The 72,089-nt window shown below is 40.8% G+C and overlaps 1 protein-coding gene across 4 annotated transcripts; it reads right to left on the reverse strand.

Moving 5' to 3' along the window:
• Positions 1–4,096: 4,096 nt before the first annotated feature.
• LOC132681445 (protocadherin alpha-C2) lies at positions 4,097–52,839 on the reverse strand. 4 transcript variants are annotated; one of them, XM_060635920.2, is made up of 5 exons: positions 49,535–52,827; positions 39,544–39,602; positions 36,677–36,765; positions 5,946–6,047; positions 4,097–5,506 (listed from the first exon to the last, which is right to left on the reverse strand). In XM_060635920.2, exons 1-5 carry the CDS (start codon positions 52,091–52,093, stop codon positions 5,436–5,438), a joined length of 2,880 nt encoding a protein of 959 aa, XP_060491903.1. In that variant the 5' UTR covers positions 52,094–52,827; the 3' UTR covers positions 4,097–5,435. The 4 variants fall into 4 exon arrangements, with proteins under 4 accessions (XP_060491903.1, XP_060491901.1, XP_060491904.1 ...); XM_060635918.2 differs by having other exon boundaries at positions 4,097–6,047; positions 49,535–52,789; XM_060635921.3 differs by lacking the exons at positions 4,097–5,506; positions 5,946–6,047 and adding an exon at positions 20,991–22,404 and having other exon boundaries at positions 49,535–52,835.
• Positions 52,840–72,089: the final 19,250 nt, after the last annotated feature.

A 72,089-nucleotide genomic window follows, 5' to 3' on the forward strand; every position in this document is an offset into this window, starting at 1 on the left:
TCACAAAAATTTGGGTTAGCTTAAATGTCCATTAATAAAGGAAAAGGTGAATGCATTATGACCTTATCATCTGGCCATTATATGAAATTTGTACAGGAATTAAAAGAAGTGATTTAGAGTTAACTGGTGAAATCTCCATGTTACTGTAAGTTTAAAAAAAAAGCTTCAGAGTAACGAGCATGGCTTATCTTTTTTTTAATTTGAAAAGGAAAACAATTACACTTATGCATATGATATGCATATATCACATAAGTTTAACTTTCTTTTAAGATTTTTTAAATTTGTAAGTAATCTCTATACCCAATTACAACCCCAAGATCAAGAGTCACATGCTCTGCTGACAGAGCCAGGCAGGTGCCCCCCATAAGTTTAATTTTCTACATTTTACCTAACTGGTTATGGCAATAGGGTTGCTACATACCACTCTTAGGCACAACTTCTAAGGGAGAAGAGCACCATGCTCATTGACTAAAGTCTCCTTCCTAATTATGAGTGTGTGCGTGTGTGTGTGCGTGTGTGTGTGTGGTGTGTGTTTGTGGGCATGCACACACATGCAAGTGAGAAAAATGTGGAAAAACACACCTGAACGTGTTGACACTGGATACTTGTGTGAGAGAGAATTGTTAAGATTCTAATTTATAAAGAACAGGATTACTTTTATAATAAAAATCAAATGTCACATAAAATTAAATCAAGTTAGACTAGTGAAAGCTGACCTTAAAAATGGGAGCTGTTTAATTAAGTCTCCTGCCTGTTTATGCCTCAGTTGAGCTCTGCTCTAAGACCAGCTGCTGGCTCAGTGGTTGAATTGTTCATGTTCTTTGAGGATTGATGATTCCCCAGTCACAGGATAATTGCATAACCTAACAAATTGCTGGGCTTTGTGTTTTTCACTACCTAATCTCCCTTATTTCTTTATGCAGGCTAGACTCCATGCTATGGGAGTAAATCGAGCAGTCTCTTTCTCACAGGAACCTAAGCCTAGAGATAAACTCAGATTTTTTTTGAGGCAAAAAAACTTTTAAGATTTCATGTTTCGGCAGGCATTTCCCCATGGATCAACCCCATGGAGAAAATGGGAACCAACAAGCATTTTACCTAAGGGTTCTGACAATAGGGTTGCTACTGATCACTCTTAGGTCCAACCTCCCAGGAAGAAGAGCACATTGCTCCTTTGCTAAAGCCCCCTGCTTTATTAGAACAGAAAGGTCTCTGTGTGTGTATGTGTGTCTGCATAAAAATCAGAGAGGTATCTCAGGTTGCAAGTGTATGTCCTGCTAGTCAACAGTCAAGTGAATTCTGGGGTAAATTATGTGATCAGCTTTTTCTCCAAGAAGAGGAAACACATACAAAAGTGATGAAAGAGGGTCAAGGAGAGGCCAACTTGCCATTTATTTAGGAAAGCTCTTGGGGCTTTCAAATCCTAAGGAAGCTTATCTGTAGTTTTTTATGTGTTTGTTTTAGCATGCCTCTTGTTTTGGTGGCTCGAAAATCTGGATTTAATATTAGAATTGATTTAGTGTTTGGTCAACTACATTTGTGCTTTGAGTTCTGAATTTATAAAACATAAAATATACTAATATGACATCTTGCAACTTACTTAGAATCTGACTTTAGCCTAAAAGCCAACAGCAAAGGCTCTGAACACTCACCGGGGAACCTTATCCTTTAAAATTTGATGAATTGTAATTCTTCGAAAGCATGAATCCTGCATTCTCTCTATAAGACCCACATCAAGAAGTCTTAAGAGAGAGAAACTTGGTTTGTTCCTGAGTTGCCCATTCGCCAAAAGAAGTTGTGGAGGTAACTCTTCTCTTTCTCAAGTTGTTGTACTTAAGCTCATGTGGAATTTATTCATTTGAACATGCAAAGTGACTTCTAAACCCTTTGATCTCTGGCTTTCAGATCATTGACGTGGAACAGCTGTAAACAGAATGGTTGCTTGACCACTTAGAAACCTCATTATTCAGGATAGAAATAAGTAAAGAGTTAGGAAACTCACTTCACCTCTTTTCCTTCAGAGGTGAGCAAAAATATGAAGGAGTAAAAATATTTTTATTGCAAAGTTTATGTTTTATAATCTGTCACTCACATTTTAATCAATAGGAAAATTGTCCTGAGTGTAACAGCTAAACTTCTGAAAAAGGGTGAGGAGATGGAAGAAAAGGATTATTAATAATAACAACTATCTAGCAGTGAGCCAGAAACTGTGCTAAAACCTTTCTGAGGTTATCTTGCTGTATCTTCCCCACAAATCTATAAGGTCTGTACTAGAATTATTCCCATTTGACAGATGATGAAACAGAGGCTGAAAAACTGAGAGACATAGTGGTTTGCCCAAGGTTCCCCAGCTAACAAGTTATAGAGCTGTACTGGCTTGCTTGCTTTTTCTTTCTTTCTTTGTCTTTCTTCTTTCTTTCTTTCCTCTACTTTTTTCTTTCTCTTTTCTTTCTGTTTTCCCAACTTTTTATTTATATTCCAGTTAAGATCTAGTATAATGTCAATTTCTCTTTCTTTCTGTGAGTCACCATACAAGGCAAACTGGGATTTAAGCCCAGCTTAAATCTTGTATCCCAATTATTAATGGTGTTCCCTTTCGATCTCAAAAATAGATTCAACAACAAATTATACGCTCATTCTGTTTCAATATTTTTCAATCTTGGTACTATTGACATTTGGGGCTGGAAAACTCTTCGCTGTGGGGTGCTGTCTTGTGCCTTATAGGGTGCTTAGCAGTATCTGTGGCCTCTGCCCATTAGATGCCAGAAGAACTTCCACCCAAGTAGCAAAACCAAAAATGTCTCCAGATGTTGCCAAACGTCCCCTGAGAAGCAAAATTGCTCCCAGCTGAGAATAACTGCTCACAAAATTTAACTACAAAAGGAAGATCTATTTGTTACGGAATATAGACTGTGAACTGAACCTACTTCATACAGTGGCTACCATATGCCCTGCATGCATAAAATTTTATTTCCTGGGGGCATTATTTGCCCAACTGGAGAGAAGAGCAAAGGCTAAACACGTAATGAATAAGATGACTGGAAGGCTCTAGGGATAAAAAATTGGTTTGTTGCAATTCTTACTAGAGAAGACAGAAACAGTGTATTGGGAAGTGACCCCGAAGCCTCCTGACTGCCCTTTCTAGTAATACTGTAGAGTCTGAGTGATTCCATCGAGCGTTTTGCCTTAGTGATAAACACAGCCAGGGAGATAGCCAGAGAGCGATACTCTAAGAGTCATAGTGCAAACTTCTTCAAAAATAACAGCTAATGATAATCAGCGTTCTATTTTCTCCTACTCTTATACTGAGAAATGACCACCATTTCTTTCATACCACCATTTTCCATTTATTAGCAATAACAGAATAAATACCAATAGCACCAATTAAAAATGAATCCACATGGCGTGTTTTATCCTTACAGCTGTAATAACTAGTAACTAACATGGACTGGAAAGCACTTCGCAAATGTAAAAAGTGCTGTACAGATACATCATAATTATCATCATTAATAAATTAGCCCGATTCTCCTAGTATTCAAAAGGCACGTAAGGTCAGATACATGGGTTTCAGTGGGGCAAAATGATCACAACCTACAATGTAGCAATGGTTCACATGTGTTGGCAACAAGTTTTACCCCATGCAATCCTGCAGAGCTGAAGTTACACACCCTTCAAAATATGGGAGAATGAAGCTAAAAGCAGACAGAACAGGCTTTTTTTTTTTTTTTTAGATTTAATGTTTTTGTTTTAATAACAGACTCCTACCTTTTATGATAACGTTTAAAAGATAATGTAATTAAACTTCTAAATTGTACATTTTGACAAAATTAAAATTTCTTATTTAAGGTGACAGTAAATTTTATTCTTCGCTATGAGCTGATATTCCAGATGTCATTATAATTTCAAAGCATTCTGTGACTTCAGAAGGTCAGATTGGTAAATTTTGTGCTTGCATACCCTCAGGGAATAACCACGGTATTCATTCCAAAATTGTTACTAGAAAAAAACAGCTCTATCTATTCCCTTGCCAGTGGGAGTCTTGGCAAGAGACAGCTCTTGGCTGACCATAAATAAAATTCCTTGAATCACCAGTGTCTTGATTTAAGAAAGAAATTTTACTGTGTCTTTCATACACAAAAGCTGATTAACAATGGTTAAAAAAACACTACTCCACTTTTTCACAGGTGTACAAAAGGAAATATAATGGAATTACATTCAACAATAAAGCTTAAAGTTCACTCTAGGTATAGTTGCATTAACATTCACATACACAAGCACAGAGTAAGTATATTTCAGGAGTCTTATAATAGCATACAGCATACATATGGGAGATTGATTTCAGGTAACATCATAGGTGTCAGCAAGATTAGCAATTCAGAGTGTTCTAAAAAAGGAAAACTAAACCAAAGATAAGGTGTGGGCTGGCACACCAAGACAAATCACAGAATTCGAGGATTGGAAAGTCGGCTCACTGTGTGTATGAGAAAACAATTATTTTTCTTCAATTTCGGGGTCTTGATATAGTTGGCTAGAGAAGGTACTGTGTATTCAAAGTGCACGTAATTGTTTCTTAGAAAAGAGACAGAGAAAGATCCTTTTATTTAGTAATTAATACATGCAAGAGGCAGCCCCAGAGTGACCTGAAAGAGTAAAGCTGTGATTGGCAGGTGGCCGGTATAATACAGATGTTTCAGGCAATTCTCTTAAAGCACTTCTGTAGCAGCAATGATCATTTAAATGGCTGTAGACTGGATTCTCTTTTGAGGAGTTGAGGGGGGACTCGTCATATTTCTCTTTAAAGATTTATAGTCATAGATTTTCTCTTTTTTAAATAAATCTATCAAACAACAAACAGCATAAAGTGAGGTGTTGGGGTTTTCTTTCGCTTCTGCTTTTGCATATGTGTTGGAAAAGGATCTAGCCTTTTCATAAACATTGTGTGCAAAAGAATTTTTGATAAAGTGAGCACAAGGACGCACAGCAAACACATCAGATCTGCTTCTGGTGCCCTGGTTGGCCCCGTTCAACACTGAACTGTTGGCTTGTAGGTGTAATGCAGGTTTTAGGCATAATGACACCACAGCCAACAGACTTGAGGATGCCCAAAGCCTTGTCGGCAGGGGTGGTTTTGTCTGCGAGAGGGTGGCCACTGCCTCTTGAGTTGTAAGATTTAGAAAGTCTGGTCCTTTTTAGTTCACGTTCCCCCTGGATTGGCAACTCCCACTGTTTCTTTGCCTTTGTTTCCCGGCCCTCCTTGCACCAACTAGTCTCATCTGGCCCATCCCAGCCAATGTCTGGCACTCACACGCCCACGGTAACCACACAAACCCAGTGGCCACAGACACCCAAGCTGCTCAATCTCAAAACCTTTGAGCCTGCCCTGCAAGTGTCATCAAGACAGGATCCCCGGAGCACAGGGCAGAGAGTCCAACCTCTCACTGGCGGGGCTGGGAAGCTTCTCCTTTGCGGCGGAGGAGAAAGGAAACTTGGGTCTGCTTTTTAGGTTCTGAAAACAAGCCAGAGTGGAGAGAAAGAGTTAACACCAGACTTAGTAAAGCTTTTAAGACAAAACCTCTTAAATGTGATCTACACAGACACAGGGAACTTTCTGCAGATTTCTGAGGTCTATAAGAGAGGGCTCATGGAGACAGGAGAAGGGAGTGGGGAGTTGCTACATGGGAGAGATTTGCCATTATTACAAAAACTGGCTAAGTGGCTTGTTTCCATGAGATGACCTCACTGGTCACTGTTGTCAGTCGTGCTGTTCCCTTTCTCTTTTTTTTCCTGGGTCTTGTTACCCTTCTTCTTTTTCTTCTTTTTCTTGGTCTCCTCCTTTTTGCCGAAGGTTATGAAGTCACTTTTGTCAATTTGGCTGTTAGCAGGCTCCTGCCGGATGGAGATGATTGCAGGAGATCCTGGGATAATGAATTTGTCTGGCAACTCACCGGGACCAGGTTGTTTGGGGTTGCCTGGTCCGTATTTAAAGGTCCAGCTGTTGCTGTTGACACCAGCACCCACTGGAGGGGACACTTCTCCTGCCTCTGGTTCTGAAAGACAAAACATCCCAAGTCAGTAAGAGTCAGCACACGCCTTCCAGGTCATGCTAGTGGGTAGAATACAGGGGAAGCTGCACAGACAACCCTGGCTCCCCCGCCCCCCAAGAAATCAGGGCTTATTTCTTTGAGCCTGAGGGCAAGGTCAGTGTTCGGAAACAATCAGGAAGGCAGATTTTCTCACCATGGGTCTGGAGGTCTAATTTTCTAGGGACATATTTTTGGTTCTTTGTGCAGAATTTCCTAAAGAATGTGGTCGTGATTATTTTGCCTGGGAATGGGATGGAAAATGTACTGGGTTAAAGCAGAACAGGCAACAAAAGAACTAGGAATAAATTTAATCAAGGAGGTGACAGACCTGTACTCTAAACTCTAACATGTTTATGGAAAAAACTGAAGAAATGACACAAATAAATGGGAAGATATTCTGTGCTCAGGGGTTGGAAGAATTAATATTACTATAGAGTCAATGCAATCCTTACCAAATTTCCAATGGTATTTTTCACAGAAATAGAAAATCTTAAAATTTGTACAGAACCACAAAAGACCCTAAATAGCCAAAGCAATCTTTAAAAAAAATTTCTTGTAATGTTTATTCATTTTTGAGGGAGAGAGAGAGAGAGAGCGAGAGCATGAGTGGGGGAAGGGCAGAGAGAGAGAGAGAGAGGGAGACACAGAATCCGAAGCAGGCTCCAGGCTCTGAGCTGTAAGCACAGAGCCTGACGTGGGGCATGAACCCACTAATGGTGAGATCATGACCTGAGCCGAAGTCGGACACTCAAATGACTGAGCCACCCAGGCGCCCCAACAGCCAAAGCAATCTTGAGAAGGAAGAACAAAGCTGGAGACATCATGCTTTCTGATTTCAAGCTATATTACAAAGCTATAGTCATCAAACAGTATAGTATTGGCATAAAAACAGACACTTAGATCATTGAAACAGAATAGAGGACCCTGCCGTAAACCCATGCATATATGTCAATTAATTTACCACAGAGGAGGCAAGAATATACAGTGGGGAGGGGACATTCTCTTTAGTAAATGGTTTTGGGAAAACTGGACGTCTATGTGCAAAAGAATGAAACCGGACCCCTGTCTTACACCATGCACAGAAATAAACTCCAACATGGATTAAAGACTTGAACATAAGACCTGAAAGCATAAAAGTCCTCAAAGAAATCATAGGCAGTAAGCTCCTTGAGGTGAGTCTTTGTGAATCTGACACCAAAAGCAAAAGCGATAAAAGCAAAATAAACAAACCACACTACGTCAAACTAAAAAGCTGCTGCCCAACAAACTAAACCATCAACAAGATGAAAAGGTAACCTACTGCATGGGAGAAAATACTTGTAAATCACATATCTGATAAGTGGTTAATATCCAAAATATATAAAGAATTCATTCAACTCAACAGCAAAAGAATATACCCTCTGATTTTAAAAACAGGCAGAAGATTTGAATAGGCTTTTTAAAAAAGAAGACATACAAATGGCCAAAAGGTACATGAAAAGTTGCCCAGTTATCACTAATCATCAGGGAGAGGCAAATCAAGACCACAGTGAGATACCATTTCCCACTTGTCAGAATGGCTATCGTCAAAAAGACAAGAAATAACAAGTGCTGGTGAGGACGTGGAGAACAGGCAACCTGTGAGCACTGTCGGTGGGAATGTAAACTGGTGCAGCCACTATGGAAAACAGTGTGGAGATTCCTCAAAAAATTAAAAATAGAAATACCATACAATCTAGTAATTCTGGGTATTGTACTTCTGGGTATTGATCCAAAGAAAATGAAAACACTAACTTGAAAAGATATGTGCACTCCTGTGTTCACTGTGGCGTTATTTACAATAGCCAAGATATGGAAACAACCTAGGTGTCCGTAGATGGAAGAATGGATAAAGAAAATGTGGCATGTATTGTAAAAATGAGTAAAGAAAACCTCATTTAATGGAGTCAGGATGGGCACCTGGCTGGCTTAATCCATGAGCATGTGACTCTCTCCATCTCTAGGTGGTGAGTTCAAGCTCTATGTTGCAAGTAGAGCTTACTTTAAAAAAAAAAAATAATGGAGTCAGGAAGCCTGGAAGGGGGATCTCTCACACACATACCACTCCTGGAAGCCCGCACTACCAACAAGAAGAAGGAAGGTAACTCTTATCTTGACAAAGATACTTTTCACACAGGACTTTTATCACCTGCTTGTAAGACAAAAAAAGGACAATCTCTTCCTGCCCCAGCAACAACACAATAACCACCACCTGAAGCCAAAGAGAAACCACCACAGATGTCAGACTCTTGTTCTTTTCCAAAGAATTTTGATCAAAACAACCCTCCCCAATTTCCTCCTAAAACCTAGTAAGAGGTGACCTTTCCTTAGTCTCTTAGGACTTGCCTGTGGTTTACCACCATTTGTCCAAATTGCATTCCTCTGCTATTCCCTAATAAACTCATTTTGTTGGCAAAATAACTGGCGATTTTATTTATGTTTGACAATATATATAATGGAGTATTATTCAGCCATAAGAAGAATGAAATCTTGCCGTTTGCAACAACATGGATGAAATTTCAGGGCATTATTCTAAGCAACATAAGTCAGAAAGAGAAAGACAAATAATGTATGATCTCACTTATGTGTGGAATTTAAAAAACAACAGTAACAACAAAACCAAAAACAAAAAGCCAAGCTCATAGAGACAGAGAACAAATTAGTGGTAGCCAGCGGCAGGAAGGGGACAGGTATGTGTGAAATGGGTGAAGGTGGTCAGAAGGTACAAACTTCCAGTTATAAATAAGTCACTGGGATGTTAACATACAGCATGGTGATGATTGTTTCTGGGTTTGTTTGTTTGTTTGTTTGTTTTTTAAAAAGCATCTCTTTTCTTCCTTTCTCCCTTTCTTCCTTCCTTCCTTTCTTTTTTTAAAATTCTGTGCCGACAGTGTAGAGCCTGATGCAGGGCTCAAACTCATAAACCATGAGATGATGACCTGAGCCAAAGTTGGACGCTTAACTGACTGAGCCACCCAGGCACCCCAATTATTTTCTTTTTTTAAACTTATTTATTTATTTATTTTGAGAGAGAGCATGCGCAAACAGGGGAGGCACAGAGAGAGTGGGAGAGAAAAATCCCAAGCAGGCTCCCCACTGAGAGTGCAGAGCCCAATGCAGGGCTTGAACTCACAACCCTGAAACTATGACCTGCGCTGAGATCAAGAGTCAGACTCTTAATCACCTGGGTGATGATACTGCTTACTTGAAAGCTGCCAAGAGAGATCTGTAAGTTCTCATCACACATACATACACACAAACAAAATTCTTTTGTAACTATAGTGACAGATGTCAATTAGACTTAATGTGGTGATCATTTTATAATGTATACAACTATCAAATCATTATATTGTATACCTGAAACTAATATAATGTTATATGTCTATACCTCAGTAAAAAGAAAAAAAAATATTATTAAAGAGAATCTTTTTCATAAAAAGAAACAAAGAACCAAAAGTCCTGAGGTTGTAAGAGCTATTGTAAACAGGGTATTCCCTGGAACAATTAGTGCTGTTAATTAACTTTTTGAGGTCTTTCTACAATGAAAGAAGCCCTGGGCATTTGTTATTGTAATCACAAACTGAAATACTTGAATCTCATTTTGGGTAGACACTACTGTTTTCTCAAACCAGTTCTAAGGACCTCTGGGGTCTCCTGAGTTCTCTGTTAGAATTTTTTAAATGGAGGTCTCAATAATGATGGTAACATAAAAGGTAGCTGTAGACATAAGTAGATTCTGTGGTACCTGGACAACACCCCCGTCCCCCGACTCCCCCAAACTAAGAACCGCCAAAGGATTTCAGAACCTTTGTCTGCAATTATACTCAAAATACTTTAATTGTCTTCAGGTAATGGGTGAAAAACCTAAACCAGAGGTACATGATGGAAGAAGGTGGTGGGGGGAGGCAGGGAGATAGGGGGAGGAAGAAGGAGGAGGTTGGGTGGGGGGGGAAGGAAGCAGCAGCAGCTGCAGCATAAGCAGCAGCAAATTAGTGTGTGATTACAGAAAACTTTGGCTACAAATGTATTTTGACACCTACTTTGTCCAAAACAAAAGATGAATTAGTAGAACCAACTATTTGATCCTAACTGTATCACAATAACCTTGAGGGGTGATGGGATGAAGCAGAGAAGAGATGGAAAGATGTGTGGGTATAGAGGGATGCTACCTAGTATAGAAGAATGGAATCCTGTTGTAAATATAGTCCTGTTTGGGTAAAGCACTGGGAGCCAAACTTACTTTCCAAACCCAGCCCCCTCCCTCAGTGTGCTCAGAGTCTAGTTGAGACAGACACTCAAGCAATTATAAGGCAACTGGATAAATGTAATCACCAAGGTACACAAGAAGTGTTATGGGATTCCAGAGGAAAAAATTACTAATTATACTTGAGAAAGTCAAAGGAGATTCCAGAGGAGAGATGAAATTTGCCCTGGGTAGGGGGAAATTATGATGTATCCACAGGGGTTTTCAATGCAAGACCTCCCCAAGAATCTAGCTGGAAGACACATGATAAAGGATATGGATGACTTCTAGAAGAGTAGAGGTCAGATCTAGAGAGGAAGAGTAATAGTCTTTCTGTGTAAAGTAATCCCAGCGGCCACGACACTGAAACCATTTGACATCACAGTAGCATGCATGTATCTGACACTGCTCCTGGGCTGGAATCCTGAAAAATTCTGCAAGATAAACCATTTACATTTAATTACAGTTTCAGATTCTCTACATCTGCCATTTCCATCTCCCGACCTGTCACTTACCTATCTTCTCTCATTTGGCATTCTTAGACACTACTTCTCTAACACTGCTCATGTCAAGCTCACTAATCACATTATTGCCAAAGCCAGTGGTCACATTTTAGTCTGCAATGTAGTGAACCTCTCAGGGGCATCTGTCCGCCGCTTTGGGAGACACTTGTTTTTATGAGTTCCTTATCAAACCATTCTCCTCTTTTGGCACTGTACCTTCTTCTTTCTCTTCACTCCTTTCGAGGTCTCAGCCATGTCCGTCAGTACATGTACTGTCCAAATATGCTGATGAGATATAGATTTATATTTAGAGACTATATCCCTCTGTGCTCCAATCTCATGTCTCCAAATGCCCATCCTATATCTATTCTTGAAAGTCTCATGGGACATCTCAAGCAGAAAGAACTCTAGATTCCTCTCATCTATTCCTTTCTAAATCTCTCCAGTCTCAATAAATGGCATTCCATTCACCTTAATGCTCAAGCCAGAAACTTCCATTTTTTTTCCCCTATTCTCCATTCTCCACTTAACGTATATCAAGATCTGTCATTCCTGCCTCCTAAATATACCTTGACTTTGTCCTTTTCTCTCCATATGAACTGTCACTACCTTTTTTTCAGGGCACCATTACCTTGAATGTGAATTATAGCAACAGGCTCTTCCTTGTCCAGCCTGCTTTGACTTTTGCTTCTCTCTAGCCCTCCACCCAGGAGCCAGAGTCATCTTTACTCCTTAAGTTTTTCTCCCTTTTTTAAAAACTGAAATATAGCATACATACAGTAAAATTCTTTAAAAATAGAAAGCAGATTACATCACTCCTCTGCTTAAAATTACTCAGAGGCTTTCTACTGCCTTAACAAAATAATAAAAATCAAACTCCCTAACATGGTATATAAGGCCCTTCAATAATCTGATATTTTTTATTCTCCAGTCTCATCTCCAAGACTCCCTCTCACCACTATCCTCTGGCCACACAGGCCTTCTTTTGGGTCCTCAGACTCCTCTTGGGATTGTTTTTGCCTCAAGGCCTGTACGCACACAGTTTCCTTTTGCCTAGAATGATCTCCCCTCCATTCTTAGCAGGACTCCTCATTCTTCAAGTCTGTGCTCAAATGTAACCCCCTCACTGAGGTGTTCTATGACCCTCCCGGCCAAGCAGCAATGTCCTTCACCTCCATCTGTCACTGTAACATCCAGAGAGGCAGAAAAGATATCTGCTTCATTCACCACTACCTAAGCAGAGTCTAGCACAATTCCTGGCCCATAACAGGGGTTTAAATAAATACTTGCTGGGTGGGTGAATTCAAGGACTGGTAGGAGAAGCAGCAGGCCCTCCAACAGATCCAACAGCCCTCCACTGACTGCACTCACTGCTGCTTGTCCCTAAAGACAGTGAAGTGATGTGTGTAAAGTGCTAAGCCTGATCGCCAGCACAACGTAAGAGCCCAATAAATTGAACCACATATGGGCAACTATATATGGCACAGCTCTTGGGGCTAGGAAGGCAGGTTAAGAATATATTGCAAATTTAGCTCAAGTACCAGCAGGCAGTAGGGAAAAGAAGCAAGGAACTTTCATCTCTCCCCCAAATCTCTTTCCCTACAACATGCTTCCCCTGGCAGAGTGAACTTTACAGCTCTGTGGACACGGGGGCCACGGGTGCTTTTTCTCTGAGACTAAGACTAATTTCTTTAGCCATCGGAGATAAATCTGCAACTGAACTCAGCAAGAATCTGCCTGTTTACCTTTAACATACAGACCTTGTCCTTGAGAGATGGAGACAAAAGCAAGGCAGGTGTTTAAAAGCCGGGATTTGTCATCTAGGAAAACTGGGTTTCAATACCACTCTGGGGTCTCTCACATAGCCCAGGATGGAAATTTTTCCCAACCAGAGCCAGGACTCTGCATGAGGCCTCAGGACTGTCATCTGGAGATGCAGAGCTCAGAGATGTCTTTATCTTGCAGAATTAAAGGACATTAAAGGCTAGGTCTGTTGGACAAGGGAGCCCCTCACAGCAGGACTGCTAAGAGTTAATGAGTTTCTTTTACATGTCACTGAGCTTCTCGGCCTTTGCGGGGAGTCTTGGTTGGTCTGACTCAGCCTTAACTCCAAGAAGCGATCAGAGATCCATTCCAGTGCATCTTCCTCATATCCAGCTTCTGCAGAGCAGAAGGAAATCTGGTTTCTAGAGTCCCTTACAGACGATTGTGACTAACCTGTTCTGGTTCATATGTAAGCAAACATCTTTGAGGGCTCATTCAGGTGAAATAAGAGCTTCAGAATCTGACGAACAACACTTACTGACCTCCTAATCTTGAGTCCCTCTTGACCAAGAGCACTAAAGCCCCTTGGCCATATTCACCTATAAAATGCTGTGACTTTGGGGGCAGGATCAAGGAAATACTCCCCTTTAAAGAAGATGAGAAAGGAAGAGATACCAGGGCCAGTACCAGCAAATAGTCAATCCAGGGAATGTTTCCTCTTTTCCTTTTCCCCCTCCTGTGACTTCCCACAAGTCCCTCCCCTCTGGTCCTAGGGAACCTAGCTCACTGGCAAGGCCAAGACTGACATGAAGTCAAGACTCCATGGGGGGGAGGGGCACCTGGGTGGCTCAGTCAATTTTACGACTCCTGATTTTGGCTCAGGTCATGATCTCACAGTTGGTGAGTTCAAGCACAGCATGGGGCTCTGCACTGACAGTGTGAAGCCTACTTGGGATTCTCTCTGCCCATCCCCCAACCCCCAGCATCTCTCGCTCTCAAAATAAATAAAAAATAAATAAACTTTAAGACTCTATCAGAGCCTAGAAAGGGGATTTCAGGCATATACCAAGCAGGTGGGGGTCTGGATCCTTAGGCAGAGTCCTTCCCTGACATTCAGATTACAAGCCAATGGGATTTAAAAGCTTTAATAGAGGGGCACCTGGGTGGTTCAGTCGGTTAAACGTCTGACTTCAGCTCAGGTCATGATCTCACAGTTTGTGAGTTCAAGCCCCACATTGGGCTCTGTGCTGACAGCTCGGGGCCTGGAGCCTGCTTTGGATTCTGTGTCTCCCTCTCTCTCTGCCCCTCCACCACTAACGCTCTGTCTCTCTCTCAAAAATAAATAAACATTAAAAAAATAAATAAATAAAAGCTTTAATAGAATATAATAGAATATAATCATAATTACAGTAAATGGTTTTGCCTCCTCCCCTTTTTTTGGTATTGGCTGATTTCTCCACCACAGGTAGGAATACATTTAAAAGTCAGAACAGGGGCGCCTGGGTGGCTCAGTCGGTTAAGTGGCCGACTTCGGCTCAGGTCATGATCTCACGGTCTGTGAGTTCGAGCCCCGTGTCGGGCTCTGTGCTGACAGCTCAGAGCCTGGAGCCTGTTTCAGATTCTGTGATCCTACCCCGTTCATGCTCTGTCTCTCTCTGTCTCAAAAAAAATAAATAAACGTTTAAAAAAAATTAAAAAAAAAAGTCAGAACAACATACATATTTTTTAAAATGCATAAAGATCTCCAACTTAAAAAGCTGCCCTCTGGGGTAACTGGGTGGCTCATTTGGTTAAGCATCTGACTTCAGATTAAGTCACGATGATCACCTTCCTGTCTACACCACAGGATCTAATGGTTTGTGAGTTCAAGCCCCGAATTGGGCTTTGGGTTCTGTACTGATAGCGCAGAACCTGCTTGGGATTCTCTCTCTTTGCCCCTCCCCCACTCACACTTTTTCTCTCTCTCTCAAAATAAATAAATAAACTTAAAAAACAAAACAAAACAAAACTGCTGGCAGCTTTTTCTGCCCACAGGTCCTGTCCCCATACTTTAATAAAATCACGTTTTTGCACCAAAAACAAAAACAAAAAACAACAACAGCAACAACAAAACCCCTGCCCTCTGAAGGTAGCTAGCCACTTCATTTAATCCTATAAAGCCACCTTGGACACTTCTCTTAGGCACTGCCCAGGGTCTTTTTTGGCAACATCCAACTTTACTGTTTTATAAAGGAACTGTGGCCAGAGTTTGGCCTCGGGGACTGGGAATGAGTGGGTTTGCCAAAGCACATAGTGGGGAAGGTCCTGAACAGAGTGCAGCAAATGCCAGCCTTGTGAACTCACCCCCAACCCTATTCTGAACCGCTCTGGGCAGTCAGCTGAGGCCAGAAGAGATTTTTCTGATTTACATTAATTTTCCCCAACAGAATAACACCAAGTCATTTTGACCAAGGATAGTACTTTGAGGAAAGCTCTTGGAGGGTCACAGGCTGGAGTATGCTGGGGGGGGGGGGGGGGGGTAGGGGGGGTCGAATTCTCTTTTCCTCTGTTCACCTTGCTTTTTGCTCTTCTGAACTTGAGAGCTTGCCCTGACCTCTATCATTCATAATACAAAGTCCTGGGCAATTTGCATAAGTACTTCTGAAACAGTTTTCTCATCCATAAAATGGAGATGATCACCTTGCTGTCTACACCACAGGATTCTGGATGTATTTAACATTTTCTGTACTCTTCCTATGTGCGTGGCACAGGCTAAGCAGACCTGTGTGCAATATAATTTCTGCTCCTCACAAGAACCAGACGAAGTAAATATTGCCAATATCCATGTCTGTTTTATAGGTATGTCTGTTTTATAAAAGAAGAGACTAAGGATCAATGATCTCCCAGTTACTTAGTGGAAGAGCCTAGGACCGGATGGAACCTAGGCAGTCTTAACTCCACCACATGCTGAGCTGTACCTGAAGGCCCTTTGAAAACCCTGAAGCATTAGACAAATGTAGCGATTACTTTGGTAGATTTGTTTTGCCACCATTTGAGAGACAGAGATGCAGGCAGGAACCCCTAAACTAGAATCAGCTGAAAGAAGAACAGAGGCTGGGGGCGGGGCACGGATGCAGCAGTGACAAGCTCAGGAAAATCACAGCCCATTCTGCAGGTTTCAGCCCTCCCCTTACCACCCCATTCATCCCTTTGTTTCCATCTTTGGGATTTAGTCCTAAGGTTAATAAAGAGCCTCCAGAAAACCCATCATTTTGATTAAAGCCCGGGCTATCTTTCCAGACAGCACTCTGGAGCCTGCCTACCGCCCACTCCGCTAGGTCAGTGCAGCCAGCAAAAGCTATTAAATGATTACAGCCATTTCCGGCCCAGCCAGACAGCTCCCCTGGATTGCTCATTCTCTGGCTGGGGCTGCCGCTGCTACTTCTGGCTGCCCAGGGAAAAGTCACAGCACAGAAGGTTCTGCAGATTCTGGGTTTGCAGGTGAACATGCAGGCATTCTGCGCAGGGACATCCCACTTCTCCCCCTTCCTTGACTCCTCTCCCCACCGGAGCCTGCCACTATAGCCTCAAGCAGCTCCGATTTTGTTTGCACCGTCTTAAGCAACCATTTCATCTGTCTCTCGTGTGTGTGTGTGTGTGTGTGTGTGTGTGTGTGTGTGTGTGTGTTTTAGCAGAACCTAGCAGATTGTAGAATCATACACGCTCAGTCTGACCAAAAGGCAAAAACCATCCGCCATCAAACCTGCTGAAAGACCTGGCTGTAAAGCATCCCTAGCTCTACCCCACCCCCATCCTACCATCTGTGGGGCTGTGGGCTGCCCGAACAAGCTCCGCCTCCTCTCCCTCACTCAGCCTTTATGAATTGGGCAATGTTAATCGGAGTAATTACAGCCCACAAAACACAGGAGAACCGCAGTCTGCAACCCAAATCCTGTTCAGGATCAGAGAGAGGGGGAGAAAGCTCCAACCACCTGGGCTAGCATTTCCACCATTTCTCCACTACTTCCTAGGCCTTCAAAAGTCAGTGGAAAGAATTTTCCGAGGAAACAAGACAATGTAAAAATACACTGCGTGTTCTCTGTTAGGACCTGAGGCTCTATAATCAGAATAGTAGGTTTAAATATGGCTACAGCGTATATATTATGTGATGTCTAGCAAATCATATAGTATCTCAGTTTTCATGTGTAAAGGAGATAATAGCACTTCATAGGGTTTTTGCAGGATTAAATGTAATTATCCTTATGGAATATAAAACAGTGCATGACACAAAGTAAAAACTCATTACATTTTACTTGTTAGTAAGATCAGAGGAGCAGAAGATTCAGTCTCTTAGGGAATACTGATAAATTGCTTATTAAAGGTCAAGCATTTTATGAAGCATTTTGCATTTGCATTTATATGTATATACACACACACACACATATATTCCCTATAATAAGTAATAATTATAAAAAATAATTGTTATAAAAAAGGATTTCCGGGGTGCCTGGGTGGCTCAGTGGAGCGTCTAACTCTTGATCTCAGCTCAGGTCTTGATCTCAGGGTTGTGGGTTCAAGCCCCACATTGGGCCCTGTGCTGGACAGGGAGCCTACTTTGAAAAAAAAAAAAGAGTTTTCCATTCTATAGGTAAGGAACTGAAGGCTTAATTACAGCAAGGTCTTTTGCCCTGAATCACACAGGGATTTGGTAATAAAACTGAAAAATTCTTTTGGCTCGGACTCTCCAGCTCAATAATTGATTTGTTATTATTATTTTATTTCTGTGAAGCCTTGGGGATGAGGGAGGAGACAGAGTTGAGCTCACTCACAGGCCTAGCAGTCTGACCCCTAGAGTGGCAGGGAGGGGATGATGTGAGCATGAAGCCAGACGGGCTGGTCTGAATCCACTCCCCAGAGAGTGCCACTCCTGGGTGAACCGCCTGCTTGGGGGGTTGAGGGGGGCAGTGGCTGCGTGATCTGGAAGGAGATTTTGTGGCTATTTGTTGCCTCAGGCCACAGCTGGGCTAATTTTCAGTAATTTTGGAGCGGAAGAGATAAATACAGTGGCATATTTTTAAAGCCACAGCTCTTGCTTTGTGCCCAAAATAACTCTACCATTTCTAGGTTAAGAGTATAAAGACATCATGTGCTGTGAACACAGATTCAGAAACTGGAATGGCTGGTTTCAAATCTTCCAAGCTCCCCGCAGTAAGCCAAAAAAAAAAAAAAAAAAAAAAAAAAAAAATCAATAATATGTCTTTCCATGACCCCCTAACCTAGCAGGGCTCAAGCTGCATGGTTTTCTGTACCTTATTCCTGGTTGCTGGAATCCAGGGAGGGCAATTTCCCCTTAGAGCCTTCTTACAATGCACCCAGCCTCAGCCAAGCTGTTATAACCTAGGGCTAGCAGAATGCTGAAAATGAAGGTTTGGGGGACACAAACATTTGAGCTGCAATCTCAGCTTTATCACCTATTTGTTGTGTAACCTAGAGCAAGTTGCTTGGCCTCTCAGCCTGCATTCTTTCATATGTAAAACAGATAACAATATCCATCTAATGGAACTGTGAGCATTAAAAGGACATAGTGCTCGTAAATCACATAGGACAATGCCTGGCACGCAGAAACCGAAATAGAGGATTGGTATTATTACAATGTAGTGTTCCTCTGAGGAACCTGACTCCCTGCCCACCCTATCCCCCAACAATTTATTCCTGGATGCAGTACTTCCAGGAACTCTCCTTTCCAGGGGCCCTCCTCCCATCTGGCTCTGCCACTCCCAGGGATCATTAAAGAAGTCTAGCTGTGAAGTTTTCCACCCTAGGACTGGTTGCTAGGTAGGGAGCCATTCTCTAGAGCCCTCTGAAGCAGGCAGGAAGGATGCACCTTAGTCACGGTGGGACCCCACTATGGATAAAGTTGGAAAAGACTTGAGGGAGTGCCTGGGTAGCTCAGTTGGTTAAGCATCCGACTGCAGCTCAGGTCATGATCTCATGGCAGAGGAGTTTGGGCCCCATGTCAGGCTCAGTGCTGACAGCTCAGAATCTGGAGCCTGATTCAGATTCTGTCTCCTTCTCTCTCTCTGCCCCTCCCCCACTCATGCTCTGTCTCTCTCTCTCCCTCAAAAATAAATAAACATTAAAATTTTTTTTATTATTATGTTTATTTTAAGAGAGAGACAGAGTGGGAGAGGGGCAGAGAGAGAGGGAGACAGAATCTGAAGCAGGCTCCAGGCTCTGAGCTATCAGCGCAGAGCCCAACATGGAGCTCAAACCCACGAGCATCAGATCATGACCTGAGCCAAAGTCAGATGCTCAACCGACTGAGCCACCCAGGTGCCCCTAAAAAACTTTTTTTTTAAAAAGACAGGTTCAAATCGCAGCTCTGGCATTCTGCATTCTACTATTTTCTACTACACTACTTGGGTGAAGCAGACTTGTGGTTTTTTCACAGGTAACATGGATATAGTAGCCACCTCCGAGAGGCAACTAAATTTATTTATTATGTACAATAAACTAGACATTGTGCTAGGAATTAGGGACAGAGATATGAATAATATTAGGGCAGGTACCCTGCCCTCCAAGAGTTAAGGTGAAGAAAAAGACAAATAAATGAATAAATACAATACTGTTTTAAGTGAAAGGGGATTTCAACTACCTCCACTGTGACCTCAGTCTGTACTTTCTAACTGATTGAGTTCTTCTTTCCAGCATATCTTTCCCAGCAGGCAAAGCCTTCCAGGACAGGAAGTGAAACTGCCCCTCAAGCATTAACTACTACTGCCCTGACTCCAGCAAGATTCTGCATGATTGGCCCCAAGACAGTGATCGACCCAACCTTTACTGCCCAGCACTTGTACCCACCCACCTTTGCCCCACATTTTCCCTATATAAACCTGGAAGTCTTGTCAGCACTCTGGAGCAAGTCTTTGAGACACTGGTCCACTGTCTTCCTGGTGTCAACCTCACTGAACTAAATTCCTGTCTTGTTTCACCACCACTCCTCTCCCTGCTTTTGGATTCTGTCAGTGGCGACTGGCTGAACCTGGTCTGTCTGGGATGCCTCAGAGCCACGTGCTCTTGCACCTCTGTGACCCAGTTACATAAGGAATAAACAAGATAGAGAAACTATGGCATAAAGATGGCATTAAACTCTCTAGAGACAGTGTGTGCAGAGGTTAAGAGCACTAGCTCAGAAGTCAATGAGCCCTGTTTCAGATCTTGTTCCCCCCAATTAACTAGACAGATATGTGACCTTTCCTAACCCTAGGTGCCTCAGTTTCCTAAGCATTAAAATGGGGATAATAACAGGGGCGTCTGGGTAGCTCAGTCAATTAAGCGTCCCACTTTGGCTCAGGTCATGATCTCACAGTTCGTGGGTTCAGTCCAGTTCTGTGCTGACAGCTCAGAGCCTGGAGCCTGCTTCAGATTCTGTGCCTCCCTCTCTATCTGCCCCTACCCCGCTCACACTCTGTCTCTTGCTCAAAAATAAAAATAAACATTTAAAAAAGACTCTTCTCTGGGGGTGGTTATACACAGTAAGAGATAGATAATACATGTAAAGTGCTTAGAACAGTACCTGGCTTAAGTAAACAAAACATGGTTTAAGTGCTCAATACAGGTAAGCTATTACTATTATCATTCACAAATAAATTCTCTCATTATCTCTGCTCAAGGAATTCTCAAGCCTGAGGGCTAAGTCCCTTGGTGGGATGGCTAACTTAAGTGATACATAGTACTGGCTAGGGGTGGGGTCAGAGGGAAGTGTGTAACAAATGCAGTCCAACCCTAGATAAGAGCATGATGATTTGATATGTTCATACCCTATAACCCAGTAATCCCACTTCTGGAAACATAAGATACATAAGATTTATGTATAAGAATATCCATTGCGTGGTTTAAAAAACATAGATACCAACAGGAAGCTGGATAAATAAATAATAATATGGGCATACGGCACAATATGTCCTTATTAAAGAAAAATGAGGTGAGTCTATATGTACTGATTTGGAAAGATGTTTACTTAAAAAAAAAAAGCTGAGGGGCGCCTGGGTGGCTCAGTCGGTTAAGCCGCCGACTTCGGCTCAGGTCATGATCTCGCGGTCGGTGAGTTCAAGCCCCGCGTCGGGCTCTGTGCTGACAGCTCAGAGCCTGGAGCCTGTTTCAGATTCTGTGTCTCCCTCTCTCTGACCCTCCCCCATTCATGCTCTGTCTCTCTCTGTCTCAAAAATAAATAAACGTTAAGAAAAATTTAAAAAAAAAAAAAAAAAAAAAAAGCTGTATACTAATACATATAACATCTCGTTTTGCTTTTTGAAAACCTACTTCTTTTTTATTAAGCCAAAAACATTCAGGGGTGCCTGGCTGACTCAATTGGTAGAGCATGCGACTCGATCTCAGAGTTGTGAGTTTGAGCCCCACGTTGGGTGTAGAGATTACTTAAAAATAAAACCTTAAAAAATTCATGTATCAATTATGTGATTAAAAGTTATTTTGGGGGTACCTGGGTGGCTCAGTCAGTTGAGCATCCGACTTTTGATTTTGGCTCAGGTGGTGATCCTGGGGTGATGGGAATGAGCCCTGATTCAGGCTTGGCACTGAGCATGGAGCCTGCTTAAGATTCTCTCTCTATGTCCCTTCCCCACTCATGTGTGTATGCTCTCTCCCTCTCTCTCTCAAATAAAAAAAAAAATTATTTTGAAAAATATTTGGAAGTCTAGAGTAAACTATGGACTTTGGGCAATAGTGCATGTCAATGTAGGTTCGTCGATTGTAACAAATGGATCACTCTGGTGCTGGATCTCAATAGTGGGTAAGGCTGTGCGGGTGTGGGGACAGGGCTACATAGGAAATCCTCTGTACCTTCTGCTCAGTTTTACCGTGAACCTAAAGCTGCTATAAAAAATAAAGTCTATTAACCTCAAAAAATATTTGGAAGATATACACAAAACTGTTAACAGTGGTTGCCTCACTGAAGGGGAGTGGGATTCAGGGACACTTGAATATTTTCATGCAAATGATGTTGTATTGTTTCATATCCATATCAACAATATAATTACATGTTATTTTATAATACAGTACTTTGAACTTTATATTTATAAAAAATCTGGGGGATACACACTAAACTATTGGTAGTGGTTACTTCGTGGGAGCATGACTGGAGATAGAGGTAAGGTACTAATCATTTTATTTTGCTTTTGTACAGATTTAATTTGTCATAATCTTTGGCATTTTATAGTTAAATCAGAGAGAGAGAGAGAGAGAGAGAGAGAGAGAGAGAGAGACTAAAAAGATGACTAGCCCAGCCACTACTTAATCAGCTGTAAATTCAAAAACTAGCTGAGACAAAACATCACTGTCCCAGATAGTCTGGACCCAGGACCAGCTACATGATTTGCAGGGCCCATAAAAAATTATTAAGTACTTTGAGATGGCAACAGCATAATATTAAACCAAGAGGCCCTTCTAAGTGCAAGGCCCCATGAAGCAGCCTTGTCTGGACCCAAGAGCCCAGTGCTGGGTCCCCGCTTCAGCACCACAGCTTGACAGGGACTCTTTCTAGAGTTTCCACGCTGCCTGTCCACCTGTGAGAGATAATCATTTCACCCAACAGTAAAACTGCTTCCGGGTTGGTTGGGTTTTCAAACTTTTCGTCGCTACCCTTCCCCCTCACTTTGTCGCAATCTGTGCTTCTTAAAATTTGGCAGCAATCCCAGGCTCTGTGTTGCTGTGTCACTTCTCAGCCTTGAGCAACCATTTCTAGACAAGCAGTGATCTCCCTGCACTGAGGGTATAAAATGGAGGTGCCGTCAGAACACTGCAGTAGGAGGGCAAGAGAATGAGTGTCATCGGGGGAAAACCCACTCCACCACGACTATCCCCCCACTTTGAACTTCTATGCCATTTCATTTAATTTAGCAAAACCATTTCTTTTTAATGTTTATTTATTTTGAAAGAGAGAGTGAGAAAGCATGCACAGGGGAGGGGCAGAGAGAGAGAGAGAGAGAGAGAGAGAGAGAGAGAGAGAGAATCCTAACAAGGCTCCACGTTCAGCATGGAGCCCAACACGGGGCTCAATCCCATGACCATGAGGTCATAACATGAGCCCTGAGCTGAAATCAAGAGTCGGATGCTCAACGAACTGAGCCCCCCAGGTGTCCCTTAACAGAACCAATTTGAATCCTATTTACTGTGTGCCGGGCATTGTGCTAAGTGCCAGGAATATTAAATTGAGTAAATGATTATATTTTTGAATGCTTACCATGAGTTAAGCACTACACTAAGCATTCTGCATGTACTCTCATTTCATCCTTATAGCAGCCAACAGTCTTTCCTCTTTTGCACACTAATAAATCTGAGACACAATGACTGAGTGGTACAATAAGGGACCCAAGGCACTGTGCAATGCTATGCTGCCTCCCTTAAGAAGCAAACCAAGGCAAAATTTAAACAAACATGGCCTTCACTCTCCACATTTTCTCAGATAAGATTAGATCAAGTCCACCAGAATTAGCTAAGAACATTTCCAAGACCAGTGCTAAGATATTACATGCTCATGGACTGGAAGAACAAATATTGTTAAAATGTCCATAATACCCAAAGTAATCTACAGATTTAATGCAATCCCTATCAAAATACCAGTAGTATTCTTCACAGAACTAGAACAAGTAATCCTAAATTTGTATGGAACCACAAAAGACCCCAAATAGTCAAAGCAATCTTGAAAAAAAAAAGAAAAAGAACAAAACTGGAGGTACCACCATCCCAGATTATAAGATATACTACACAAAGATGCAGTAATCAAAACAGTATGGTACTGACACAAAAAGAGACACACAGATCAATGGAACAAAACAGAGAGCCCAGAAATAAACCCACGATTATACGGTTAATTAATCTTTGACAAAAGAGGCAAGAATATGCATTGGGGAAAAAGACCAGCTCCTTTCCAATGATGTTGGAAAAGCCTGAAAGGAACATGCAAAAGAATGAAACTGGACCACTTTCTTACACCGCATATAAAAATAAACTCAAAATGGATTAAGAACCTAAATGGAGACCTGAAACCATAAAAATTCTAGAAGAGAGCACAGGTAGTAATTTTTCAGACATCAGCCATAGCAACATTTTTCTAGATCTGTCTCCTGAGACAAGGGGAACAAAAGCAAAAATAAACTATTGGGACTACATCAAAATAAAAAACTTCTGCACAGCAAAGGAAACAACTAACAAAACTAAAAGGCAACCTACTGTATGGAAGAAGATATTTGCAAATGACATCTGATAGAGGGTTAGTATCCAAATATATAAAGAATTTATACAACTCAACACCCCCCCAAAACAAATAATCCAATTAAAAAATGGGCAGAAGACATGAACAGACATTTCTCCAAAGAAGACATCCAGATGGCCAACAGACACATGAAAAGATGCTCACCATCACCCATCATCAGGGAAATGCAAATCAAACCATAATGAGATATCATTTCATATCTGTCCGAACGGCTAAAATCAAAAACAACAAGAAATAACAAGTGTGGACAAGGATATGAGAAAAAGGAACCCTTGTGCACTGTTGGTAGGAATGCCAACTGGTGCAGCCACCATGGAAAACAGTATGGAGGTTCCTCAAAAAATTAAAAATAGAATTACAATTTTATCCAATAATTCTACCACTGGGTATTTACCCAAATAATACAAAATACTAATTCAAAAAGACATATGTGTCCCTATGTTTACTGCAGTGTGATTTATAGTAGCCAAATTATGGAAGCAGCCCAAGTATCCAGTGATAGATGAATGGATAAAGAAAATGTAAAAAAATAAGATAAAAGAATATGTGGTATATATCTACAATGGAATATTACCCAGTCATAAAAAAGAATGACATCTTGCCACTTGCAACAACATGGATGGATCTAGAAGGCATAATGCTACATGAAATAAGACAGTCATGGGGTGCCTGGGTGGCTTAGTCGGTTAAGTGTCTGACTTCAGCTCAGGTCATGATCTCGCAGCCCGTAAGTTTGAGCCCTGCATCGGGCTCTGTGCTGACAGCTCAGAGCCTGGAGCCTGCTTCAGACTCTGGGTCTCCCTCTCTCTCTGATCCTCCCCCGTTCATGCTCTGTCTCTGTCTCAAAAATAAATACACATTAAAAAAAAGAAATAAGACAGTCAGAGAAAGAGTAATAACATGCTTCCACTCGTATGTGGAATTTAAGAAACAAAACAAACGAAGAAAGAAAAAGAAACAAACCAAAAAACGGACTCTTAAAAATAGAGAACAAACTGATGGTTACCAGAGGGGAGGTAGGTAGGGGGATGGGATAAATAGGTGATGGGGATTAAGAGTACACTTATCATGATGCTGAATAATATATAGATTGCTGAATTATATATACACCTGAAACTAATATAACACTGTATGTTAACTATATGCAATTTTTAAAGTTTCCAATTCTTGGTTTAAGTAGAAAAAACCAGTAAAGTTGATAGATCATGAGCTTGTCTTGATATAGGATTATTTTTGAAGATTCAGCAGAGGTAAGGGGGTTCAACAGAGCCTCCTTTCTTTCTTTAAAAATTTTTTTTATTTATTCGTTTTTGAAAGACAGAGAAAGAGAAAGAGACAGTGAGAGTGGGGGAGGGGCAGAGAGAGGGAGAGAGAGGGAATTCTAAGCAAGCTCCGCACCATCATTGCAGAGCCCAAAACGGGGCTCAAACTCAGGAACGGTGAGATCATGACCTGAGCCAAAATCAACAGTCAGACACTTAGCTGACTGAGCCACCCAGGCACCCCTAGAGCCTCCTTTCTTAAAAACCAACCAACCAACAAACCAACCTGGTGGCTCACCACTGCCAACAAATGAAACTTCAAGTTCTTTAGCAGGATTTTGAAGGCTCTACAAAATCTAACTCCTGTCTTTCAGATCTCATTTCCCAACAGTTTTCTATCCCTTCCATCCATCAAGTGTACTTATTCTATTCACCAAGATTATGGACTTCTGATTTTTGGTGTTTTTTACATTGTCCAGAATTCTCTCCCAACATCCTACATACCAGCCTTCAATACCCAGTATTAAATGTCACAATCTCTGAGATGGTCCCCAATTCGATGTTCTGGGCTCCCACAACATTCAGTATTCATGGTTACTGAGTGAGGGTCTGCACCCTCTCAGGAAAGGGGGGCCAGCTCACCACATTTACATGGAGTTTGTATTGATTACAATATAGATAGACGACTCTGGATCCCACTCTGGACTGACATGCTCTGGTGGTTTGTCCCAGCTTCCTTCCCCCTCATTGGCCCTACCTGTGCATGATGCTATTATGGTCCTTATCACAGGACACTGTCATATTTCCATCTTATTTCCTTACATTTCTATCTTCCCCCACTAAATTCTGAGGACAGGACTGTGTTAATATTATTCTGGCATCACCTGGACTAGAGACTGACTTTAAGTAGGTGCTTAATGTTTGTTTAATGACTATATAAAAGGTTCCAAACAAATTCTATATTAAAGCCTACCCTTGGATAAAATACTCCAATACTTCACGTGTGTGTGTGTGTGTGTGTGTGTGTGTGAGAGAGAGAGAGAGAGAGAGAAAGAGAGAGAGAGAGAGAGAGAGAGAGAGAGAGAGAGAGATTTAATGAATAAGGATTTTAATCTTTTTCTTTTTTTTAGAAGATTTTTTTAATAGTTTACTTTTTTAATTTATTTATTTTTGATAGAGAGAGAGAGTAAGCAGGGGAGGGGAAAAGAGGGAAACAAAATCCCAAGCAAGTCCCATGCTGTCAGCACAGAATCCAACGTGGGGCTCAAACTCATGAACTGTGAGATCATGACCTGAATGGAAACCAAGGGTCAGACGCTTAACCTACTGAGTCACCCAGATGCCCCGAATGAATAAGGATTTTAAATGAGAATGCTGGTGGTGGTGGTTGATGGTGGAATTCTAGGAACCTGCCTGTGAGGTGGGTTTTGTGAGGATCTTCCTAGTGCTCTTCAAATTACCCCCATTTAAAGGGTTAGAACGCAGGGTTGCAACCCTGAGTGAAAAGACAAAAGAAGCTAATTTATATCTCTAAATCCCTAGATTTAGAGACAGCTCATTCTTCCCAAAGAAATTTCCCCAAAGCAAATATTTAGAATCAATTTATACTTGGTTTAATAGGGGGAAACTGATGTGGCACTTCTGGTTGACTAAACACAACCCCGCTGACTACAGACTGCAGGGACGACAGTTGGATTAACATCTTGGTGACACAAGGAGCCTACAGGGGATGTTGGCCTCCAAGAAGGTTCTGCCATGGGTCAAATGCCTATTCACTGTCAGAGTCATGGGAGGTGATCTGGTCTCTAGTGAGAGCTGCTGAGGGTGCTGAGAGGCTCTAGACTTTGGAGGTGCCTAGCCTGTTAGGATCTCAAGGAGGTAGCTAGTATGAGAATAGGTCTGTTACGCAAAATGCTCCTAAAAAAACCCAAATCCTGCATTCTATGTATCCATAGACTTGGCCTGCAACCACTGTGACCCCTGCCCCTGCCGTAGGTAGGACGTCACATTCGGGAAAAGCAAGTGAATGCTGTCTGAAGTATCTCCTCCCCCACACTGCCCACAACCCCCAACACACACATACACACCAATCAGGCTCTACTTTCTTCTTCAAGGCAGTCCCGGATATATGTTTTAATCTGCTTTCACCTAGACACAGATTCTAGATGCATACACAGAGCAGGCAATATGCATTGTCCCTAACTCCTGACATCACCCTGGGGACAGTGACTTTTCCACTGGCTATCATGTCATTTAATTGACTCTTTCCAGATTGTGGGTGATCCAAGGAGTTCTGTCTTCTCCTGACTGCTTTCTAATTCTTGGGAAAATACTCTTAAGCCTGGGACAGAACAATATATCTTAGTCTTTAATATAACAATGTACCATCTACCTTCTGTCTCCACATTTCCACCTCTGCCCACAGAAAAGAGACACCCAGCAACCAATACTTCCATCCTCGGGGAATGGGTTAGGAAGGGGGCTCTCACCTTTGGTTCCATTTCCATACTTACTCTTCCCAGGAAAGAAAAGTTGCTTGTCTAATTGGGGAGATTATCATAAGTCATTTTTCAAAGGGATCATTGTTTTTGATTAGGTTAAATTAGCACTAACAGACACTGTTTTTTCATGATATACCTCTCCTCTAACTCTTTTTCACTCTGCTCTAGCTCTGTTTGGTAATCAAACCAGGACAGTTCCCCCTCCTCACAAAGGCAGAGGTCTGCCATTCTTGATTTTCTTCCCTTGTATGTAGGAGGTGGAGGTCCTGTCATATTCTCCAGACCATCTTTACCAATTACAAGTCTGATTCTGAACTTTGGTCCCTCAGTTGGCTCCCTGCATCTATTCTTAATTACTTAAGACTTGGAGGGAAAGGAAGGTGATTAATTAGTCTCCACCAAAGTTCTGACAGTTAATAATAGCCTTCAAAGGCGTTTAAAGTCTAGTCAACACTGACTACAACCTCTTCATGGTCCTAAGATGCACCTTATTTTACCTTTGCCTCTACTGAAGTTTACAACACACAGATGCACACAGCCAGCTCTGCAGATAATGGTCCCCCAAAGATGCTTATATCCTAATTCCTGAAACCAGTGAATATGTTATATGTTACATGACAAGAGGGACTTTGCAAATGTGATTAAACTGAGGATGCTAAGATAGCAAGATTATCCTGGATTATCCAGGTAGGCCCAATGTAATCACAAGAGTCCTTATAAGGCAAAGAGAGGAGGAGGAAAGTCAAGAGTCAGACAGAGATTTGCAGATGCTATTTTGTTGGCTTTGAAGATGAAGGTGCCAGGAGCCCAGAAATGCAGGCAGCCTCTAAAAGCTGGTAAAGGCAAGGGAAGAGATCCTCTCATAGAGCCTCCAGAAGTAGTGAAGCCCTGCTGACATCTTGATTGTAGTGCAGTGAAACCCATTTTGGACTTCTGACTTCCAGAACCATGAGATAATAAAACTGTATTGGCTTAAACCACCTAGTATGTGGTAATTTGGTACAGCAGCCTTGGGAAATGAATACAGATTTTGGTACCTAAAAGTGGGGTTCTGCTGTTACAAATAACTAAGAATCTTGAAGTGGCTTTGGGATTGGGCAATGGTCAGAGATTGGAAGAATTCTGAGAAGCCTAGCTTCCCTTGAACAGACTGCTAGCAGAAAAGTAGATACTAAGACTCTGCTAGAGAGGACTCCGAAAGAAGTGAGAAGCATGTTAGAGAAAACATATCATCATCTTAGGGAATACCTAAATTGTCATGAACAGAATGTTAGTACAAATAGGGACATTAAAAGTGTTGTTAGTGACAGTTCTAATGCGAATGAGGCACATACTATTGGAAACTGAAGGAAAGTGGATACTTGTTATATAGTAACAGGAATCAGCCTTGATTTTAACCTAGTAAAACTTGTGACCTCCATAACTGTATGATAATAAATTTGCATCGCTTTAAGCCATGAAGTTTGTGGTAACTTGTTATAATAGTAATCAGAAACTAATACAGACCCTACAGTCAGCCTAGAACTCAGACAATGAATATTCCTCTCCAAGTTACCAAACTATTCCCTTCAGCTGGCATATGGGACAAAGAATCAGTAGTGTGTTAATTAAGTGCACAGCATTCAGCAGCAGACAGACACAGGTTCAAATATTGCTTTGCCACTGTATTCATTAATGAGTCAACAAATATTAAGCCCCACTATGTGCGAGACACCTTGCTTGACTGGGATAATAGGGAGCAAAAAAACACTAGATGTATGAATGTATGGAACTCACTTAATTCCTATGAGTCTCAAGTTCATTATCTAAAACATGGGAATAACAGTTTCTCTCTTGCTTAAGTATGCAATGCATGTAAAGTACTTACCACAGTTTCACTAAATAATAACTACTATTAAGCCTTCCTTTCTCTTGTTCTAAAAGGCTATTTGTACAACAACAGGGAGCAACAGAACAGGATTTAAAGACTTTGAAGCTTCAACAACAAAGACCCTCTCATCAACACACATACTTCCTTGCTAATAGGTTTCTGTATTCCATGGCTCATCATCAAACAGAACCAATCTCACAGGCTCAAAAGTGTCCACCTCAGGGCTGTTTACATACATGGTAATACTCTTTTCCCCCCAAAACTCTCTGACATGAAGCTTGGTGTGCATCTAATGTAAATCATTCATACAGACTGAGGCTTCTAGCCTTGCTACAGACCTTTGAGTCACCCTAGATGATTATGAGAACAGAGATGTGACACATGCATTTTTGGGTAAGATAGTATCTGTAGTTCAGAGTCAAAAAACATAAAAGAGAAGACTTGGGAAATGTCACCTTGCTACTCAGCTTGGCCCATGATACTGCCCAGAGCAACAACTCTGGACACTGGATTGGTCCAATGTTGGAAGGAAGCACAAACTGCCAGACTTTCTGGGACCATTAACAACAAACTTGTTTGTTCAGACTTTCTTCATTTTTAAAGTTTGTTTGTTGTTTATTACATTCACTGGCAGCTGTAATCTAGAGGCCCAGTACACTGTTTGGGACTCAGCAGTCAAGAGCCACACTCTAGTAACAATAAGCTTTTTATCATCCTTGTTTTCTTATAGATAAAAATTTGGTTCCTAAAAGTTACTTTTTGTACCCCAACTTTCTAAAGTTACACCTGTGAGAATTACTTCTACAAAGCTCTCAATATCCTATTTCCATACTGGTACAAACATCCTTTTGTTTTTTAATTTTTTTTAATGTTTATTTATTTTTTAATGAGAGAGAGACAGAGAATGAGTGGGGGAAGAGCAGAGAGAGAGAGGGAGACACAGAAGCAGGTTCCAGGCTCTAAGCTGTCAGTACAGAGCCCAACGCAGGGCTTGAACTCTCAAACTGTGAGATTGTGACCTGAGTCAAAGTCAGACACTCAACCAACTGAGCCACCCAGGTGCCCCACAAACATCTTTTTTTAAAAAGATTTATTAAGTTTTTATTTTAATTCCAGTATAGCTCACATACAGTGTTATGTGAGTTTCAAGGGTACTCCTTTTTTTCTTTATTTCTTTTGTTACTGCCATGCTCAGGACTGCCTTTTCCCATTCTTCACCTAGCCCACATCTCTGGCAGTAGACCATTCCAGGCAGGACTACTGCTGAGGAAACTCTTGGTCTCTTTGAGATGAGAGTAGAATGACATTGATCTCTGCTTCCTCTCTTTTTTTCGACTCTGGATAATAAACTCTAAGTGCAGAGGCAGAAGAGGCTCTTCTCCAGTCCATATGCTCAAGTCCAGGTCTCTTGGCAATGAACTCTCTAGTGACCCTTTCCTAGAGGCCCCAAGGCTGTAGCCAGTGCTTGACCTGAATATGTTTCTCCAGATTAGGCAATGACCTTCTCAATTCAAAGTTGACTGCCTCTGTGAAAATGAACTTTTCAAGTCCTTTCGGAATCTGGGCTGAGTTTCTCTGAAAACACTTGTCATTAAAGACCCTTCCTATTGCTGGGGACAGGCTCTCGTTTCTAGTTTACTAGAATCAGTGAGGCTTAAGGCAACGCTTGCTGGAACTGCAAAGCTTAAAGTAATTACAAGCCATTGCCTCTCCTCTGCCCTCACTTCTGATTATAAGTAGGTCCTTCTTGTCCAAACACCTCTGAGGGAGGAGCTCCAAGCAATTCCAAACAATCCAAGACATCTTTCCCCCAGAATGAAGCGTAGACTCTCACCCTCCACTTCTACTTTGCCACAGAGCTCTCAGGCTACAGGTAGCTTATGACTTCCTCCTCCCCCTCCTTCCTTGGTCCTTTGAGACACTAGGGTCTTCCCAGTATAAACCTGAATTTCCCTTCTGATAAGGCACTTAAAAATTTAGCTACAAAGTATGGTGTGTAGACAAAACTAGAAGAGAAGGTAATTTGGAAACTCTCTTGTCCCATGCAAAACTCTTAAACAAAGAAGGATAAAAGTGTATTATTTTCCTAAGACGTTATTCAAAAGTTGTTGCTCATGATGAAGTTTTCAGGGGCCAGACTGTATGCTCTAGTGACATGTTAAGTGGATCAATGATAACCTAAGGAACTGTAATGAGTATCCATTTCCTGACCCTGCATTAGCTGCTTCTCTGCATCTGTGGGATTTGAAGAAAACTATAGCCTAAGGGAACAGTTCGTGCTGCTCTTCTCTCCTCGCTCTACCCTATAAAATATATGCCCAGGAGCATATAGTGGAGTGCACACAGGATTGTATTTTCAGGAAGCACATGAACTCTGTTTCAAGGAAGAAATGTATTTATTATGTATCATGGTCCCGACTCTGACTGTATTCTGCCCGGGGTAACCAATCCTGGGGAAAAGGGTGTAGAAAAAGGGGGAGAGGTGGAGGAAACACAGAGTGGAAGGAAAGAACTATCTCAGAATCTATTTACTAAACAGAAATGTTTAATTTCAGAAAAACCAGGAAGTCTTCCATCTAGTTTTTCATTTATATGACCATTAAAAATAGAAGGGACAGAGTGTTCTTCTAAGAAGGAGATGAAGGGGAATGAATGAAGCCAGTACAGACAAGTTTCATGGCTTCTCCTAGGTAGAGGATTCTAATTCGCCTTCCCACACTATCTTGCTCCCTCCCTCCAGGCCGGGTCAGAACACACCACACAAGCTACACAGAGAACTCCAGCAGATGTGGTGACTCCAAACCCCCAGAAAGTAACAGTGCATCTCACAAGGACTCACTCACGTTCCTCAGCTAGAGACCTCTAAGCCAGGCTGGCCCTCTGGCCCTGAGACGCAGGTGAGAATGGACAATGCCGAGGAAGGAGCTGCCCCACACACAGAGACCGCCGACCTCATTTTTTTCCCTAATAAGGATCTGTACACACCTCCCAGGACTGTCATCACCATGACAACAGCAGAAGTTGAGGGTGAGCAGGTTAGTGGAACAGCATGCTTTCTAAATTCTCAAACGAGGCCTGAGGCTGTCCTCACTCATGAAGTGGAAAAATTCATGTTGGCAGTGCTCCTAAATGGATTCCAAAAAACTTAAAGATCATGCCTTCTTTCTGGGGAAGAATCAGAGATGGAGTCTGCATAAAGCCCCTTCACGCAAAGTTGATTTTGTCAGAGAGGTAGGAATCCTAAAACAAAAGCATGAATTCCCCCTCACTCCCCCAAAAACTAGGGCACATAAACTATGTCCATCTACCACAGAGTGAAGAGATACGGCAAACCAGGGCAAAAACAATCCCCCAAAGACACAAAAAAACAGGCACTTTGAGAAAAATCTCTATAATAGAGCCTTCCCACAGAGACTACTCAGAACAACTCAGACCTAAATTCTGAATGTGAAAGATAGACTCCTACCTTGAAAAAGCACTAAAATAGCTCCCATTTACTATAAACATTGTTCTCTAGGCTGTGTAATATGCGTGTATTATCTCATTTAATTCTTGTAACAACCTTATTAGGTGGACACTACTATTATCTCCATTTTACAGAGAAAGAAACTAGGAACCAGAAAAGTTAAATAGGGGACTCAGAACTGCTGAGTAACAGAGCTAGGATTCAAAGGAGGGTTACTCTGACCGAGAGCTTGAGCTCTTAGTGATGATCTCTCTGATATAGGGAAAGGCTTCCTGCTTCCTGTAAGAATCATAGGTAGATGCCTTCCTCGCATGATTTCTGAGCCTCCAAAGATATAAGACAACCTCAGGAACATGCACTCTTGATTCTAGACCAGTTCTTAAACTTTGGGGTATATCGGGAGCACATGGAGGGCTTGTTAAACACAGATTTCTGGGCTCCACTCTGAGAATTTCTGATTCGGTAGCAATTGTTAGTGTGTCTGCTCCAAGTATCGTACTTGGAGAACCACTGTCTGGTCCCTCAACACTGAGGTCCTCTAGGCCTCACTGCCTTAGTCACCTCATCTGCCTAAGTAATCTTTCACTGCTTAGTCCCAGATCCCCTGGGGTCTTCCTTGACAAACTATAGTGTTATGTTTGGCAGTGCTGTGTATTTTGGAATTCTCTGAGCTCTTCTGAAAATAGTATGTCCCTCTCCAGGAACAATTTACTCCTGCCTTAGGTAATGAAATGTAGAAAGAGGGGCCCCGGAAGGACCAGTAGGAGAGAGCAAAGCAGTCTGGTGCCCTGAAGCCAGACCAGCTGTCTCAAAGGCGCAGTCTTTTTACAACCTCTTGGGATTCCCTCTAGGAACTGATCACACAAGGGCACTCATTAAAACCTCTTGAGAACATTCACACTGAGAAAGTGAGAGTTGTAATTGTGAATGACTGGCCCTTTAATGCCCCTCCCCCCAAATACATTCCTCCCTCTGAAGAAGCTGTAACTGGATGCCAGGCTCTCCCTCCTCAGCCCATTTCTTTCTCTGCTCAGTCTCACGGGAAGCTGCTAAAGAAGAAGCCCTTAGGCCAGGTCTGCTCACACAGAGGTGAGGCTGGAGAAAGGGGCCAGTCGTCAGGATTAACCAATTTAATGCCTGACCTGTTTATCCTGCAGGGAACATCACCTGGTGATGTCCCCATTGATCCTTTCAGATCCTTATGCTAGGTTTTTGTGGACTGTGAAGATAAATGAACAGTTTAGTGACAAAGCAAAAGAATTCATCAATGGAGGAAAAACAACTTTCAGGAAGATGTGTGAATGAGGATTAGTGCACAGCAGGTCTCTCTCTCTCTCTCTCTCTCTCTCTCTCTCTCTGCCCAGCTGCAGCTATTCTCTACTAACAGTGCAGGCGTATTTTGAGTCCTAAAACTGTCAAGTGTCAAGAGGTCAGAATGGCAGGCAGAGGGGCCTCCCTTTAACTTAGTATCACTGTGAGGAGGTATGTTGACATGCAAGGGTAGGTCACCCATGGAGCACTGGGAAGATGGAAGGTCTGTACAGCTCAGTCCATGAGGACCGGGACTCGAATCAGGAGCCAGGCACAGTCCTGGACAGAAGGGATGAGACAGGAGGGGTTGGGAAACTCGGGAAGGAGAGTAATGGGACTCCTTCCCTATCTTCTGTGTGAAGAAGACGGGTTCCTAACATTCTTTTAAATCTGAAGGAGAGACCTGAAATAATCAGCAGACAGCTCCTAATGCATATTTGCCTAGGAATACACACCCACCAGCATCATCAACAAAAGGAGAATGTATTCAACCTTAGTTCCTGGCTCACTAGACCGACCTGCAAACCCTCTGTGGGAACAAGAAAAGCCCTGAAGACAGGTGAGCAGGGCAAGGTTGTGGCTGCTTTCATAGCATCATTCTTACCATTCCAGATGCTTCCTATCCTGCTATACTTGGCAGCCCAAAGCCACTTCTTCACTTCACCGCTGGCATTGGGGCTGCAGATTTGTCAATGAACTATTTTATGTTCTTCTCCTTGCCATCTGGCAATATTAACTCTAATGAATTGCTTTAGCTTGTGCATTTGTTTTTTTGTTTTTTTTTTTTGACAAATGTGACTTTTAGTTGAATCATGCAACATTCACAAATAGCAAATGCTGGCTGATTAGAATCAATGAAAGCTCTTAGAATTGCCAGCAAAAATGGGCCCTTTGCTGCACATGTTATTCAGATAGCCTAATCATTTGAAAAGCACCTGATTATTTCTGGAAAGAATGTTTCACACACACACTTATGTCATCTGTAATGTATCTATGTATGTATTTGAATTTGGATGGATTCTTGCAAGCCAGCCATGGTATGAATATAAGTGCTAGATACACTTGGATTTGGAGCTAGACACAGGGTTTGAATCCTACCTCTGCCACTTACAAAACTGCCTGAACCTGGGTATGTTTCTTACCCTCTTGGTGTCTCAAGTTTCTCACATGTAATATAGATCTAATAAATCCCTTGCAAGACTGTCATGGGGAATAAATGATATCACATATATAATGCGCTCGGCCCAGTGTCTGAGTTGATAATGGCTCAATAATTAGTAACTATTATCATCATTATGATGTTCTATTAATAGAGGATTATGATGGACACCATTTACAGTCTCTGTAATCCTTCCTTTCTGAAAACTGCCACAGGGATGGACCTCCAAAGCCATATTTTTATTATATGACATCGCTTTAGTGATTGGGCAAGAATAAGGAAACTAAGGAAATACGAGTTTAAGCAATTTGTCTATGCTCATCAGCCACTTGGCTCTTGATCCAACCTGGAAGATTCTCTTTCCTGAAAGTTTAGGTTAGGAATTAGTCCCCATTGGTCCTCTGAACTAAGACACTGTGAGATGTTCATGTCTGGAAATGTCCATGTCAAGGCAGTAAAAGTCAGTCTGCAGAGTGATACAGATCATCATATAGATGTGCAGAATGAAGCAGATCTGACTTTAACCTGAAGTCAAAGAGAGTAGTGTCTTGGTTTTCATAACTTTCCACTTCCATGAGAAACTCCATTCCATCTATCTATGTATCTGTTTATGTGTCTATGTATCTCTCTTTTGCTTACCACTTTGAATGGGTTTCCATTGTCTTCAATTGAAAGATCTTTGCTAACAGTGTCATTTCTGTGCATAAGACCACCAGATCTTCTCTGTGTAGCTCAGATAGCCTAAGTATTTGAAAGATGCTGGCTTGGGGCACCTGGGTGGCTCAGTCAGTTAAGCATCCGACTCTTGGTTTTGGCTCAGGTCTTATCTCATGGTTTCACGAGTTCAAGCCCCATGTCAGGCTCTATGCTGACAACACAGAGCCTGCTTGGGATTCTCACTGTCCCTCTCTCTCTGGCCCTCCCCCACTCGCACTGTCTCGCTCTCTCTCTCAAAATAAATAAATGAACTTAAAAAAATAAAGATGCCTGGCTATTTTACAAAAGAGCTATACACACACACACAGAGATACCCTTATATGTTTTCAGTTCTTGAAGGACATTAAGTAGAAAACTAAAATAATCATGTATGTATGTAAGGATGTCATACATATAAGGAAAAGAAGAAAGACTAAAAAGAGAAGCATTAATATTCTGGTCTTAAAAAAAACAGATCATCTGATTGCTTGCTAGAACCCACACAAGAAGAGAGAGACTTTGGGTCTTTACCTGGTGTTGCACTGGATACCGTTGGCCACTGCTGATCAGGCCCTCCTGGCCCAGCCCGTAGAATGCCAGCCTCCTCTAGGTGCACAGAGCTGAGTAAACACACAGACCCAAATCATGGTTAGACCATAAATGCCTCTCCAGATCTCCTGCCACCCTCAGAAAGTGCATACATCTCTGGAGGCAGGGCTATCGCCAACACATTCTACTCATACTTGAACTGCAGCAATTCCTGCTGAGCGGGTACTTTGCATAAATTGCAAAAACAGTTGCCTATGTGCTGCTTGCTATACTATTCAGGCAATAAACATGTTTTATCTTTAAGACAATTTTGGTCATCATCAATGCCACATGGCATTCATTAAATGTAACAGGAAGCCCATCAGAGGGCCAATGCCATTTTAACATGTAAATGCTGAAGCAGAGGAGGAGAGCTTACTACCAGAAGACCCAGGCCTCTCTTGCTGATTGTCTTGTTTCTGGGTTCTCTATAGCAAAGACGAAAACACAAAAAATTATTTGGTGGTAACTGTAGCATCGTTCCCTTTTAGCTACCCAATTCCTTCTTGACCTTATTTTCTGTTTTACTCTTTCTGTATCTTTTACTTGCAGACAACCCATCCTAGTACATTTCCTGGGACTTGAGGAAGCCTATCATCACCACTCACAGATCCCAATTCAGAAGAGATCAATTCAGCATGAACTACTGCAGGTAGTGAGACATAAAGTGGGATACGCTTAGAGGCAAGTAGAGATAGAATATAAGCTATTCAAGGATGCAGCACTCATAAATATTAATCGATGTATGTCTAATGCCAGCACATAGAAGACCCTCATGTATTTGTTAGATGGATGAAGGAAGGAACAAACAGAGACTCTAAAAGCAAACATCATCCAAGAACATCCTCACCAGAATTAGAGGACTATTTTAAAACAGACATCGGTTCATCTTGCAAATTAAGTTACTGAGACAAAATTTATACTACTGTCCGAGGGGTTACGTGAGGCAGCAGAGAAGACAATCTTGAACTATCGTGGGGGAAGCCCATCTATAAACTGAGTATCTTCTCACTCTGTGACTTTGAATAACGTATCTAATCGAAATTAACTCATTACGCTCTGCCCTACTGTTATTCTTCCCTCCATCTATATCCTAGAATACTCTCTTTTTTCCAAATAGTAATATACTTCGTGTGTTCTTGGATTCTACCAGCAACTTATATGGGTTCAATCAGACTCATTCTGAAGATGTAACTACCTGGGAACCAGCTCAGCTTAAAGCAGAATTTCCAGATACCGTTACATGATGTCTGAGGCTGGAACTGCCAGGAAGCCAAGCATTTGTGTAAAAAAGAAGTATTCTTTAAGTTTACAACTCTAATACCTGCTCAGTACACTGTGGGGAATAAATTACATTTAGCTTCCATTCTGATTACATTTCTTATCCTACTTATATCTCATAATATCTTAATCGAAACCTGAATAGGAGGATACTTGGCTTTCTTTTTCCCACTTGAAAATAGAATAAGGAAGTGATAATGTTTTAGTATTTTATTTTAAGTGAATTTTTTAAGGGACATCTCATGGCTTTGGTACTTTTCAAGTAAAGTACGGATTCAACTGGGAGCGAATAAGCTGGTATTATAAACCATGCTTTCTCCTCTTACATGGTTTTGCAATGATAGCTCAGGTGCAGGCCAAAGCATAAACTGGTCACTAACAAACAGAAAGAAGCCCTCTGATACCTCATATCCTGGCATCTGCATAAGTGTTTCTGGGCTAAAATTGTGACCCTGGTTCCAAAGTGACATCTCACTATGCCAGCTATGATCTGCAGCCCTTCACTGATTGCTTCTTGTTCAGACACAGCACCCATTATAATGATTTCTGCTCAACTTGTAATGCTTGAGAATGTGTTAATTTATTTTACTTTAATGCATTTCTAAAGGGGCTTAAAACTGATTTTTCATTAACTTAACACATATTTTGTGAGCTCTCTCTTTAGAAAATCGATCCAGGTTTGGTAAAGATCTACTTAAGTGTTGCTCACATTTTGAGGAGCTTAAGTTTAGAGTTTATTCCTTCTTTAAAACTAAATCCTTTTGGTGGGTGTTGATTGTTATGGTTTCTTGGTTTCCAAAGACACTCAAACATAAAGAATCTTTTATTTGGCCCCATGGCATTAAATCAGCTCTGGGAATAATGGTAGTTAATCAATTACTGTCACAGAGACAAAGTAGAGAAAGCAAAATTATATTAATCTGAGTCTTAGAGTAATGCTATTACTCTAGATTAATTTAAAATAAGCTAGATTGGGTCTCCAGATATTCAATAAAGGCCTTTCACATGGCTCATCCTCTGAAGAGCCCATGCCATTGAGGGAAACAAAAGAGTAACAAGATGGAAAAGATAAGGAGATTCTAATATGCGTAAACATGAACAAGAATAAGAGCTGATTACTGTGGTTGATAGGATATAAGAGGTGATGTGTGATAGCAAACCAAGGCAGACAACATGTACATATATTCTAGTACAAAAGCATCAGTGTTCATTATAATTTCTAAGGGAGGGACAGAAAGCATAGGTGGAGAAGGGATGAAAGAAGTTGTCATTAATTCCTTATAGAAATTTTGATGAGAGAAAGTATACAGCAGTCTGTCTCTGTAATTTTGCAAGGGACTCTTATTGCCAGCATTTGAGAAGCATTTGGCAGTATGTTTAATGTTTCAAGGAATAGACATGGAGACAAAGTTCCCCTGTAAAAGTATCTAAAGCTTCTAAACAGCAGTTTCCAGCCCCTACACACACAATTTGACTGAGACATAAAAGTTAAAGTACTTCTCATTGAAAAAAAGGAAGGAAACACATACCTGTGCATTCCTGCTCTTAGGGAAGCAGAGTAACGCCAGTCTGGGTTGGGCTGTCGTGGCTGCAAAATCACAAAGGGAGGTTGTGTTAATAAGGCAAAACAGAGATCTCCCAGTGATTGATTAGTTGTTTCTTAAATATTTCCATGTATGTGAAAAAAAACATTGAAGGAGCCATTTTATGTGCAACTCTATGAGGATATCTGTATATACAGCGCTTCGTGAGAAAATTAGCTCATCAGGGTCCTTGCAAAGACTAAATATCATGAAAAACTAGACTTAATGATGCTGTGAGGACCAGCTGTGGCTTCGCCTTGCTCAAAACAGGTCTACGTTCCTAAAGCAGCAACAGGGGGAGGGCAGTCTATTTTGAGACAGGGAAAGCTTCCATTGTTTTTGCCCTCAAATGACTCATTAAGGGAACATCTCCAATTTGGTGTTCAAGCTAAAACAGGGTGCACAACTACACAAGTTCTGCTGGTCTGGCCGGACTGCAGAGGACTGCAATCTGCTGCTGGCTTTGCAGACTGCAGCATGTTTGACCCAGGATGGATGTGCCCAGTCATAACGACAGTGACTGATAACTGCCTCTTCTGCTGACTGAAGAGGAATACTACAGAGAGGAAAATAAACCACTACGGGAGCTGGATCTTGTTTTGCTACATAATCCTCTTCATAAAACTGCACTCGCTCCCTGCTTTTCTGAGTGCTTTGCCTCCTCACTCAATTACTGTTCACCAAGCTCTGATTGTTTAACAGGGAGTAGCTGAAACCCAGGAAGAACCTGACTCACGCTGCACCACCTATGTATTAGAAAGATCTGTTGCCTTCTGTCTACAAACTGTCAATTCAAAGGGGAGTGGACAAAGAAGGAACATATAGGCCCCAGAAGACTGTCTGAGGAGTTATGGGCTGAAGAGAAGCCACTCAGGAATCACAGGAGACAAAATGGGGACAACTGTCACTATCTTGTATTTATTAGCAAAAAGTTTATTATAAAAAAGACCTGTGTTAGGTCTTCCTTTAAATGTATTTTCATGGCCCTGTCACTGAATACTGAGGTCTATGTGAGCAGAAAGATGAAGAGGTGGAGGCTGTATTCTGTATTTTCCTCTGGATTATAATTATCATATTTCATAGACACAAAGCCACAGTAATACCAGTAAACTACTTCAAAATGTCAATAATTCTTGTCCATATCATTTTTATAGTTTATTCAAAGGATGCAGAGTATTTCATAAAGACACTTTATCACAACACCTAGGAAAGAAGTGATCAGCATCTCAACTTTCAGACAGACTATGGGGTGGTTAGATGGTATTCAGAGAGTTAGCCAAAGTCAAGGCCCAGGAAAAGCTACAAGTCTAGAATACTTTTCCTCAAATGTCCCCACACACTAACTGCCCTCGCTCCTTTCAACTTTGCTGGCAAGATGTGAATATGCAAGCTGCTTTATCCTTGAAGCAGTTCTCAGAATACTACAGATACTCCATGTAAAGTAGCATGAAACTCTCTACAGAAGAAATGAAAGGGTTTCCCATTTTCTACTAGTTGTGTTGGAGGGAACCAAAAGAAACCATTTGCAAATCATTTTGTAAACCTGGAAATATGACTGAACTATTTGTATTAATCAAATCACCATCATCTCTTCCCTTACCATCAGCAGAACTAGTATCAACTGTGAGAACCTTTCTTCAGTAAAGACTTGGACACCTGTTAAGTAAATGTTGCCAATTTTTTTTTTTTTTTTATGATTGGATAACATTCATGGTGAAAACTGCTGCCACTTGATCTTTGGATTGAGAGCACCAACCTCATTTTGCTGAGAGGCACAATTCTAGTGGGACTGACCACGGAACTCAGTTCACTGAGTCACTTCCTCAACGACAATTTGTCATGCTGCTATTTTCTATGATAGTCCATCAACAACAAGGTGCCTCTCAGATTCATTTGCCAGAATCATAGATATGAGATCACTTAGGGTAGTAAGATCAGGCAGGGAAAAGGTAAGGAAGAATACAGAATGTTTTAAGGATCCACACAATATTAGGCAATGAGATAAGCACTTTAAACATATTATTGCATTTATCTTAACACTTTTTTTGACCATAAATTCTATAAAAGGGGTATATCTGTTTTGTCCATAAAACATATGAATATGCTCAGATATTCATAATATATAGCTATGTCCTCCGAGCTGAGCAGTGTTCAGTATTTGGTAGGTTTTTAAAATGTCTCTGAACAAATTTATGATCATGCAAGGATAATATTAATGTATTTAAATGTATAGAAATAAGAAATCTGAGCTTTAGAGAGATTAAATTACTTGCCTGATTTGGTGGATTTGTTGATCGTTACATTTAGGTCTCCCTAAACCAAAGTTCGTGTTTTAAATTAATTTACACAGAATGACATGTATATAGTTGACCCTTGAACCACATAGGTTTGAACTGCACAGGCCCACTTATATGTGGATTTTTTTTCAATAAATACCATACAGTACTGTAAATGTATGTTCTCTTCCTTATGATTTTCTTTTTTTAAATGTTTATTTATTTATTTTGAGAGAGAAACAGAGTCTGAGTGGGGAGGGGGGCAGAGAGAAAGGGAGACACAGAATCTGAAGCAGGCTCCAGGCTCTGAGCTGTCAGCACAGAGCCTGACGTGGGGCTTGAACTCATGAATCAGGAGATTATGACCTGAACTGAAGTCAGACACTTAACTGACTGAGCCATCCAGGCGCTCTATTTATGATTTTCTTGATAACATTTTCTTTCCTCTAAGGCTATTCTTATTTTATTGTAAGAATAAAGTATATAGGGTGGTTCAGTCAGTTAAGTATGGGAGTCTTGGTTTTGGCTCAGGTCATGATCTCCCAGTTTGTGAGTTTGAGCCCCACGTCAGGGCCCTGCTTGGGATTTCTCTCTCCCTCTCTCTTGCTCCTCCCCAGCTTGCTGTCTCTTTCTCTCTCTCTCTCTCTTACAAAAAATAAAACAAAATATAATAAAAGATTTTTTTTAAAGAATACAGTATATAACACATATAACATACAAAATATGTGATAACCAACTGTTTACATTCTCAGTAAGTCTTCTGGGCAACAGCTGGCTATTAGTAGTTAAGTTTTAAGGGAGCCAAAATTATAATCAGATTTTCAAGTCTGCATGGGTCTGGCACCCCTAATCCTCGTGTTGTTCAAGGGCCAACTGTACTTTAATTTTTTCTTTTACTTCTGAGTTTCACAGATATTGATTAACTTTTAAATTATACATAATTTAAAGTGATAAATGCACATGGATTTCACCCAAACTTGGTTAAAGTTGGAAAAACTCAAGTTTAAAGGTTGACTTCCGATATCTCTGACATACTGGAAACATATAGTAAGGATCTGAACTAACTGTGATTGTTTAGTTCCCTAACACTTGGATGATACATTCCAGAACTATGCTTATTTTCTATTGGTGAAAAGCCCCAGTATGTCTGTCGTTTCTTTTTTTTTTTTTTTTAATTTTTTAATGTTTATTTTTGAGACAGAGAGAGACAGAGCATGAACGGGGGAGGGTCAGAGAGAGAGGGAGACACAGAATCAGAAGCAGGCTCCAGGCTCTGAGCATCAGCCCAGAGCCCGACGCGGGGCTCGAACTCACAGACCGCGAGATCATGACCTGAGCTGAAGTCAGACGCTTAACCGACTGAGTCACCCAGGCGCCCCATGTCTGTCGTTTCAAAGCTTAGTCCTTCAGGACACTAATGCCCACAAAATTCCAGATGTGGAAAAAATGAATTAGGTAGTCCATATGGGTGATATAGCATCAATGAAGAACAGGAACCCACTTAAGATTCTATCAAAATTGTAGCAAAGATTTAATTTATCCTGTAATGGTATTATTACCATGTTATTGTAATATTTATACCATAGAATATTTGAGCTACAGAAGGATGAATCACCTTTTCAAGGATGAAAGGAGAATCACCTTTTCAAGAAAAATTTAAAACAAACTAGGTTTAAAATACCTTGTCCCCTTCAAAAAAAAAAAAAAAAAATCATTAGACCACTCCGGAAATGACACTCTGTCATGGAAATCCATGTTGAAGCTATCAGTAAATGGCCCTCTGAGACATGAAACTATAAGTAGCATCTCCTTTTCCTTTCTATTAGGACTCTATTAAGGATGTATCCATTGCAGATTTTTTTCAGTGACACTGTGTCAACACTGATATAAACTATGATAGGCAGAATTCTAAAATGCCCTCCTAAGAGCCTCACACTGTGGTGTACATGCCCTGCATAATTTCCAAGAATAAATATGATGGCTCTCACTCTGATTAGGTTATGTCGTATGACACACTTGGCTTTAAGACAAGGAAACCATGGGGCACCTGGGTGGCTCAGTCAATTAGCGTCTGACTTTGGCTCAGGTTATGATCTTGAGGTTTGTGAGTTCAAGCCCCATGTAGGGATCTGTGCTGACAGCTCAGAGCCTGGAGCCTGCTTTGGATTCTGTGTGTCCCTCTCTCTCTGCCCCTTCTCCACTCACACTGTCTCTCTCTAACAAAAATAAATAAACATTAAAAAAAAAAAAAAAAAAAAGACAAGAAAACGATCTGGGCGGGACTGACCTAATCATGTGAGCTCCTTAAATCTGGGTCTAGAGATCAGAGACATAAATTAGAGAGATTTGAAGACATAAATTGGAGACAGATTTCATGTGAGAGAAGATTCTCCCCTGTTAGCTCTAAAGATGGAGGGGATGATGGGGCAAGGGCCTGAGCACAACCCCTAGGAGCTGAAAGTGACCTCCAGCTAACAGCATGTAAGTAGTCCAGAAAGAGCTAACTTCTGGGGGCGCCTGGGTGGCTCAGTCGGTTAAGCATCCAACTTTTGGTTTCGGTTTCAGCTCAGGTCACGATCTCACGGTTGGAGAGTCTGAGCCCCATGTGGGGCTCTGCACTGATGGTGCAGACCCTGTTAGGAATTTCTCTCTCCTTTCTCTGCCCCCTCCCCAGCTTGCTCTCTCTCTCTCTTTCAAAAAATAAATAAACATTAAAAAAAATTTTTTTTAAAAAAGAACTAAATTCTGCCAACAGCCTGTATAAACTTGAAAGCATATTCTTTTCCAAAACCCACAGAAGAGAACGCAGCCCAGCTGCCATATGGATTTCAGCCTTGTGAAAACCAGAGCAGAGAACCCACTCACATCCTGCAGGACTCTGAGACAATAACTGAGAGTTATTTTTAACCAGTAATTTGTGGTAATTTCTTACAAAGCAATAGCAAATGAATATATAAACTATTGGTCATTAACGCAAAAAGAAGTATAACATTTAAAATAATCACTGTTATATATTAGTCTTCTAGTAAATCAAGTTGAAAAGATGGTAAGTATGTGAATTCTAAGGGAACTACTTTCTTCTGAAGTCATTTGCAACCCCTAATCCATGAAGCAGGAAAGTAAAATAAACACAATATTAAAATATACCGAATGGGTTTCAGTACAACAGAAAATGCTAGGTTTGCTTAATTCTGGACACACAGCCTGCCAGCACAGCAGTTACCCTCTCTCTCACAGTTTCACTTCCCTGGAGCCCAGAGTTCTGACCCTGCAAGGCCAGAAAGGAACTGACGTTGTTTATGTGCCAAGGAACTAAAGTTTCTTCACTTTTGCAATGTCAGATATTTCTTTGCAGGTCAAGTTCAAATTCCTGAAAGAAAAAAATTTTAATTTTTAGGTGAGCAGATTTAAAATGCTGCTAAGGAATCCTCTTGCCCTTTGATTTTTTGAAATCATGATTATAGATTATAATGCTAAAAAATATTATCATATGGATAAACTAAATTTACATTCATACTTAATATGCACAGAAAAATTGAGCTAGGTAAATTCCTAACAAAAGTCACATTCAAAGACACCTGTAAATCTCCATTAAATCCATCTAAACCACTGGGCTTGGTGATGGCAAGTTTTCCTCAAATATTTGAAAACTGACATCATCCTAACCTCTCATTGAGAGCAAAAATTGGTGGAAAACCAAGGCAAGTATCCAGAACCGACTCTGCTATTCTGTCAAGCAGACAGCATGCCAATAGACGATTTATAATATGCCAGGCTGTGTCCCTGCAGAGTGTTTGGAGGTAGACCAGATGCCCATGTGACAGCTCACTCCTGGGTCAGAGGAAAGGGTAGGCCAATGACATTCAAGCTACAATAAACAGATTTCTTCATCAGTCAGAATATGTGCAAGATAAAGAGACCGAGAAGAGCTCAGCCATAATTCCATCTGGCTCGGCAGATCTGCAGGAAAAGGGAGGAAGGAGGTAATCTGAAGCAATTATTATATTATCAGATGAAAGAAAATAAACTTTTTCTCAGAAGAACAGTTCTATAACCGTTATGGAAATGGCAAGACAAAACAGCCCACCCACTCAAAAGTGACCACAAGAGGATGCAACACTGGAATGGAAGTTCACAAATAGAATTTCTCTACCTTTTCTGACCACCATACTCTTTTTATAAATATAACACCATTTCACTTTGCACTAAGTGTAAATTCTGAAACAGGACACAGTCACCAGATAGAAAAGTCAGTCCTAGGGGAGATAAATTAGGAGCCACTAAAAGAAGAGTTAACTTTTTCAGATCACTGCATCTGGAATGAAGGTAAATGTGCAAACACAGTGGCAGAAATACTCAAGATTTGATGACTCCAAATTGTTTGAAAATAAATGAAAGCAAACTTATCTTACTTCTGCTAGTCTTTTGTGATTTCCACACCTTGAGCCACCTGGTCCCATGGAAGCACAGCTGGACAAGTCTGTCCAGCGCACTCAGAGTGATTCATTAGCAGTCACAGGACCACAGACGCACAAAATCTACCTTAAGATCTGGTTTCCTTTTCTTGGAGATTCTGAAAGGGGTGCCAACCACATTCAATATCGGGTTTTCAGAAATCTCCAAAGAGAAAGTCTGCCCCATTGCCAAACAGTTACTTCAAAAACTTCACTGCACAAGTGACTCATCATATAAACTCACTGGAGGGTGAAATCTGTCAAAAGATTAGAGTCTGCTATTAAATGTTGTTTAATAAGCAACAAAAGAGAAATCAGAAAAAGAACAGAGATAAAAGATCTTAACAGGCTATGCCAAAGTAAAACAGATAAACATAAAAATAAATCAGCTTGGTAGTAACATCTTTATTCATTGATCCTCCCATTTGTGACCTACTTTTACTCAAGGAATTGCTCTTTCTCTAAAAGCAGTTAATCTCTAAAAGTAAGTTAACTTACACCACTAGGTGAACCAATGCTGGCTGAAATGCCCAAGTTATCACATATGAAAAGAAGTATACACACGTTGGGATTTCTGTCTACTTGTACTATTTCAAACAACACAGTCTTTGGAATCAGACTGACTGGACTTAAAATAGACAAGCAGAATGATTGTGTCTTACTTAACCTCTCTGAGCTTATTGCCTCATATGTTAGATGCTGGTAAATGTTTCTCTCATATATGACTTACAGGGAATGAAACCACCCATATGCTGCAAAGCAGAACATTTTTATATAGCATAGTGGTCAATGAGTGCAAATTCCCTTACTCATCCTTTATAATCTTCATCTAATTTAACATAGGCACACGGCATGAAGTGCACCTCAGGACTCTTATGCCATCTGCAGTAACTGGGTAGGGAAAAGAGAAAGCCTAACATGGGAATTTAACAGGTTGATCTAGCGGTCATGACTTTCAGAGTTGACTGATTTTGTTCCCATTTTGCCATGCTGACCTGACTCTCTCTCTCCTCTTAACTGTAATAATGTCAGGAGCTATAGATCTTAGGGCTCTCTACTGGATTCCTGAAAGTGGCTGGCAGAAATTTGCTTTTATTCAAATCACGCATTCTCCTGGAAAAATCCCACAAGAGCAAGCACTTTTCTGACATAATTTTCTCCCTCAATTACAGATTTGTGTACCAAAACACGCATTAACACACAGGTCAGTGTAAGACAGAAATAGTTCATGTGTCAAACTGCCCCAAGCTCTGAGCCAGGAGAACGATGGTAGAGTGTCCTTTGGGAGCTTCCAGCTCCCAGTTGGTGGCAAGCTTGTCTGGCCTGCTCTCCCAGCCTCTTCACCACCTGCAGCCCACCCAGGCCCAAAAGGACTTCACAAGAATTTGTTAAGCAAAGGTCTACAGCATCCTTACTTAAAGCTAGGCCTTTTTACATGCTTCCAAAAGCTATGATCTAAAGAATTCTAGAAACGCCTTGATTGTGTCCCCTTGTATTTCTTAATCTGCCTTCTGCCTCCTGTGGCTGCTATGTATCAACTAAAATTTATCAGGCTTTTCTGATACATCTCAAGGTACATGGGAAATTCTCTCAATCCATCTTTTTTTTTTTTCTGTATTTAAGCATTACTCTCCTCAAGATTAGCATGAATTAGGATGTGAAACTAGGGACATTAATAAAAAGACAGCAAAATGTCAATGAAAATACATCACAAAAATATAGGAGGGACAATTATTAATGCCTTTTATAGTACCTCTAAAAGTCCTCGCTACAAAGTAGTTGTTTGGGAAGATAACAGGTCATCACTATTGATGAAACAAAAATTTGGCTTCTGAAATACAATTTTTTTTTTTAAGTAGGTTCCACGGCCAGCGTGGAGTCCAATGCAGGGCTAAGAGTTGGACATTTAACTGACTGTGCTACCCAGGGGCCCCTGAAATACAACTTTAAAGTATCACAAAGCAAACCACTGTTTTCAAGCTTGCATACGGCGACACACTACACAAACACATCCGCACATTCATGCACTGTCCAATAATTTATACGCAGTCTTCATAATAATGAGCAAGCTGGCCTTATGCTTACTTAAAACCAGTGTATTTACTAACACCTGTCCTTCATGCACAGCAAGCTATCCACTTTACAAGGCTTTTCTAGCTATCACAAACTAAATTTTAGATTCAGAAAATGAACATGTGCTTTGGAACACGTTGGAGTATTGTTGGAAGTATTGTCATTTAACTTAAAGACATAAAGGGCTTGAGAGGCTACTTCACATATCATTAAAACTTTACAAATTGCCAACAGGAAATCAGAAGATTACAGACTACATTTAATCTAATGCAGGGAAATCACCTTATGATGAACACCCGCTATGCCAGAAAGGTAACTAATGGAAAAGTCCTTTTCTCCTTCTCTTTCTCCCCAGTTCCAGCTTGTCCTGGTATTCACCACATCCCCACATCCCTAATCCACTTGTTCTAGTATCTCCTTGGCCCAACCAGACAAATTGGTCCTTGGTCTCTTTGCCCTACCATTGTTCATCTCCTCTGACAGCACCTACAGAAGAATTACCGCATCAAACTGCCAAAGAAGCAAACTTTGGCTTCAGGGTGAGATCCACAGTCTAGGGCTTTGTCACCTCTGACATGAATTTCCAGAAGGTCCTACCACATTAGTTCAGTGTAATTACTGGAAATATTAACTGGATAATTTTCAAGATATAAACAAGGACAGCATGCAGAGGTAACCACCACAACCCCTAGGGTCCCAGAGCTTTTTAAAAACCAACACTCCTGTAGCATTTCAAAAGAGAACTTTCCCTATAGATGATACAGCAGAGGCCATTTGTCCCTGAATCTCAAAATATTACCCACTATGGCATCATCTTATTCTCAAGCCTGTTCCATACTTCTGCAGAGCTGTGTTTTAGCATCAAACATTTAAGACTAATTCTTATTTCTCTAACAATGTTATGGTTAAGGCGTCCTATATCCAAAAAGAAAACAAAGTAAAGCAATTCTCTGATACTATTTTTCTAGAGGAGAAACAGAGCAGATTATAATCAAGTCACAGGTACTATGTATCCTCAGTTTACCAGATAACTCCTGTCAATGTTAGTAACTCAGTAGAGCGCACGATACTGGTCGACGGAGGGTGTGTGTGAAAAGGCACAACCGTGGAAGAACCCCTTGACTGCTATCTCACCTCATTTTGAGGAATGGCATCATTTTTGAGAATGATCAGGTTCCCGGCACTCTGCCCACTTTGGCCTGTGAGGTGCCTGCTGTCACTTGCTGCCGCCTGGGCTCCCCCAGGCCCCAGTCCTGTCTGTGCCCCTGTGTTATAAAACATGAAAGTGTCACTCCCTGAGCCTGCTGTCAGGCAGGCCTTGTAGCAGTAGGTCTTGGTGAGGGAGCCGTTCCCTCGCACTTCAATGAAGTGAGGCTGCACTTTGAGGCCGTGCGGTAACCTGGCATCAATATTGTTATTGGCCTGTTTGTTTAGTTCAGCAGGGCACCGCTCCCTCACTCCACAGAAGCCCCCACAGCACGCGGTTCCATATGCAGTATAGTGGTAGCACTTGATGATGCTCAAAACAATGATTGTCAAAAGAAATATAAAAGACACTGTGCTTAATGCTATTATTAGATAAAGTGTAATTTCAGAGTATGTCCGAGGACCCTTCACGTGTCTCTGAGTATCAGGGAGGATTTTGGAAACCCTATCCACCACAGCTACTGTAATGGCCACAGAGGCTGACAGTGATGGCTCTCCATTGTCTCGGACCACCACGGTCAGGTTGAAAGTGGTTCCACTCTCATCTCCCATCTTCCTGGTAGTCCTAATTTCTCCTGTGTGTAGCTCTACTTTAAAGAGGTCCAGGTCAGAAGTCTGAGCCAGGTGGTAAAAGAGCCAAGCATTTTGCCCAGAGTCTGAGTCCATGGCTATGACTTTGGTGACCAGATAGCCAGCAGGGGCAGTTCGAGGCACCATCTCAATGGCTGCTGACGAATTAGTTGAGGTAGGGTATAGGATGTGAGGGGCATGGTCATTCATGTCCACCACATACACATTGGCGGTCACAGTGCTGCTCAGCGGTGGACTCCCCTTGTCCTGGGCCTCCACAGTCACAAAGAACTCCCGAAACTTCTCATAGTCAAAGGAGTTGACAGCATAAAGGCTGCCACTGGCACTGTTAACGGAGACATAGGAGGTGACGGGCAGCCCTTGAACCTCCTTCTCCAGGAGGGAGTAGGTCACCTCTGCATTCTCCTTTTCATCTGGGTCTGTGGCTTGCACAGTGCAGAGCAACACCCCCGGCAAATTGTTCTCCTGGATGTAGATGTTGTAGGAGTCCTTTAGGAAGCTTGGTGGGTTGTCATTGATGTCAGAGATCTCAACCTGCAGTGTCCGCTGGGATGTGAGCTGCGGCACTCCCCCATCAGTGGCTGTCACTGTGATGTTGTAGGCAGCTACCCGCTCCCTGTCCAGCGGACCATTCACCACCAGTGTGTAGGAGTTTCCAAAGCCATTCAGCCGGAAAGGCAGTGAGGCCTCCAGGCCCAGGCTCACTTTCCGGTTGGGGCCTGAGTCTTGGTCATTGACACTGAGAAGGGCCACAACAGTATTCGATGCAGCATCCTCAGGCACTGGGCTGTACAGGTCCGTGAGTACCACCTCTGGTGCATTATCATTCACATCCACGATGTCCACCAGCACCTTGCAGTGACCCACCATGGGCACTGGACCCTGATCAGTAGCCTGCACATAGATCTGGTAGGAAGAGGCCTCCTCATAATCCAGTGCTCCACTTACCCGCACTTCCCCAGTGCTGGCATCGATGCTGAAGAGCTGCCTCTCCCGGTCCGACGTGTAGCTGCTCAATGAGTACCTGAGCTCGCCGTTGGAGCCCTCATCCGGGTCCGAGGCATTCAGCTTCACCACCAATGTGCCCGGAGGAGCGTCCTCCCGAAGCTGGACACGGTAAGTGTTCTGGTCGAAGGTGGGAGAATTGTCGTTAGTGTCCAGGACACGCACAGAGATCTGTGCTGTGCCCGAGCGGGCTGGGCTGCCTCCGTCCACAGCTGTGAGAACCAGGTGGTGCAAGACTGCCTGCTCGCGGTCCAGGCCCTTCCGCAGCACCAGCTCCAGCACCTTACTGTTCTCCTGCAGGGGTTTAAGGTCCAGCTCGAAGTGCTCGCTGGGGCTGAGCTCGTAAGTCTGCACCGAGTTGGCGCCCACGTCGGGGTCCTGCGCGCTCTCAATGTGAAAGCGCGCTCCAGGAGCCACCGATTCGCTTACCTGAAGCTGGTAATCCGGCCGCGGGAAGCGCGGCGAATTGTCGTTGATGTCCAGTACCTCCACCTCTACGGCACTCACCGCCACGGGGCTGTGCGCCAGCACTTCCAAGCTGAGCAGGCAGCGAGGCCGCTGCTCACACAGCGCCTCCCGGTCAATGCGCTCGTTGACGAAGAGCGCTCCACTCGTCAGGTCCAGCTCCAGGTAGCGCGGACTGGGCGCACCCAGATGGTTGATGCGCAGGCAGCCCGGCCCCAAACGCCGCAGCTCCAGCCCCAGCGCGTTAGCCACGTTGCCCACAAGCGCGCCGGGTGCCTGTTCCTCCGGCACCGAGTATCGTAGCTGGGAGGCCGCTGGGCCCGGCAGTAGCAGTAGCAGCAGGAGAGGCAGCAGCAACAGCCAGGACATGGGCGGCCGGAGTCGTAGATGCTCTGTCGCCCCAGGTCTGGTGCCCGCCAGCTCCATAGCCACCGGCCGCGGCGGAGGTAGCCGGGCAGGGCCGGAGGCAGCAGCTTTCCCAGCCGCGCTCCACGCCCGGGCCCCGCCTCCGCCTCCGCTCGTGCTGCCCTGCGCCCGCTCCCCCACCGCTCACGCGCTAGCAAACGCCGGGGGCCGCTCCTCTCGTAGGCCCTCCGGAGGGCTCCTGGCCCCGCCGCCCCCGCTGACTCCCCATATCCCAGCTCCTCCGCTCGCCTGGGAGTCGCTCCGCCTGGCTTCGCTGCAAGCCTGCCTGCTTGCCTGCCGCCGCCGCCGCCGCCGCCGCTCCAGGGGGGAGGGAAAAGGAAGCAGAACGGGAGGGGGAGGAGTGCTCAGTAAGTCCGGCTCCGATTCCGCACCGAGGTGGCAGACGGCAACCGGGAGTGATCGGTCGCCCCAGCCACTCTAGCCCCGCTCCTTCACCCTGGACACGCGGGATCCCGGCAGACCGCGGGAACACGGCCACTCCCTTTCTCCCTGCCCCCATTCCCCGGTTCAGCCAGTCTCCACGGTACCTCGGCTGTTTAACGGGTCTTGTAAGGATATTATTCTAGGACAGACAGTTGTGTCTCTAGGACCTGGGCTATCCGACTTCCCAGGAAAAGATTTCCAACCGCAATTCAGGAAAATAAACTCAGGACCTTAGCTAAGTATGGGCACCTGGGCGGCGGCCCCACAGTCAAAAGAAACGAACGCAAGGGAGGGGCTCTGGGGTTGCTGATGATGGAGATTATTTACCTGCCCCCCAAATTTTCCCTAGAATACTCCTAAATAGAACAGAAAGTGTTCAACTCCTGGGGCAAAGGGAGGGGGAGGACAAATGCTGTCCTCTTCTGCGGAGCAAGCCAAAAACATCCTGGGATCTCAATACTCAGTTCTGCTAGGAGCCAAGTAGCGCTTGCTTTTCAAGTGTGTATCTTGGCAAATAACCAATATTTGAAGTTTTAAAATTCTCTTTTAAAAATTGGCTCCACGAAGCTGCAGGCTAAGCTCTTATTTGACCTCTTTTGATCATAGTGGGGAAATATGGTAAAATTTTAAAGAAATTCTTCTCTCAAGCTTTTCCTTATTTTACTCCAAATCTTTTTTCATTTATCATCCAAGAAATTTTCTTTGTTCCTTCATGAGTGGTTTAAAATATTTCTTTAATAGATGACAATGTCTTCAAGAGCCTGCAAAACCATTACATCAAGAGCGTTACTCTTCATCTCCCCAGCCCGGCTGGAATTCGGATGCCATTAATGCTTTGCAGTGAAAAATCTGCTGTTATTAGCCAAAATGTGGGAGTCTGGCATTTGTCTTAACAACAGCCAGCAGTTTCGATGGCTGCAGCTCACCTTCCATAAATATGAGTCTCCTTTACACCTCTGGGGCTCCTTTCCCCTAAGACTCAATCTTGTATTGCTACAGAGATAACAAAAAGACAACCAATTTTCTCTCCAGTGAACAAAAAGGCAAATGGATCAGAGGAAGCATCTCCATGCTGTGTCACTGCCTCTGCTTCTCTGTTCCAGATATCCACTCTTCCCAGGCCCTCTCATCTCTTCCACAGAAATTTAAAATCCATTGTTGGGGTGCCTCGTTGGCTCAGTCGGGTAAGCATCCGAGCATTGGGCTCAGTGCTGAGCAAGGAGCCTACTTAGGATTCTCTCTCCCAGCCCTCTCTCCCCCTCCTCCATGGGTGCGCATGTGCGCGCACTCTCTCTCTCAAAATAAACATTTTAAAAAAGAATCTCAAAAAAAAAAAAAATCCATTGTCCCACATGCAAAAAACACTCACTAAAAAGTCCTTTCCCTTTCTCATCTCCTAGCACCTTGTCACTCCTAGATTTTCCTCTGTGGGTCATTTTCTAGCCCTCAGCTGGAACAATGCCAGAATGAGACCTGACAGTTGGTATTCTTCCTGCCTTGAGGGCATAGGTGAAGGGCCCAAGGCAACAATCCTGCCAGATTTCAAAGGCCTGGACTAGCACATCCCTCCCTTCCACCCACTAAGTGAACTTGCTGACAACACTCCATAACCTAACCAATTTTATTCCAGAGATGCTCCCAGACTCCTCCTATCACTGCTGCTTCTTATTTGTCCTCTTTGTTCCCTCAAGGGTGCAGAGTGGGAAGTAATTTCCATCACATTCTATTCCTGTCTCCTTTCTTAGGTCTCTCACTTCTCCCTCTCTGTCTGCTTCCTCCCCAAATGTCCCTACAATAATTCTATCTCTGTTTGCTGTGGTAATTTGATCGCAGAAAGCCTTAAACTCTCAAGTGCATGAGTTGTAGGCCTGGCCTATGTCTTCACCCATTACTTATTTCTGAAAATAAATGGCTTCTAAGTGGAGTCAAGTTATAAGTTGTCAGGAGGAGTGACCTTTTCTTCTCTCATCTCCTCCCAGGCCCTGACAGTCACTGCCACCTTTGCCCACAGCTCAGAAACCTGGCCACTGGGTATTGACCATGCATGGATCTGTGCCCCTAAAAAGATCAAAGGCACTTAAGGAAGAGATTAAAATGACAAAGTCTTGGTGAAGTTTTTAATGGAAGCCCCCAAGTGTCACATCTCTAGAGAAAAAAAAACACAAAAAAAACGGGGCTTGCCTTTTAGCAATTTTGTCACCTTTCAGCAAGGACACCTGCCAGGTTGTCCATTTTGATGTGTCAGGATCATAAGCTTCAACTAGTATTTACTCCCTCAGTGATTGGGAAGGCAAACAGAAAACCAACACAAATCAGACACCTTTTCAAAGACATTGTACCAAAGAGATTGTACTATATATTTTTTAAAGTTTATTTATTTATTTTGAGAGACAGTGTGCATGTGAATGGGGGAGGGGCAGAGAGAAGAGAAGAGAGAGAGAATCCCAAGCAGGTTCTACGCTGTCAGCATGGAGCCAGACACTGGGCTCTATCTCATGAACTGTGAGATCATAACCTGAGCCTAAATCAAGAGCCTGCTGGTCAACCAACTAAGCCACCCAGGCACCCCATTGACTGTACTATGATATTACAATAATTTTGTTCCACACACTATTGTACTTAGCCTCTTGCCAACCTTTTAAAAATTGGCTTTCCAACCTTTTAAAAATTGCCAACCTTCCTACTTGGTGGAATGAGATTGCTTACATTGCTGGCAAGTGTCCTGTCTAGAAATATGAATATTAATGCCTTGACCACTCCTTCTCTCACTATACACTCCTTTCCTTGGAACTTTAAGAACCCCTATTAAAAAGCAGAATAACACAATGTTTAGGAACACAGAGTTTGGAGTCATTCACACCCTTGCCAATGACTGTGTGGCCATGGACATGCACTGAAACCCAAGCTTCAGTTCACTCATTTTAATCAGGGAAGACACAATATTAAGTAAAACTCACAGGTAGTTATGATTATATGGGATGATATATATAAAGCAATTTTCATAGTGACTGACAAGTATAACTATTATTACTAAAATGCAACAATTTATTATCAAATAATACCTTAGTTGACAGTCTATATATAGCCCTTTAGGTATCAAACACAGGTGAGTATCTGAAACTATGCCAGATAGGAAGACAGTGATGAAGCTGAGTGAGCTCCAAAGTTAAGCTTTCCAATTACTTCTAGAGATTATCCTGTATTTTGAAAACAAAAACCACTCCCATTTTATATCACCAAGGAAAAGGGACTTCTGTCATGAGAATTCCTCCACGGGATTTACTTCCTCACAAGAGAGAGATTCACCTTTTTAGGATACGTGAAAATACTTTAGCAACAGGGTACGAAAGAGTTCCTAAGCATGCTGTAATCTTCAGCACCCAGTATAGTGCTTGGCACAGAGGCACTTAATGTTTTTTGAACAGAACTAAATTTACAACTTGTGCAATTCTCTCAGATAGAAATAGCTTCTTCTTTTTTCTCCCCCTAAGTCTTATATACGTTCCAAAAATCCATCTTAAAACTCACCTAATCCATAAAACATTGTCTATTCTAATCACAATGGCCTTTCCCCCCCTTTCACAGTCTACCACATATTTCTGAATGCTGACATGTGTCATTCTTTAATTCATCCAAAAGCTTTAGTAGCATTTCTTTACCTGAATTAGAAGCAACCTGCAAGTAGAAGCCATGCCTTCTATTTCTGTGTATTCTTCACAGTGTGGGAGACCTTATAAACTCACAATAAATGATGATTGTGTAATTTTCTTCAGATCCTTTTTTAGCAAATTCAAGAGTTGCTACAATTCAGGCTTGTCCTCTTTGTTGTATATGAACAGGCCATTTCTAATGGAGAGAGGGCTCAAGAGTCTGAAATGACCTTACTATAGATTTCTTCCTTTAATATTTGAAATACAAGTATTTCAAACCTGGAGAACTGAATCCCTCTAATAAAGTTGCTGGACTTTAAAAAAGGCTCTGCCCAAAAGTATTATGTTATTGCTTTTTCTACTTTGTATTGTAATTATAACTTATAAAGTACAGGTATTTGCTGCTTATATAACCAACAAGAAAAGTGACATGATGAGAGAAGTGCCATAGTAGACATGGTTTTGTGTATCCCCTTGGTAGATAATAACTTTTAAATAGTATTCCTCAATTGTATCCCTTAATTGCATTTGTAAAATACACCCATCGTGAGGTCATTGGGCACAAGAGCAAAACCAATCACAACACAACTGAATTAGGCCTATTAAGAAAAATATTGGCACTCAGTGAACTCTCCTAATTCACATAAATTTTCCCTTTATTATTGCATCATTACAAATAATTTTACTTTGAAATGATTAGAACCAAACCATCTGGAGTCTTCTGGCCATAGGTCAAGGGGACATAATCCATTAGTTTGATCAGGCTTTGGGCTGGCCATGATAAGAGTATCTGCCAGGGTGTCTGGGTGGCTCAGTCTCTTCAGCGTCTGACTTCGGCTCAGGTCATGATCTCACAGTTCATGGGTTCGAGCCCTGGGTCGGGCTCTGCTGACAGCTCAGAGCCTGGAGCCTGCTTTGGATCCTGTGTCTCCCTCTCTCTCTGCTCTTCCGCCACTCACACTCTGTCTCTCTCTCTCAAAAACAAATAAACATTTTAAAAAAATTAAAAAAAGAATATCTGCCAAATCAGGAAGGATCTAATTTTTTAAAATAATTTCTTAAGTTTATTTATTTATTTATTTATTTTGAGAGAGAGAGAGAGGGAGGAGTTGGTTAGGAGCAAAGAGAGAGGAGAGAAAATCCCAAGTAGGCTCCACACTATCAGTGCAGAGCCAAATGCAGGGCTCAATCTCACAAACCATGACATCATGACCTGAGCCAAAATCGAGAGTTGGATGCTTAGCCCACTGAGCCACACAGGTGCCCCAGGAAGGATCTAATTTTCATTTTTAAGATGTATATTTGTGTTGTTTCACAAACTGAGTGTATATATATATATATATATATATATATATATATATAATTTAGAAACAGAGACCATGAACATCCTAATGTTTAGTGCAGTCCAAAGAAGTTAAACAATTTCACATTGTTATAAACTTCTGACTTCTGATATTTATGCATCTCCAGAAGTAAAATACTTTTCAATGTGTTTACAGCCTTCTTTACAGGTATAGCAACCAGTAGATGGGGAGATAAAAAGATTTTTCATATAACATTACAGGTATTTTTTTTTTCACATTCCCTTCCCTCCAGAGAGAATGCATTAACTTTTAGGGAAAGATCTCTATATTTTTAGTTTTGAGAAACAAATATAATACACTGTTGATTCTTAACTGAAGCATCTGAAAATTGCTTAGAATAAGCAAAGATACTCAAACTATCTTTGGATGAGTAACATTAAGGAGAGAGTAGGCCAAAGGATTTGGGCAGACAGTGTAATACTGACAGATAAAATCAAACTGTTCCAATTATTTTGGAGAAAGCCTAACAAAAATCATAGAATGTTAAAGGTCGAAAGATATTTACAAACTATCTCACCCAAATTCTTTATTTTTCATTGAAGGAAATGTGTAAGCAGAACTTAAACTTCAAGATCAGTGCCAGCAGTAAGTCAAATGTCTTTAACTAGATAAATGATCTTCCAGGGCAATGGAAGCACTTACAGATGTAACCAGGGAACCAAATTTCCTATTTTTAAAAAAGTGCCATTGAGCTTGATATAAATTCCTTCAAACTCTAATATCAATAAAGCGATTGTTTATGAGCATTTAGAAATGAAGGCATTCATACCAGAGACTACACTGGCTTAACTAAAAACTGATAACATCAAACCAACCACATGGACTTAAAAAAAATATTTCTCATTGGCATTTTAGATATTCAGTTGCTAGAATCTTTGATAATGGAAATGCTATAGGCACATTCTATCTGAAGTTCAAGGAGACAACTAAACAAAATCTCCCACTATATCCTTGCAGACGAAATTAAGAAAGGCTGCATAATAGAATTAAGTGATTTCATAACTGTTTGAATGACAGTACCAAAGAGTGTTAATTATTAATGTTAGTGTTATTAATGCTTCTGAAGGTTAATTCTGAGTCATACAGCAATCCCCCACTGGTCTTATCCCATTCCATATTTTATCAATGACTCAAGACAAGGAAGCATCAAGTGTCCAGGCCAATCCAGCAAGAAATTGAGCTCTCTGGAATGAGAACAACTGCTTAGGTTAAGCCATGTTTCTAATTCACTAAAATTAATACCAATATCCTATTTGAGATTCAATACACGCCAGAAATTCCTAAGTTTGTATTTAAGCTAATTTCTGCTAGCATTAAAATCTGTTCCAAGTTTCCATTCATCACTTGGGGCCTCTTATTTTAATAGAAAACCTAATCTGGCCCTGTTTCTTCTCTGTAATTCTTGGGATTTTAGCCATAGAATAAAATAAGATGGGAATCTGGCACTAAAGAACATCTTTGTTCCCAAGTGGGTTTTAGCCAAAGCATTCATTGATTTGGATATTTTTTTTTCTTTCTCAAAAATAAAAAAAATTTACATATTGTTGAGGTTCCTTGGATTTAACTGTTTTCTAAGATATGACTTAAGCTTAGTCTAAATAAAGGCCATAGTTTGCTTGCTCTTTGGACAAAACAAAACTATACCTCTCAGATACTTCTCAAAAGTATCTGTTCATATATTCAGAGTATGAAGTGATTGTTGACTTTTTGGGTCCCTCTTTCCTCCTGATGCCTTAGCACTTGAGAGTTACTATTTCTATACATATTATAGAATTTCTATACACATTATTCCTATACATATTATCTCATTTAATCCTCACAAGAGCACAATGAGTATTGATGAAGATAATGGCTCAGAATCTCCAGGAAACTTTTTTCCATGCCTCTGTTTCTTGAGATTCTACTATGACATCTGACCACTACACATGCATTCCTGATTAAGAATTGTATTATCTGGTCTCAAGAGCTATTAATTTCAAAGTATTTCATATGGGATCCTATTCAATTATTTCCATAACTACAAATTTCTTTTTCTTTTAGAGACTTCTATTGGATCATCTGAATTTTTTTTAATGGTTGGCCTTATTAGCAAAATTGTGATAAAAATAAATTTGTATTTCATATCCCAATCTCTTCTTTCAGTATCATCATCCCACCTACAATTTTCTTACAAATGGGGTTTTACAAATGACTTGGACTTTTCTGAATTAAATGCCACTCATGTATTCCTTGTGGTAGATTTTGTTACATAATTCCTTCAGCAGTTATGTGTACACAACACGTTATAAGGTGGATAAAATATAAATCCTCTAAATTAGCTAAGTTAGGATGTACTGTATTTCTGTGAATATTAAAAGATCCTTTAAAGCATTTTGATGAGAATTAAGGTTATCTAAAAAAAACTTTATCAAAGCTCCTTTTATTAAAGTTATTTAGAAAAGACTTATAGATTCTTGAATTTTGTGGTAACCTCAGAATTTTTTTACTTTTAGGTAGTAGGATCTAGGATTAAATTCCCCTAGCAATTACAGACCCACCGCCCACTTCAAGGTTTTTAATCACATTATATGCTGAGATCATGCACCTAGGCAGGGCCGCCTTCTAGCACTCCTGCTTGAAGTAAAACCAGACTCTGTGATTCAAGATCTAGCTCTACCATTTACTAATTATGTGTCCTTGGAAAAGTTGTTTAATTTCCCTAAAACTCAGCTTAGTAATATATGGAAAACATAGTACTTACTACAAATGTTGATTGAGATGAAGCATGTAAAAAATCAGTATATAAATTCCTAGTGATTATTAGCAAAAAAAAAAAAAAAAAAAAAAAAGAAGGGGGCAGCATAGGGATAGAAGTCTCATGAAATTATCCAAATAACCTGAGGAGAAAGGAAGGACGAGTCAAAAAAGAATTGGAAAATCCAAGCTTCTGCATTCTCTCTCTTTTTTAATATCACAAGCAAAAAGTATATACTCTACCTAACTGACAGAATTAGGTAGAGAGAAGGAAAATGTAGTACTGCTTCTATTCATACAGCACCTCCGAAATAATAGTCTCAAAAATCTTAAAATCATTTAACTTGATGCATCTACAACCTGTAGTTGGTTGATGCCAACTTCAGCTTTTCAGCACTGAATAGGAAAAAATATACACAAAACTTCCCAATCAATCAACACTTTACCTGTGACTTTTCTTTATTTAACTCTATTGGACAATTCTCTAACAAATCCATTGAACCAAAGGCGATGGAGTGGTAACTTCAACAAAGATATAGAACTGAGGCATAGAATGGTTCAATAATTTACTAGAAATACAGAGTTGATTTCAAGCAGATCTCAGTAAAAATCTCACTTTCTCTCTTTCCAATTCAGTGTTACATCTATTATAACAGAGTTGTCACCCTAGGATTTTCAATATCCTTTACAATTAAAATTTCATCATAGCTTCCCATGATTAGTTATCTATGGTATTCTTAAGCTGGACTAGTATTTTTTTGATCCAATTATCATAAGCTCATTTAAAATCTCAGCTGTATATGAAACATTCATTGGTTCATAAATCAATATATACATAGGATATATTGCACAGCTATTCCTCCTAGGATATGTGGATTTAGTGCTCCTTAAGCTAGCAGAAGTTGAGAAATAAAGGAGATTTTCAAATTACAAAAAGTCATTCTTTCCAAGGGTCAATAATGATATGTTAAGAAAGTAGCAACCATCCTAATAAAGTCAGGCTGTGATTTCCTGGGTACAAGGATGAATACTGCATCTCTGGATGAAAAAGCCAGTTATAATTCTGAGAACTTGGCAATTGTAGGTTTCAGAGAAGCCCAGAAAATTATCATTAATCATTTCCTAATCTTACTTCCCCATGGGCCAATATATTTTGAAAAAAAATTATGAAGGGATTCAATGGTAGTAAACAGGAAATGCCAACTTGGAAATGCAGGAAATAATAAGCCACATTTTTCTCCATATAAGTATTCCAAAACTCTTGTATGTTGGTCTAATTAAGCAAGATTTAAATTCAAATTCATCAAGCATTCATAATCTAGTATGTGCCAATCTCATTAAAGAAATATTTCAATATACATCAAGATTATTGAGTCAACGTTAAAAGTGTTTGGAGTAAACCCTGCAGGCAAGCAGAAACTTTGTAATTCTCCAACAAACCCTCATTCATCATTTATCTTAAAGGCAGAAAAATTTGAATGTCTAGATATAGACATTTCTTTTCTTCCCTGATTTACATAAGTTTAGAGGCTCTCAAGTTTTAGCATCCATGAGAATTTCTTTGTAAGGTGGTACCAATACAACCAGGAAAATTTTACTTGTTAAAATGTATGTGATTTTCAAGCTTACTATTACCTAAAGATAATATTCACCATACGTATTTATTTTGGAACCTAACCCTTGAGAAATATGTGCATTGTATTTCCATTTATTTTTAGCTTATGTCTATTCTTTTTAAAATTTTTAAATCTCAGAATTTGTAAAGAAAAAAATGCTTTCAGTTAGGGTGTAAGAATTGTTTGTTTTGTTTTGTTTTTTAGACAGAGTTGGGAGAGAGCATGTGCAAGCAAGCTGGGGAGAGGAGCAGAGGGGGGCAGAGAGAGAGAGACAGAGAGAGAGAGAGACAGAGAGAGAGAACCCTAAGCAGGCTCCATGCTCAGTGCAGAGCTTGACATGAAGCTTTATCTCATGACCCTGGGATCATGACCTGACCCAAAATCAAGCGTCAGATGCCCAACCCACTGGGCCACTCAGGTGCCCCAAATTAGGGTGTAAGAATTTTAATTGCAGAAGTCAGAACAAAACAAATTCACTGTATTCTTTTTTAAGTTTATTTATTTATTTTGAGAGAGACAGACTGAGACTGAGAGACGGGCAGAGAGAGAGAGAGAGGAGAATCCATGCTGTTAGTGTAGAGCCAAATGCAGGGCTCAAACTCATGAACTGTGAGATCATGACCTAAGCCTAATTAAGAGTCGGATGCTTAACCAACTGAGCCACCCAGGTGTCCCTTCATTTTTTTATACTTTAAAAAATTATTTTAGAGAGAGAGTGTGTGTGCATAAGAGGGGGAGAGGGGCACAGGGGGAGAGAGAGAATCTTAAGCAGGCTCCACGCTCAGGGCTCACACACAGGGCTCGATCCCAGAACCCTGGGATCATGACCTAAGCTAAAATCAAAAATCAGATGCTCAATGGACTGAGTCACCCAGGCACCCCATTTATTTTTATTAAAAGAAAACATGTCCACTTTCAGATGCTGGGGAATTTTTCATTCATTCAACATTTATTGAACATTAACCTTGTGACAAGGACTGAAGTAGATATTTAACCTGTGTAGCACTCTCCTGGTACCTCTCATGTATAGTTTTAATTTATATATTAAATTAGAGCTAGGTGTGTACATATCTTCCCAGTTCAACATGCTTAAGGGACAGAGTTTACTCATTCATGCTACAAATATTGATTGAATGACTATTATGTGTCAGACACTCTTCTGGATGCTGGAGGAACCATTGCAAAAGAAATAGACATGATACTGATCATGGAGTAGTGCAATAAGGGAAGAGGATGATAAACAAATAGGCAAAAAGTGAAAAAGACATAAAAGAAACAATCAAGAAATTATGATAAAGGATACCTGAAGGAAATATACTAAGATATGGATATCAGGAAAGGCCTTTCTGAGGAGGTAACATTTAAAAATTGTGACCCAGGGGCGCCTGGGTGGCTTAGTCCGTTAAGCGTCCAACTTTGGCTCAGGTCATGATCTCATAGTTTGTGAGTTCGAGCCCCGCGTCTGGCTCTGTGCTGACAGCTCGGAGCCTGGAGCCTGCTTCAGATTCTGTGTCTCCCTCTCTCTCTGCCCCTCCCCCACGCACACTCTGTCTCTGTCTCTCACTCTCAAAAATAAATAAACATTAAAAAAATTAAAAAAAAAATTGTGACCAGAAGGATGAGAAGAGGCCAGCCATGCAAAGACTAGAAGGGACAGCATTTCCTGCTGGGGGAACAGCAAGTGTGAAAACACTAGAGTAGAAAAAGTGAGTCACACCTGAAGATTATGGTTGAAGCATAGGAAGCAATGGAAGAGTGGTATAAGATGGATGGGAAACCACCAGGGTGGGATCTTATAGTCTTGTATGTTACCATAAAGGGTTTGGATTTTATTTCATTTATTCCAAGGTAGTACACTATTTTAGGTTTCAATCAGGTGCATAAGATGACCCACTGCATATATTTAAAAACATTACCATAATTGCTATATGGAGAACGATCTATAGTGAGCAGGGGTCGGGGTAAGGGTGCAGGAAAACCAGTTAGAAGGCTATTACATGCATCCAGGGGAGGTAAGATGGTGATGTAGACCAAGATAATGGCTGTCAGTTGAAGATGGACACCTGTAAACTGAGTTTCAGAGGTAGAATTTGTAGGACTGATTAATTAAAGAGAAACGACAAGCTACCCTCTAGAGAGGGAGCTGTCAAGAACTGACTCCCCAGCTTCTGGCATGAAGAACTGAGTGGACAGCGGAATCAGATTCTAAAAAGGCTTTGGGAAGAGATGGTCTGAGCAGGTCTACAAATCAAGGGTTCAATTTTAGACATGGGTGAATTGCCTGTGAGAAAGCCAAGCAGAGATGTTAGGCAATCAGATACAAGAGTTCAGAACTCAGCAGAAGGGTCTGGGCTGAAAAATTTTAAATTACTAATGAATAAATATTTTCTGAATGAATGTAGACACTGGGTAAAGTGGCAGAGTTATCCTTTACCCTTTAATAGTTGCTTTCTGGGGTGCCTGGGTGGCTCAGTCAGTTAACCGTCCAACTTTGGCTCAGGTCATGATCTCCCAGCTCATGAGTTTGAGCCCCGCATGGGACTCTGAGCTGACAGCTCAGTGCCTGGAGCCTGCTTCAGATTCTGTCTCTCCCTCTCTCTCCGTCCTTCCCCTGTTTGCACTCTCTCTCTCTCTCGAAAATAAACATTTAAAAAATTTAATAGTTGCTTCCTGTACTGGCCTTACTCTTCTACTACAGCGATACTCCTCATTTCTATATATATGACCCTTCCTGAAATACTTACAAAATTGCACAGAACACCTACCCAAGGCAAAGGGTACTTGGTGTTCTACATATTCTTAGAAGTAACTAATGAAGGAAAAATCATATAGGTACCATTAACCAGTAAAAGTATAGCTTATACTGCTGTAAAAAAAAAAAAAGTTGCTATTACACACATATGTGGGTTTTGAATAAGTGAATACAATATATCCATATATTTTAGGTTTTTTACAAGACATAAATTTTGGTGATACTTCCTAGATGACTTATTTTTATTTTTTTTATTGGTCTTCTATTTGTTTAATTTAGGTTCAATAATATGTGTCCTTGTACAAAATTTAATTCATCCAGAATTGTAAAAAGCAAAAAAAAAAGGGGAAAGTCCTTTCAAATCCCTTTCTCCAATAGATTACACTTCTAACAGATAATTGTATGTCACTCCAGGATTTTACTTATACACATGTAAATATGCACATATATATTTTACCAAAATGTAACTGTATTCTATGCATTATCATGAAACTTCACTTTTTTATTTTTACTTAACATATATGATGGATATCCTTCCATGTCAGTGCCTATAATTCTGTTTCATTCTTAGTAACAGCTACATAATATGAATGGTATGGATATTTCATAATTTATTTTTACTCCATGATTGAATATTTAGGTGCACTTCTGAAAGTATGTGCATGTAAATGCCTCTGTGTTTATTCTGAGATGTGCTTAGTTGAAAGGATGCACATTTAATTTTTAGTTAGACAGGCCACACTGCCTCCCCAAATTTTTGTGCCAATTTATACTCTCAGTCAATGTAAACAAGCCAATTCATTTACTTCTGATTTGTCTCCAAAAATCTTAGTTCATAATGTAGTAAAGAAACACAGAATCATGTTCACAGCAATATTTCATTTTCCTTAATAGAAAGGTCTCATATTATAATGTATTTCATATGACTCGCATAAGTACCTAAATGCTCACTGAAAAAGTCAACTTACTTCTTTAAATTTATTTTACTTAAATGGACTGGTTTCATCACAGTATTTTATATCATCTTTACCCTATATCCAACAGGGTTAAATCTTGTTCCTTTAAGAACAGATATTTCTTGATATCTCACTCTTTAGCCAAAGATTAAGAAATTAATATATTTAATTCTTAGATAAATGTGAGATTTAGCTGAATCTAGTATAGCTATGTAAGCTCACAACAGGTCTTTCAGAGACAAATTCATAAAGCAATTCTTTGAGAGCTCTTGAGAATAAGCAAAAGTAGGCAGATTTGAGGGGAAGTAGAACGGAGTCAAAATTTGGAGAAAGGGATTAGCATGGATGGAGTGAGTTTCCTGTTTTTGTTGCTTTGGCATGAAGACAGGTCATGGTTATGGCATAGCGTGAGGAAGCTAAAGCTCCAATAGATAGCCCTCAGCTTCTCATGCATGAGGAACAAGAGGAAGAAGCCAGTAGCGACTAGCAAGCAGGGTGGTGGAGGGGAAGGATATTTGAGTAAAGAAGTCCAAAAAAAGGAATCTTTAAATTCTGTACTTGAATTCTTCCCACATCTCTACAGATCCCTGAACCACATATATAGAAAGCTAAGGCTAAAGCTAAACAAATTAAACTAAAATTTGAATGATTGCCTATCATAAGCAAGAGAGAAATTATATTTTTAGTCCAACAAAGTTTATCCTCTACTAAAACTAAAACATTAACACCCTTCAGAGGAATATAACAGAATGCAGTCTCTACAAGAAAATATTTATAGTACCCAGGACACAATTCAAAATTTCTTAGCATATAAGGAAGAAGGAGGGGCACCTGGGTGGCTCAGTCAGTTAGTTGAGCATCTGACTTTGGCTCAAGTCATGATCTCAGGGTTCATGAGTTTAAACTCCATGTTGGGCTTCTGCTCTGAACACAGAGCCTGTTTTAGATGGATCCTCTGTACTCCTCTCTCTGCCCCTCCCCTACTTGCTCTTTCTCTCTCTCTAAATAAATAAACATGAAAAAAAATAAGGAATTCTCAAAATTATGCATTCTCAAGGGTAAAGATCATTTAGAGGCCAAACCTGAGATGATGCACATAATGGAGCTAGTAGACCAGGACTTTAAAGTAGCTACTATATGTAATAAGGTAAAGGAAAACATGCTGGCAATGAATGGGAAGAAAGTACATCTTAGCAGAGAAATAGAAAATATAAAAAAGAGCCAAGTGGAAAATTTACTACTAAAAATTCACTGGGTGAGCCTAATAGAAGAATGGAAATAACAAAGGTAAAACTCAGTGAACCTGAAAATAGAGCAATAGAAATGATCAAATATGAATTAAGAGAGAGAAAAAGAATTGAAATAAAATAAACAAAGTCTCAGACACCTTTGGGACAATATAGGAATAGGAAGAATGAATATTATTAAAAGAACAAACTTTAACCCAGATGATGAAACCAGACAATATCAAAAAGTCTCATATGTAGGTAGTTGGAGTCCAGAGAGGAGAGAGAGAGAAGAGAACCAAAAAATATTTGAGGAGATAAGAACGAAATTTTTTCCAAATTTGATGAAAAACATAAATTTACAGATTCAGTAAGCTCAGCCAATCTCAAACAGGATAAATATGAAAAGTACGTTAAAAGTTCAGAGTCAAACTTCTAAACCAAAGATAAGTAAAAAACCTTGAAAAATCAGTGCCCCTCACTCCCCAAAAGGAGAAACAACAACCATATTACAAAAAGGGAACAATGACTTGAATAGCTATAGACTTCTCATCAGAAATCATGGAGGTTAGGCGCTCCAGGCTGGTTCCATCAGTTAAGCCTCCAATTCTAGTTCTCTACCTGGGTCATGATCTCAAGGTTTGTGGGACCGAGCCCTACCTTGGGCTCTGCGCTATAAGCACAGAGCCTCTCTCCCCTTTCTCTCTGCCCCTCCTCTGCTCATGTGCACTTCCTCTCTTTCTCTCAAAATAAAGAAATAAGTGTAAAAAAAAAAAAAAAAAAAGAGGGGCTCCTGGGTGGCTCAGTCAGTCAGGTGTTTGACTTCAGCTCAGGGCATGATCTCACAGCTGGTGGGTTTGAGCCCTGCATCAGGGCTCTGTGTTGACAGCTCAGAGCCTGGAGCCTGCTTCGGATTCTGTGTCTCCCTCTCCCTTTGCCCCTCCCCCACTCACCCTCTGTCTCTCTGTCTCTCTCTCTCTCTCAAAAATAAACATTAAAAAAAAATCATGGAGGCTGGCTGGAAGAAAATAGAATAAAATCTTTGAAATGCTATAAGAACAAAACCAGCTCAGAATTCTATATCATTCAAAAATACATGATAAATAAGTACATTTTCAGATACAGGGAAAGGAAGAGAAATCGCTTCAAGAGATATGCATTACAAGAAGTGCTAACTGAAGTTTTTTGGGTCCAAGTGAAAAGATCCTATGGGGCCACTCAGTTCTTTAGGAAAAAATTAATAGCACTGAATATGGTAAATGTCCATATAAACAGAAATGACTTTTTCCCCCTTAGTTTCTTTAAAATATATAATGAATGTTTAATGAAAAATTATAACTTTGTCTTATGGAGTTAATATTGTATGATATTTAATACAAACAAAACCTATAACATAAGCAATAGCATAGGAAGATCTGAATGGTCTATCACGGTTGCAAAGTTTCTATATCTTATGAAATGATATACTAGTAACTGTGACTACACTGGGGAAAGTTAAGAGGTATGCTATAATTCTCACAGCAACCACTAAAAAATGAAAGTAGATACAGATCTAAAAATGAAAGGATATTCTAAAGAATATTCAAGGATTCAAAAGGCAACAGATAAGGGGGAACAGAGCAATAAATAAGAGGGGACAAATAAAAGACAAATGATAGTTAGAGAACACAAATTCAAACATATCAATAATTACACTAATGTTATTGGACTAACCCCTTCAATTAAAAGACAGAGATGAGCAAAATGGATAAAGGAACAAGATCCAAAAATAGTCTTTCTACAAGGGCATACTTTAGCTATTTAATTTTTTTAAAATGTTTTAAGTTTTTATTTAAATTCTAATTAGTTAACATCCAGTATAATATTAGTTTCAGGAGTAGAATTTAGTGATTCATCACCTATATAGAACACCCAGTGCTCATCACAAGTGCCTCCTTAATACCCATCACCCATTTAGCCCATCTCCCCACCCTCAAGCAACCCTCAGTTTGTTCTTTATAGTTAAGAGTCTGTTTGCCTCTCTCTCCCTTTTTTCCCTGTGTTCATCTATGTTTTGTTTCTTAAATTCCACATATGAGTGAAATCATATGGTATTTGTCTTTCTCTGACTTATTTTGCTTAGCATAATACACGCTAACTTCATCCACATTGCTGCAAATGGCAAGATTTCATTCTTTTCTATGGTTGAGTAATATTCCATTGTGTATATATACCACATCTTTTTCATCCATTCATCAGTTAATGGACATTTGGGCTCTTTCCATAATTTGGCTCTTGTTTATGATGCTGCTATAAACATTGGGGTGCATGTGCCCCTTTGATTCAGTAGTTTTGTATTCTTTGGGTGAATACCTAGTGCAATTGCTGGGTCATAGGGTAGTTCTATTATTACTTATTTATTTGTTTTTAATGTTTATTTATTTTTGAGAGAGCAAGTGTGCACGCAAGCGGAAGAGGGGCAGAGAGAGAGAGGGAGACCGAGGATTCAAAGCAGGCTCCGCACTGACAGCAGAGAGCCCAAAGTGGGGCTCGAACCCAGGAACTGTGAGATCATGACCTGAGCTGAAGTCAGATGCTTAACCAACTGAGCAACTCAGGCACACCCTCCATTTTTTATGTTTATTGGTTATTTTTATTTTTAACCTTTTGAGGAACCTTCATACTGTTTTCCAGAGTGGCTGTACAGTTTCCGTGCCCACCAACAGTGTAAGAGGGTTCCCCTTTCTCTGCATTGTCACCAACATCTGTTGTTTCCTGTGTTGTTTAGTTTAGCCATTCTAACAGGTGTGAGGTGGTATCTCATTATAGTTTTGATTTGTATTTCCCTGTTGATGAGTGATGTTGAGCATATTTTCATGTATCTGTTAGCTAGTTAAGATTTTATTATTTTTAAGTAATCTCTACACCCAACATGAGGCTAGAATTTACAACATGGAGATCAGGAGTCACACACCCCACCGACTGAGCCAACCAGGCACTCTGACAAAGGCACACTTTAAATTTAAAGAAACAGAAAGTAAATGGGCAAAAAGGGATATTCCATGCAAACACTAAATATGAGACTGGAAAGGCCACTTTAGTATCAGATAAAATATGCTTCAGAGAAGAAAAAAAGAATATTATCAGCAAGAGAGAGATATTTCATAATGGTAAAGGGATCAATAAATCAAGAAGTTTTTAATGATTATCAATGTGTATATATACATATGCCTTATAAAGAGCCTCAAAAATGCATGAAGCAAAAATGGGTCACAATTAAAGGGAGAAAAATAATAATAAATATTTTAACACTGCTCCCTGAGCCACTGATAGAACTAGGGGGAAAAAAAACATTAAAGACAATCTGAATAATGATTTTTTATGTTTATAAATCATTACACTTGAAAACGGTAGAATATACATTTTTTTTTCTTTTTTTAATGTTTATTCATTTTTGAGAGAGTGTGAGTGGAGGAGGAGCAGAGAGAGAGGAAGACAGAGGCTCCATGCTGTCAGTGCACAGCCCAATTTGGGGCTTGAACCCAAGAACTGTGAGATCATGACCTGGGCTGAAGTCGGACACTCAACTGACTGAGCCAGCCAGATGCCCATACGTACATTTTTTTCAAGTGCACTTGGTACATCCACCAACACAGACTGAATGCTGGGCCACAAAATAAGCCTCAATCAATTTTAAAAGACTGAAATCATGCAGAGTAACTTCTCTGACCACAACAGAATTAAATAGAAATCAAAACCACTAGGACATCTAGAAAAATGAAAATATTTATAAGTTTGAACACATTCCTGAGTAATCAAGGGTGAAAAAATAAATCATAAAAGAAATTAGGACACATTTTCATATGAATAAAATAAAACTACAACATATCAAAATTATTTGTTTAATGCAGATAAACAGTTCTTACAGGGAAATTTATACCTTTAATTTTTTATATTAGGGAAAAAAATCTAAAATCAGTTATATACACAGAGAAAAGTAAATACAAAGTCCTAGAAGAAAGCAAATAACAAAGATAAAAGCATAAATCAAGAAAAAAAGAAAAACAATAGAGAATATATCAACAAAGCCAAAAACTAGCTCTTTGAAAAGATGAACAAAATTAATAAGTTCTTAGCTAGACTAATCAAGAAAAGAAGAAACAAAACACAAATCACCAATATCAGGAATGAAAGAATTGCTATCACTACAGATTAAACACACATTGAAAGATGAGAGAATATTAACTTTGTGCCAACAAATGTGAAAAATTAAATAAAATGGGTATTTCATTTCAAATGATTTTTATTCTCTGAAAAATACAACTTAACAAGATTAACAAAAGATGAAACACAAAAAGGTAGTGTTTCCTTTTTAAAAATATTTTTAAGTTTATTTATTTTGAGAGAGAGAATTTCATGCACATGAATGACAGAGGGGCAGAGAGAGACAGGGAGAGAGGGAATCACAAGCAGGCTCTTCACTGTCAGCACAGAATCCGACACAGGCCTGGAACTCACGAACCGAGCAGTGAGATTGTGATCTGAGCAGAAATAGAGTCCCACGCTTAACCAACTGAGCCACACAGGAGTCCCAAGTGTTTCCATTTTTAACTGAAAAATCTATTAAAGAAACAGAATTCATTCTCAAACTTCCCAAAAAGAAAACTCCAACTACAAGAGGCTTCATTCAAAGAAGAAATTATTACAGTATTACACACCTTTCAGAAAACAGAAGGAATGAACACCTCCTAAGTCATCTTACTGGGTCAGATAATACCAAAACTTGACAAAGACAAGAAAGAAAGAAAGAAAGAAAGAAAGAAAGAAAGAAAGAAAGAAAGAGAAAGAAAGAAAGGGAGGGAAGGATGGAAAAGAAAAAAAGATGAGAAAATTACATACAAATATCTTGCATGAACACAGATGTAAAAATATTACATTAGATGTAAAACATTAACAAGTTGAATCCAGCAACATATAAAAAGATAATAATCATATCTAAGTGGTATTTACTCAAGAAATGGAATGTTGTTCCAACATTCAAAAATCATTCAATGTAGGGGTGTCTGGGTGGCTCGGTTGGTTAATCGTCCAACTTCGGCTCATGGTCTCACAGCTGGTGGGTTCAAGCCCGCATCAGGCTCTGTGCTGACAGCTCAGAGCCTGGAGCCTGCTTTGGATTCTGTGTCTCCCTCTCTCTTGGCCCCTTCCCCGTTTGTGATCTCTCTTTCTCTCTGTCTCAAAAATAAATAAACATTAAAAAAAAAACCAGGGGCACCTGGCTGTCTCAGTCTGTTAAG

Source organism: Panthera onca, chromosome A1, assembly GCF_046562875.1.
Source record: "Panthera onca isolate mPanOnc1 chromosome A1, mPanOnc1 haplotype 2, whole genome shotgun sequence".
Lineage (NCBI taxonomy): Eukaryota > Metazoa > Chordata > Mammalia > Carnivora > Felidae > Panthera > Panthera onca.

Coding starts and splice junctions, on each gene's coding strand:
- LOC132681445 (XM_060635918.2), bottom strand. CDS start 52,093: ATGGAGCTGGCGGGCACCAGACCTGGGGCGACAGAGCATCTACGACTC. Junction 36,766..39,543: donor CTAAGAGCAGGAATGCACAG/GTATGTGTTTCC, acceptor GTGTTTACTCAG/CTCTGTGCACCTAGAGGAGG. Junction 6,048..36,676: donor GGTATCCAGTGCAACACCAG/GTAAAGACCCAA, acceptor TTTGTCTTTCAG/AACCAGAGGCAGGAGAAGTG.